Raw genomic sequence first — 71,835 nt, forward strand, 5'->3', positions numbered from 1 at the left:
GCCCGGTCATCGGTTTCCTCCTGTGCTGGAGCCCAGCTGGAATCCCAGCAGTGAGTACTCTGTCTTCACTGACTTGGCTGACTCGCCGCTGATCTTCAAAACTTCATGCACATGATATTTAACTTCATACATTCTGTTAAGGTCCGGAAAGAGAAGAGGATGAATCCAAATGGGGAAAATACTCTCAGGGCTCATCCCGTCTCCTGAAGCGACTGCTGAAGGAAATGGAGAAGGCAGAGCGTGGTGGGTATACTTCAGTCTGTTCACTGTGGGACCTGGGAAGCTGAGGTGTGATATGAGGTGTGGGCAGGCTGTAGCCTGCACAGCAGGAAGGGATGGGTCAGAGCCGTGCTGCAGCCGTGTTCCATGTATCACCTTGCAGGTGCTGTCAAGCACCAGAGCTGGTCTGCTGCCAGATGGTCTGCATCCAGCCAAGACCCAGAGGCAGCTGCTCCCCCAGCACAACCATTACTTGTCAGAGCTGCTTTGTGCAGTCGTTGGCACCCAGATGGCAGCAAGTGGCAAAGTGGCAAGCGCTGTGCTTCTGTTCATCCAAAGCTTTCCGTGCAGCTGAGCAAGTTCAAGGCAGGAGGAGCATCCCGAGCAGGGTTGACTGCCTTTGCTAATGCTGGAAATGAGGTGGAGATGCTAATTCTGAGGGCTTGGACTGTGTGTTAGAGTTTGGATTTCAGCCTGCAGCTACCTGGCTGTGACGGGCTGGTGACAGCACAGTATGTGAGGGCCTTGCACAGGAGCTGATTTCTCAAGAGGTGTGAGGGAGGGCTCAATAGCTGGGAGGGCCCAAATGCCCTTGGGTAACAGAGGGGCTCACAGTGTACTTGGGGGGGGGGCTGGACTTCACCTGAGCTCGGGATTGGAGAAGCTCAGTTTTTGATGAGGGCACGTGACATCCCAATCCTACTGTCCCGCTTTCTTTCTAAAGGAACGGACCAACAAAGTGAGCGGGATGCACTCCAGGAAGGTGGATATCCCACACTGCCAGTCCCGGATGCGCTGCAGGAAGGCAGATATCCCACACTGCCCGTCCCGGAAAAAGGAATGCAGGCAGCACCAACTGGCATGCCAGGTAATTTCTGTCCTATGGTCATACAGTGTCACGAACCAGAGTCACTGCGTGCCTGCAGGCTCTTGCTGCCAGCTCTTGCACACCAGGTCAGCAGCCAGACCTGAGCGTGTGAGCATAGAGCACATGTAAAAGAAGCAGGAGTGTTTCTCCCCTGGGCTGGCTCTGGCTGTGCCCTGTGCTGGCTGAAGCCTGACCTTCAGCCTGGGGGGCGTCCCACAGGGGGAGCTCAGGACACGCATGCTGGGAAAAGCGTGAGGGATTCTGCTCTGTAGCTCTCCCCACGGACCAAGCCCAGACCCCAGAGTACAGCCCCAGCTCTCGGCCCAGAGGAGGACACGGGTAGTGCCTGTGCAGCCTCTCCGTACCCAACGAGAGGTGGAAGCAATCCTTCTTGTCCTCCAGTGCTTCGGCACCAGAGACGGAGGCACCCACTGACAAAATGACCTCTTGGGTCCATGAAGCACACTGAGAGATTATCTGTAGCGCAGCTGAAGGTAACGTGGGACATTGTCTCATTTTTTCCAGGGATGAACACAGGCAAAAGCACAGAGGCTGCTGCTCACACATCTGTGCGGAAGCGCCGCATTCCGGTGATGGTCTCAGCGATGCTGCTGCCTGCGCTGGTGCTGGCAGTTGGTGTTGTGATATGGGTGCTCAAAGACTACCTGTGAGTTGGCCTTTCCCCAGCACACCTTATTGCTGCATTTGGCAATGAAGCATTTGTGGTGCCAGGATCCTGGACGGCCAAATCAGCCGCTGGCAGTACACTGCCAGGACTTAGGTTGCAAAGTCTTTCAAGTTTCCCCTTATTTCCTGTCAGTGAGTAGTGCTTTCTGAAACTCATTCTCACAGAGCACGCAAGAGGGAAAAGAGAGCAGCAGAAGCAGCAGATGGAGCTGGGGAAGGCAACGAGACAGACTCTGACCCAGTCAAACAAGAATCTCCGTAATAGTTCCAGTCCGTTCCATTCTGCCATTGAAGAGGCCCGAAGTCTTCAAGGTCATCTGGAAGACCAGGAGCTTGAACTGAAAGCCATGAAAGAGATCCTTGGGAACAGTCCTGAGTGCTGCCTTCTGTCAGAGGATGGCCCTGAATGTGAGAGCAGAGCTTTTGTCCTTCATCCTGCATACTCCAGGACAGGTATCACCAGCAGTTTGAAGATTCTTAGCTCAACACAGCTACATTCCTGTTGAGGGTCCTAATGAGGACCCAGAAAACGAGCTTCCTCTGACTGCCGGACAAAACGTAATGTCTTTGGAGATGTGGGTGAGAATGGCTGGTTTCAGGGAGAGCTGACAGATGGCACAAGAGGACTGGTCCCTTCCAATTTGGTTGCGGAGCTTTCAGTTGATGAACTGGATACACCTGGAGATCCTGTCAGAATTCCTGCATTGCTCCATCTGCAAGACTACCATTGCTCCACTCGATGTTGAGCAGAATGTGGTTGAGCTCCTTCGGGAACTCTCTGAGGCGACTGACAGCGGAACTGCATAGCTTTATTGTATATTAAAAACAACCAAACAACTGTCCCCTCCCTCTCCCTTCCCCTCGCACCCCTCGCACCCCTCCCCCCTCCCACCCCCACCCCAAAAAAAAAAAAAGACAAAAAAAAAAAAAAATCCTAAAAAACCAACAAAAAACAACCCACCCTCAATAAAACAAAAAACCAAAACCAATTAAAATCTCAACGCTGTTCTTTTTCTGGGATACACTGAGGTGACGCTTCTTCTAGCTTAGACTTTGCAATGAGTTTGTGTCACGGAGTTCTCTCTAGAGCTCACTTGGTGACAGTGGGAACAAACCCAGGGAGAGAAGGAACAAAGAACCTCCCCTCTCTAACAGCGCGGTGCGGCGCGGCCGAGAGCGGAAGGGAAGTAAGATTGTGAGTGGGTCTAGGAGGGAAGAAATGAAAAAAACCCAACGATCTGAGAATGAACAGCAGTTTAACGAACCCAGTGACACTAAACAACAACGATGTTGCAGAACGGCGGGAGAAAAGCAGACGACCACACCTGTCATTGACATGATCAGCGAATCTCGTTTATTCCTTGGCTGCGTGTACCTTTATAATACGGATAATTAGCTCATACATATTGCAAAAGTGGAGCTCATCATTGATTCCCAATTACATACCATCCCCGAGTATCTTAACAGCTTGTTGTTATCATCCTGAAAGATACTCTCTTGCTGAGTTCCCAGAACCATGGCTAGTTTCTAACCATCACAGGGCATCCTGATGTTCTTACTGTCCTTGCAGGTGTTATGGCTGCTTGATTAACCGCACCGTGTTTACGACCCTTCTCAGCTAACTAGCTGTAAAATACACTCTCTACAGGACCCCACAGATTACCTTCAGAATCCAACATTAGTTCTGTTTCCTTTCTGAGTGCATAACAACCTGAGCAAATGAATTGAATGACGTGGCTTGTTAGTCTGATACAAACTCTGCTGTACACTGGAACTTGGTCCATTTGTAAGCAGGACTTCATCCATCTCTGCAGGACAGCAGAAAACCCTTTGTGCTAATCATGATGCCAAGAAGCAGAATGCAGCAAATGGCAGATGATCCAACTGCTTCAGGTGTTCATTTCCTTAAAACTGTGAATAGTTTTGGACTGAGAGTTTGTAAGCAGAACGGAGCTCTTAAAGCTGTCAGAGATTATTTCTGCACTGTTCAATTCTATCTGCCTAACATACACAGGATCTCAGAACTGCGTTGCTTGAACTGGTGGAACTTGTTGACGTGAACTGGGATGAGCAAGTTTTAGAACTTAGTCAGAGTGCTGTAAAAAATGGATAATCTCATGAGTATTAAGGTACAGGATTGCTATTTCTGCACTGAATTTGTTTTTATTTTACATGGCTGTGATCTGAAAGTTGCTTGAAACGCAGGTACCTAGGCACTGTTGTGTAACTGAATTTCACACATGATAGGTCCTGAAATATCATGGAATCTAAAACTCTGACTTGTTTTAAGTCTGCTGCTTGAGTATAATCAGGGTCATAGTGTCTGTGTGCAGTGTTTCTTTCCCTGTAATGCTCCACATCATTTCATTTTGGGAATATTGAAGGAAATAGACTATGTGCCATAACTGTTGTTAGAACAAAGTATGCCTGGTGTGATCTTATGCATAGGTTCTGTAACTGCTCTTCACAGCTCAGGTGTTTGACCTTCCTTTTGGTGAAGTGATGAAATACTGCTGGTTTCTATTTGTGCTTCTAGGCACCTTGAAGCTCTTAGGAATAGAACAATTGTCTCCAGTTCTTTTCAATGATATCAGTAACAGCTCGAGTGTTGCTGCCCACTAGGTAGACCCAAAGAAGCAGATTACAATGAAACAACACACGAGCTGGACCTGCACAAGGATCACTTTCAAGACAGTGGCTCTGTTGCTTGAAGCCTATTTGCTTCTTCCTGCCACCACTCTATTACCAAGTATCAACAACCTCTTTCATGATTCAACTTGCAAACATTTGACACTAACCCTTGTGTTTCTATGCCTTCCTAGGTGATTCAAGCCCTTGTCAACCCCAGAGATCCAAACCAAGTAGTGATGTGCAGTGTGTTTCCATCAATGGAGAGTTCTTATTAAGCACGAATCGCTGCAATTCGGATGACAGCCTTCCACATGGTAGCAGTGATGGACACAAGGGGCTCATCCACGTTCATGCTCTCATATCTCCTGGCTCTGCTGAAGATGCTGACCTGAGCCTGCCAGACACAGCAGTCACCTGCCTGGATTGCGACCCAGCGCCTTTGCAGTGCTGCCCATCCCAAGCACAGCCCGAGTGCCCCAGCAGCAGCACCACCATGCAGGAGCAGGTCAGCATCAGTGAGGTGAAGCTGAGCATCTTAGATGGGGACTTAGAGTCAGGCTGCCAGTCCCAGGCACCAGGCAGCAGCACCAGCTCTGAGCCACTCTCATCTTGACAAGAGGAGTCCCATCTTCACCCTTGACCACTCATTCCTCCTGTCTTTTATTGAATAAAGTCACTCATGCTCAATCATCGCCTTGACTGCATTCTGAGTCTTCATTCACAGGGATTGGGATGAATGCAACAAACAGCAAGGCAGCTCAGCTTGCAACGCTATGGCTGTGGGGTTCGTGCAGGCAGAGCTCTGGGTTCCCATTTTGCATGGCTTTGGGATGTCTGCAGCAAGATCTCTACCATTTTGTATGGGAGCAAATAATCTCTAGCATCCAGGTTGCTGCTCATGATAATCCCAGTCTTCCTGGCTGTCGCTTTGTGATACCTTTCAAAGCCTTTTGATACTCTTTGATGCCTTGGCTGCTCCCTAACAACTCTGTCCTCCTGCCATGTTGACTCATGTCTCCCACTTTTAAGCTGGCTTTGCAGATCATCTCCAGCCCTGTCATCATCACGCTGCAGCAGGAGGTGCTCACCTGGCCCAATGTCTGGCAGTGCTGCTTGTTCTGCAGATGAGCAGCTGCCTCCTCATCTCTTCAGCTACAGTAGTTTTTCTCAGGGCAGTTAGATGCAGTCATGCTCCTCTGGATTTGGTGTGTTAAATCCATGCTGCATGGCAGCAGTCAGTGCAATACAAAGGTGTCCTGTGTGCCACAGCATTTCTCCAGGGGCTGCCAAAGGTAGAAGCACAACACAGCACCATCCTTCTGACAGTAATGTCTGTGAGTATTAGACATGTGAGCACTGCATCATCCCCAGCGTGTCAGTGATTTTCCACACCAACCTGACTCTCACACTCTGCACTGAATGTAACTATGCTGTTGTGGAGACAAATGCTTTCTGTCACATCCTCCATCCCTGCAACCATTTGCCGGTAGGCAGCTCTTGCAGAAGAATCAAGCAGCAGAACCTTTTGCTCACCCTACAGCATGCAAATGCTATGAAAGCAGAAATAACCTGGCATGCTCTGGGTCTGCAAGGCTGCACAGATGGGAGAGGTAGATTGTGTTTTTGCAGTGGAAGTTTCCAGTATTTTCAGTACATGGTGTAGGCCCTAACTGAATGTATAACCCTCTTGTAAAACAGCTGTATAAGTAGTTTTTGCACCAAGAAAGTTGCTGAACAGAGTTAAGTTCAGACTGTGGGCATTCTGACATGGGTAGAATTGAGACAAGCACAAGATAAATACACAGGGTGGGTAGAGCCCAGCACAGGACAGAATGAATGTACTGACTTTTGGAAACATCACCCTTCTCTCTCCGCAGAAAAGTACAAGGCAAACCTAAAAACAAGAGGTTGGTAATTGACCTTATATGGAAATGAATCCTAGCAACAGTCTTGAGGAGTCTGTGAGCCTGTGATGCTCAACCAATGAGAGCCATGAGAGCATTACCTGCATTGGGTTTAGGGCATAGAAGAGAATTGATTTCACTGACTGGTGTGCAGTTTCTCCTTTGCCAATAGGGGATGTGCGCGCAGTATTGCAATAATGAATAAGCACTGCTGCTATCGCTGCCATCTTTGCCTAACAAGAAATCTTTGACTTTGAGAGTTTCTCACACAAGGGGAGAGGGTAAGAAAGTAAAGAGGCACAGAAAACTAAGGGAAACTGCTCTTCTTATCTATAAAAATTGATACAATTGATGCTGTTGTGCATTTATTTATTTATTTTTAATTTTTTGCCAGTGTCAGTTAGATTGTTTTAAAATATCCACACACCAAAATCTGACTACCAAGCAAATTTAATGAAAATGAAATGAAGGTGAGTTAGCGGAAAGCACAAGGCCATATTATACTAGGCTCTAGCAAATTTACAGGCAGTCACTGCACGAAGAGGTAGATCTGAGTTGCACATTATATGATTCCCACAAAGATTAAGGAAATCTGAAGCTTTCAATATATTTTTTTTATGCTTTTTTCATTTCATTTTTTAAACACCTGACCCAGACCCCAACCCTCACAGGAGCTGTAAAGATAACAGCATTAACCCGCAATGTAACTCTAATCCTAAACATTACCCTGATTCTAAAATCGTCTCTAACTCCAAATGTAACAACAAAAATGATGCTAGAAGTTTGTAGCAAAAGGAACCTTAACCCTGATCATAATCCAAAAAACAATCATTAAGGTAACAATAATCTTTACCTTAAAAGTAACATTAATCAGAGCCCAGATGATGCCTGCATCCAATCAGAAGCAGGCTTTCCATTATTTAAGTGTTGTATTTTTTCCAATGAACTCTCTCTATTATCACGTTTATAAAGTAACAGAGTCTTTTCTTTTTCTCCTGACACTGTGCCTTACTCCTGACATCCCCAGGAAATGACCCAGATAGGGCTCCATCAAAGTAATGCTAATAGTAATGTCAATCCTAAGGGTATCTCTAGCCTCAGTGTTAATGGGACGCTAACAACAATCCCAACAGCCTTAAACATTCTGGTGGTGTGAAAGAGGTGCTGCCTTGCACATGCTGGGCAGTCCCATTGCCTGTTAAATGCAGGCGGCAGCGTAGAAACATGATGCCCGTGGTCAGAATGCCCTGTGGCAGATCCTGGCACCGGAGAACTGACCGGAGAACCATGAGAGAACTGACAACAAATCACTCGACATCAGAACCGACCCAGTGGTTATTTACAAGCCTTGGGTGACCCAGACAGGATCTCAGAGTGGTGAAAGCAGGTACAGAAGTTGTAACTACTCTGTTTTCTTCTAAAAGCTGCTCAGCTGCTTTGCATTTCAGACCATCCCTGGCTTCACTGTGTGCATGTGTCCAATTGATACCAGGTGTTTTTTTTTCATCTCAGAAGTTGGGGGGGGGGGGGGGGGGGAAGGACATCAATTCAATTACTCATTTATTTATTGACAGAGATTCACGTTTGCTACGTTTGGAGAAGTTTTTATTTGTTTGCTGTGGTTTGATTTTTTCTTTTTTTCTTTTTTTTTTTCCCCCTTCCCTCCTCTTCCATCTTTATGTTCTTCCCCTATAATCAAAAGAGAACGGATCCCCAGGGTCTGTCCCGCAGACGTTCTTTCCGTGGTCTCTGCTGCCACCTGCTGGCCAATACACGGAACTGCCACTGTTGGGCGTTTGGTGCCGCAGGAAGCACAACGCAGATCTGAGTTCTGACCGGTCTACGCAGCAAATCCGCCAATCTTTATTGTGATAAGCCCTCCACATGGCATTGCGCATGCACTCGAACACGCAACAGGCACAGATTTCTCCTAACTCCTTGAGGAGCAGGCAAGCAGAACAACTGAGTGCACCACTGCTTGTGATTGGGCCACCCCCATCATAGAGATGTGTGTTAGATCTTTTACCCACCCCTGGACTGGCCTAGTTGTTTAACGATAACCTCTGAAATCTGAGTTACTGGTTCTACCACCTGTAGTGTAGAATAGGTAGCCAATAAATGCTTTTCAGCTGTGATGTATCTTTATTCTGCTCCATGCCAAACCTGTGACCAAAACCTCATAGGGGTTCACAAAGAACTCTGGCTCTGCCAGAGCCCCCATCCAGACCCTTCTTGAGTTACATTCACATCTAGTTTGGCTGAAAAGGTTGGACTGAAAATACTCAGTGCTTGGGCCTGTTTAACAGATATTTTCCTGATTATGCTGTCCATTGATCTTTTTAAACTGAACTCCTGCTCTAATCTGGTCTTTAAACATTTGTTCTCTCAAGACCCTAATGGGTCCAGACTGGATTACCTTAGGGGCTGGACGCCTAAGTCATGGCAGCAGATGGTTCTCTGACCTTTCCACCACCATTCAGAGCCTGCATCTGGCCGTAGGCACTCTTGTCTCCCCATCAATTGGGCAGCCTGTTGTATTACAGCATCTGAGGGCCACTGGGGGGTTCAGTATGGATAACATAGACCCATACTGATGTAAAGGTGATGGCTGTAGGATGAGATTAGAGATTCTCTAATATAATTTTGTTAGTCCTCCATAGAGGACCACAGGCTGATATTTAATGGTATGTCATTCTTATTTGGCCATGTTATATGACACACAGCCATAAATCATTCACTGATCAAATGGCTATCCTCATTATGTTGGACAGAGCATACAGTCTTTGCCTGAGGGCAGGGTGAGTAGTAATGGATGTCAGTTTTGAAATTTCCAGTCCATTCACCACAGCGCTTTCTGCCTCCATGTCCCATAACCAGAGCAGCTATGCTGGCATGCTCTCTTGGTTTCTGTCTAAATCACTGTACTATATCCATCAGTTCAGCTGCTGTATTATGGGCAGCAGGGTTTGGGGGGTTGGACACTGGTCAGGGCACTCCCACCAGCCTATCCTGCATTTTTTTTTTCATTTTTGGGTTACAATCAGTCAGATCTCAAATAGATCTAGTCCAAATGGAACCTCAAAATCTGACCTTTTAGTGCCTTCATTTACAGAGTCCATTTTATACAGATTCCCTTGTACAGGGTCCCCATGGTCTTCCAGAGAGATGTTACTGATCTTCCATAGGAGAATGATTGAATTAGGTTTTTTCCCCATCAAAACTGCCACCTGTCTTTCCAGTTTTTCAACACTGTCATTCAATAGCTGATTTGCATCAGCCTGAGCCTCTTCAGTTATGTTCAGACAGTTCAAGGCCATCAGCTGTGGCCATGCCACCTTTGACGCAGCTAACTGTCATTCTCAAGTTGTACGTATGTCTTTGCTAAGACCATGGAAATACTCAGTCAGGTGGACCAGGGACTCATGGACCCTCCCTCCGTCCCACACAGGGCCCCATTTTTCAGTGACAGAAGCAGTGCTGCATTTTGAGGATCCTAGGAATCCCAGGACATGCCCTGACAAAAGGTCATTCAAAGGGGTAGTCTTTCCCCATCCAAACCACCCCATGATATTCACAGAATCACAGAATTGTAGGGGTTGGAAGGGACCTCCAGAGACCATTGAGTCCAGTCCCCCTGCCAAAGCATGTTCCCTACACCATGTTGCACAGCTCGGCATCCAGACAGGTCTTGAATATCTCCAGAGAAGGAGATTCCACAACCACACTGGGCAGCCTGTTCCAGTGCTCTGTCATTCTCACCATAAAGAAGTTATTTCACACATTAGTGCAGAACTTCCTATGGTCCAGTTTCTGTCTGTTTCCCCTTGTCCCATCTCCACACACTGCTGAAAAGAGTCTCGCCTCACCACTTTGCCCCCCACACCTCAAATATTTATAGACCTGGATCAGGTCCCCTCTCAGCCTTCTTTTCTCAAGGCTAAACAGACCCAGTTCCCTAAGTCTCTCCTCATAGGGGAGATGCTCCAGGCCCTTCACCATCTTTGTGGCCCTCCACTGGACTCTTTCTAAGAGATCCCTGTCTTTTTTGTACTGGGGAGCCCAGAACTGGACACAATATTCCAGATGAGGCCTCACCAGGGCAGAGTAGAGGGGGAGGATCACCTCCTTCGACCTGCTGGACACGCTGTTTTTAATGCACCCCAGGATGCCATTGGCTTTTTTGGCTACAAGGGCACACTGCTGGCTCATGGTAAATCTGTCGTCCAGCAGGACGCCCAGGTCCCTCTCAGCAGAGTTCCTCTCCAGCAGCTCTTCCCCCAGCCTGTACTGGTGCATGCAATTATTTCTACCCAGGTGCAAGACTCTACACTTGCTTTTGTTAAACCTCATCTGGTTTCTTACTGCCCAGCTCTCCAGCCTGTCCAGGTCTCACTGAATGGCAGCACAGCCTTCAGGTGTGTCAGCCAATCCTCCCAACTTCGTGTCATCAGCAAACTTGCTGAGGGTGGTCGTTGATGAAGATGTTGAACAAGACCGGACCCAGCACAGACCCCTGGGGGACGCCGCTAGTTACAGCCCTGCAGCCAGACACTGCACCGCCAACGACAACCCTCTGCACTCTGCCAGTCAGCCAATTCTCGACCCACTTCACTGTCCACTCACCTATCCCATACTTCCTCAACTTTGGTATAAGTATGTCATGGGAGACTGTACCAGCTATAGAGGTTATAGAGTTCAATTCCTGTAGTCAATTTGGCGGCCCAGGTGGGACCAGCTCTGTTTGCTGCAGGACCAGCTGAGAGGGAGACACTTTTGGCGCACCCTGAGATTTCTCTGAAGGACTCCCTTCCTCACCTGATCACTGCAGGGACAGACAAGGACCACCCATAGGTGGACCAGGTATGTGTATGGTAAGTGGAGCCCATATGTCTTGAGGAGACATCCTACACAGTTTACAGCCATACGTGCTGCTCCCAGGGAGGTGAGCTCATGGCTTTGGTTGCCAGCTGGGTAGGAAAACTCCTTGGGTGAGTTCCTATGAAAGGGAACTGTATGTCTGTCATGGTTTTGTAATTTTGTAATTTTGCTATCAGTATTCCACATCATAACATCATGTCAAGTATGGATACTTCTGTTGAATGTGCAGTCCACAGAAGAAGACTACATATCGCAGAGAACAACAGGAGTAACAATAAGTCACGGGACCAGGACTCTATATAATCTCGTTCCCAGGCTGGAGTGCCCTCCTTCTTCTCTCGAACTTCTCGGAGAGTGGGAAGCGTTCCAGCCGTGTCGCCTAGAGTTCACAGTAGGCCTCTCGGTTTTCGGGGACTCTCTCTCTCTGTTTCGTTCGATTTGTTAGCCTTAATTATATTATATTGTGTTATCTTGTATTTCGATATCATATTTAGTAAAATAAGTTTTTCCTCCTTAGATTGTCGCTGTTTTATCCCACTCCCCTTTTCCCCCTCCTTTCCGGGCCCCGGGGTGGGGGGCCGTGGGGTGGCTTCCCCTGTCACGGGCATAGGTAAATCTAAGTAACCCGTGACAGATTTTTGGTGGAGAATGCGGGCAGGGCTTTTTAGCTTTTAGAACGACTCTCTCTTTGCTCTTAAAGAGCTTCGTTACGGGAGTGTTGGGAGTGTTATCTTTCCGTAGCTGCTCACGGAGAACGTGACCTTGAAATACCAGACAGATTGTCAACATTAAGGGCTGCTGCACATTCTCAGCATTGCTATCTAACTTTTGTGTAGAAAACAAAGGGATTTCTTTCTCCCTTAGAGCAAAGCTAGCTAGCTCTGACTTTTACAGAGCCTGCCAGCTATGAATCCACTCTTCATCCCAGTTGCTCTGTTTAAGGGATTGAAAGCAATTATGATCTTCTTAAAGTATTGGTCAACTATTAACACCATAATTTGGTGTTGTGGAATTGTGCAGGTATATAACCTAATAAGGTGGATACTGATGGAGACACCTGCCTGGTACTTTTATGAGATGTGGTATGGTCAGAATTTTGGCATCTACACCCCAGACGGAATTGTGAATCTTACAAACACTTGCATCCCAGATGGAACAGGCAATTTTACAAATACTTGTATCCCAGATGGAACAGGCAATTTTACAAACACCACCATGTTTAATTCATTGTACAGGCTAAAAAAACCCTTTTTATTTAGGTTGTACTCTCAGATTTCCACACGCTTTTCAATAACTGAGATAGGGTTCATACTTGCATTCATGTTATCACTATCAATGCATGCATATATGTTCCTATGCATTCGTTCTATGCGGAAGTCTCCTCCAGAACCAGAGAATGATGACTGGCAGGGAATATGGAAAGGTTTAGGAAAAGTCTTAGAAGCATGGGGACCTGCAGTGTCATGGGATTTCACTCTTGAACACCTAAGGGACCCTAAGAAATTGAGTATTTGGGTCAGAGATCTAAGGAGGTAAACCTTATGTGGGGTTTGGCTTATGCATACCGTGCTTTGTATCATACTATTCTGGAGAGAGAGAGTTTCCGATCTGAGATTCAAGCCCAAGTTAATTCTGATCAGTCACAGGAGGCATCAGTAGCAATATCAGTTGCCCCTGTGGAAGGCAAGAAATGGAAACGGGTGTCCATGCGTCTAGAACGAAAAGAAGGAGAAGCACGGGGGGGTGCAGCAGAAGACCCAGGTGCCAGGCATGGAGCAGTACCGAAAAAAGCAAAGGCAAAAACCAAGAGGCATGAAGAAGAGACTGATGATGAGGAGGAAATCACCTATTGTCGACCTCTGAAGCTGACTGAAATCCAAGGCTCAAGAAAGGAGTTCACACGGCGTCAAGATGAAGGTATCCTTGCTTGGTTGCTTCGCTGCTGGGACAACGGGGCCAACAGCTTGTCTCTAGATGGTAATGAAGCTCGCCAACTAGGAAGCATTGCCCAAGATGCAGGTATCGACAGAGGGATTAGCAGATGTTCGGATGGAGCTGCCACTCTCTGGTTGCGGCTGTTAGAAGCCGTGAGAGAAAGGTACCCCTATAAAGATGCTTTGAAGCCTAAATTTGATAGTTGGAATACCGTCCAAAAAGGTATTCAGCGCCTGAGGGAATTGGCCATGGCGAAAATGTTGTACAGCCCTGATCCAAGCGAACTTGACCCTGAGAGAGTGAGGGCCGATCCTGACATGTGGCAGAAAATCACAAGTACAGCACCAGAGAGAATTGCACAGTCATTGGTATCAGGATCTAAAGGATTCGGGGACAGATGGCCCCGAGTTGTTGAGCTGATTATAATGCTTCAAACCACCGATCAGCAGCTCCCCCAACTGCATGCCGCAGTTTCTGCCATCTCACGGCTAGAAAACCGAGTAGATGAAATGTGCAAGAAATTGTTTCCATCAACTAATTGTAATGATCCCGTAATAGTATCAGAAACAACTGATGAAGGTCAATCCTCGTACGGGCCACCAGGTCTAATGAAGGATCTGATCAAACTAGTCCAGTCCTACTCCCCACCTGCATCATCAAAAGTCTCAGCTGTTAAACGCACACGCTTCCCAGCTCGAGCAAAGAACAACAGTACGATTGCACCGCGTGTTTCCATGTGGCGCTACCTACGTGACCGTGGAGAAGACATGAGGAAGTGGCATGATCAGCCCACTTCTGCACTACGAGCACGGGTGAAAGAACTACTAGACATACCAACCACCAGTGGAGTTGCTCCAGTCATCACAGGTAACCAATAGAGGGGCCCTGCCCTCAGTCAGGGGAGGGAAAGGGATAATAGAGTTTATTGGACTGTGTGGATTCGATGGCCTGGCACATCAGAACCACAGGAATATAAGGCGCTGGTGGATACCGGTGCACAGTGCACCCTAATGCCCTCCAGTCATGAAGGGACAGAATCAATCCATATTTCTGGAGTGACTGGGGGCTCTCAAGAATTGACTGTGCTAGAGGCTGAAATAAGCCTCACTGGCAAAGACTGGCAAAAACATCCTATTGTGACTGGCCCAGGGGCTCCATGTATACTGGGTATTGATTACCTCAGAAGGGGGCATTTCAAGGATCCTAAGGGGTATCAATGGGCCTTTGGGATAGCTGCTGTAGACATGGAAAACATTAAGCAGCTGTCTGTTTTGCCTGGCCTGTCAGAGGACCCGTCTGTTGTGGGGCTGCTACGAATAAAAGAGCAGCAGGTACCGATTGCTACAAAGACAGTGCACAGATGGCAGTATCGCACCAACAGGGATTCCTTGCTCCCCATTCATGATTTGATTCGCCAGTTGGAGAATCAGGGAGTGATCAGTAAAACTCACTCACCTTTTAACAGTCCCATATGGCCAGTGCGTAAAGCCAGTGGAGAATGGAGGCTGACAGTAGACTACCGTGGCCTGAATGAGGTCACACCCCCATTGAGCGCTGCTGTGCCGGACATGTTGGAGCTCCAGTACGAGCTGGAGTCAAAAGCAGCCAAATGGTATGCCACCATTGACATTGCCAATGCCTTCTTTTCTATTCCTTTGGCCGCAGAATGCAAGCCACAGTTTGCCTTCACCTGGAGGGGCATTCAGTATACTTGGAACCGTTTGCCCCAGGGGTGGAAACACAGCCCAACCATTTGCCATGGGTTGGTCCAAACTGTACTGGAACAGGGTGGTGCTCCTGAACACCTGCAGTACATTGATGACATTGTTGTGTGGGGCGATACAGCAGAAGAAGTTTTCACAAAAGGAGAGCAGATAATCCAGATTCTTCTACAAGCTGGCTTTGCTATTAAGCGAAGCAAAGTAAGAGGACCTGCCCAGGAAATTCAGTTCTTAGGTATAAAGTGGCAGGATGGACGTCGTCACATCCCAGCAGATGTGATCGACAAAATCACTGCCATGTCTCCACCAACTAGCAAGAAAGAGACACAATCTTTCCTGGGTGCAGTGGGCTTTTGGAGGATGCACATTCCAAACTACAGCCTCATTGTAAGCCCCCTTTATCAGGTGATGCAGAAGAAGAATGATTTTGCATGGGGCCCTGAGCAGCAGCAGGCTTTTGAACAGATTAAACAAGAGATAGCCCGTGCTGTAGCCCTGGGGCCAGTACGGACTGGACAGGATGTAAAGAACATCCTCTACACTGCTGCTGGAGAGAAAGGCCCCACTTGGAGTTTGTGGCAAAGAGCCTCAGGAGAGACCCGAGGCCGACCCCTGGGATTCTGGAGTCGATCATATAAGGGGTCTGAAGAGTGCTACACTCCTACTGAGAAGGAGATCTTAGCCGCGTATGAGGGGGTTCGGGCTGCTTCCGAAGTAGTTGGGACTGAAACACAGCTCCTTTTGGCACCTCGACTGCCAGTGCTGAACTGGATGTTCAAAGGACAGGTTCCCTCCACCCATCATGCTACCGATGTCACCTGGAGCAAGTGGATTACGCTGATTACACAGCGAGCGCGAATGGGAAACCTCAATCGTCCAGGAATCCTAGAGGTAATCATGGACTGGCCTGAAGATAAAAAGTTTGGAACATCACCAGCAGAAGAGGTATCACGTGCTAAAGAGGCCCCACCATACAATGAGCTACCAGAAAATGAAAAGAAATATGCCCTATTCACTGACGGATCATGTCGCATTGTAGGGAAGCATCGCAAATGGAAAGCTGCTGTGTGGAGCCCCACACGACAGGTTGCAGAGGCCACTGAAGGTAAGGGAGAATCAAGTCAGTTTGCAGAGGTAAAAGCTGTCCAGCTGGCCTTAGATGTTGCGGAACGGGAGAGGTGGCCAATGCTGTATATTTATACTGACTCATGGATGGTGGCAAATGCCTTATGGGGGTGGTTACAGCGGTGGGAACAAAATAACTGGCAACGGAGGGGAAAATCTGTTTGGGCCGCTGAACTATGGAAGGACATTGCTTCCCGAACAAAGAATATGGTTGTAAAGGTGCGTCATGTGGATGCACATGTGCCCAAAAGTCGGGCTACTGAAGAACAACAAAACAACCATCAGGTAGATAAAGCTGCCAGAATTGAGGTGGCTCAAATCGACTTGGATTGGCAGAATAAGGGCGAATTATTTCTAGCTCGATGGGCTCATGAGACCTCAGGCCATCAAGGAAGAGACGCAACATATAAGTGGTCCAGAGACCGAGGGGTGGACTTAACCATGGACGCTATTGCGCAGATTATTCATGATTGTGAAACATGTGCCATAATTAAACAAGCCAGAAGGATGAAACCTCTCTGGGAGGAAGGGCGATGGCAAAAGTATAAATATGGGGAGGCGTGGCAGGTTGATTATATCACCTTGCCACGATCTCGCAGTGGTAAATGTTATGTACTCACTATGGTAGAGGCAACCACTGGGTGGCTTGAAACATACGCAGTACCCCATGCAACTGCTCGAAACACCATATTAGGTCTTGAGAAACAAGTCCTGTGGTGACATGGCACCCCAGAAAGAATTGAATCTGATAATGGGACACATTTCAAAAATTCTCTTATAAATACTTGGGCCAAAGATCATGGCATTGAATGGATTTATCATATTCCCTACCATGCACCAGCTTCTGGTAAAATTGAACAATATAATGGGTTGTTGAAAACTATGTTGAAAGCAATGGGTGGTGGAACATTTAAGCACTGGGAGAAGAATCTGGCAGAAGCCACTTGGTTGGTCAATACTAGAGGATCTGTCAATCGTGATGGTCCTAGTCAATCTAGCCCCCTACACACTGTAGAAGGAGATAAGGTCTCTGTTATACATGTAAAGAACATGTTGGGAAAAGCTGTTTGGGTCCTTCCAGCTTCTGGAAAGGGCAAACCTATCCGTGGAACTGTCTTTGCCCAGGGACCTGGGTGCACTTGGTGGGTAATGCAGAAGGATGGGGATGTTCAATGTGTGCCACAAGGGAATTTGATGCTGAGGGAGTGCAGTCAATAATTTTATGTATCTATATATATATATATATGTTTGCATGTGTAGTGTATTTTAGTTATTATAGTTGTACATTTAGTTATGTTACATGCAATTCTACTATTTAGCTAACACAATTTTACATACGTGTATATATATGTATATATATGTATATATTAACCATGATGTAATAATGTAGAATAAGGGGTGGAATGTCATGGTTTTGTAATTTTGTAATTTTGCTATCAGTATTCCACATCATAACATCATGTCAAGTATGGATACTTCTGTTGAATGTGCAGTCCACAGAAGAAGACTACATATCGCAGAGAACAACAGGAGTAACAATAAGTCATGGGACCAGGACTCTATATAATCTCGTTCCCAGGCTGGAGTGCCCTCCTTCTTCTCTCGAACTTCTCGGAGAGTGGGAAGCGTTCCAGCCGTGTCGCCTAGAGTTCACAGTAGGCCTCTCAGTTTTCGGGGACTCTCTCTCTCTCTGTTTCGTTCGATTTGTTAGCCTTAATTATATTATATTGTGTTATCTTGTATTTCGATATCATATTTAGTAAAATAAGTTTTTCCTCCTTAGATTGTCGCTGTTTTATCCCACTCCCCTTTTCCCCCTCCTTTCCGGGCCCCGGGGTGGGGGGCCGTGGGGTGGCTTCCCCTGTCACGGGCATAGGTAAATCTAAGTAACCCGTGACAATGTCATATGAATGGAAACAAGAACAAATACTCTCTCCCAGGTGGTTGGCAATAGGAGGGACCTAGGTTGGTCTCTCCTACGGGTATGGGATATAGTGGATAGCCTGTCAAATGGTAGCCTGGGTTCTCCAAGGTGTAATCATGGGGCTTATAGGTTGTATGTCCAAGATTATCATCTGCTTTAAGTGTTTGGTACCGTGTGTCAAGCTGACTCTGGGAAAAACCTTAAAGTTTGCAACTGGTTGACCAGAGTATGAGTGTTATTAAGATTCCAGCTAGAAAACGTTGTCAGCATTGTGTAGTATGAATAAACCATGGTTTTTGATCTAAATGTCAGAGTGAGTGTGGTGTGAGTGAGACACAGAACAGCTGCAGGGTGAGTGCCAAGTCCCGATCCATGTTTCCTTCCTCCTGTGAGGGAAATGGCCAGACATGGACAAAGTGAAAGACTGTGTTGTCTGTCCACTCATATGTACTTTCTGCTTGTATGTAAGAAGACGGGAGTTTGTACTCTGTAGATTAGTAAGATTGTCCTGAGGAGAGGTGTACATTCCACCCGACCAATAAATGTCAACCCATTTATGTAATACTATGTACTGCTTGTGAGGAAGTGTGTGAAGGAGGTGGTTCAATCAGTGCTGGTTCTGTGGCACAGTGTTTATAACTGAAGAATACAGACTGTATTAAGGGAGTTTATGTGAACTGAAGAACTGTACTGTTTGACAAACTGTTTTGTTGGTATAAGAAAGTGTAATTGTTAATGATATATGAAAGTATATTGAGGGAATGTGGAAGTGTATCTGAGCATACAAATAGAGGGAGCATTTACAGAGGAAAAAGGGTTAAAGCGAGTTTCCCTGCACTGACATGAGAGTAACACCCTGCCGAACCGTTGTTGCCCTGTGAGCTGAGCAGAGCAGAGCGGAGACACAGTCCCCATGTATCAGGTAGTGTTATTCTGCTTACCAAATGAATGAGTTCACTACAGAAGAGGCAAATCTTCCCCTCTGCTCCATCTGTGGCATACTCTGGAGTTCAAGGCATTGCAAAGCTATGGCACATCTACTTTCTTTCAATGATGACACCTTAGTGTGCTCTGGGCTCTCATTTCAATTGCATCTAAAGAAGTCTAGGGTCATGCCAGCTGACAGGAAGCTGGCAAATGTTGTCTTGTTGTAAGGAAGAGCAAGAAAGGGCAATTATGGACCTGTCAGTCCAGAGCCTGGTAAAATTATGGAGAAAATGATGGTGGGAGTTATGGAAAAACAGCTGAAGGACAATTCTGTCATTGGTCGCAGCCAACACAAGTTTGTGAGGCGAAGGTCCTGTTTAATTTAAGCTCATTCTGTGACACAGTTGTCCGTTTAGTTGACCAAGGGAAGCCAGTTGATGTACTCCTTGAGGATTTCAGTGGAGATTTTGATACTGTTTCTCACAACAACCTTCTGGACAGAATGTTCTGCATATGGCTAGACAGAAACACAATGTGGTGGGTGAGCAGTTGGCCAGTAGGTCAGTCCCAAAGGATTATAGTCAGTGGGTTCCATCAGGCTGGTAGATGGTCACTGTCGGGGTCCCCAGGGTTCCATTTGGGGGCCACTTTCCTTTCATGTTTATGCAGATGACTTGAATGCAGGACTAGAAGACGTTCTGAGCAAGTTTGCTGATAAGACCAGATGAGGAGGTGCTGTTGCCTCCACTGAGGGTGGAGAGGACTTGCAGAGAGATGTGGACAAGTCAGAGAACTGGGTACCAGTTGGTACTAAGCACCAAGTGCATAAAGTATAACAAGAACAAGTGCCTGATTGTGCACCTGGGTAGGGGCAATGCTGGACATACACACTGACTGGATATGGGACACTGGAGAGGAGTCTGACTGGAAAGGGTTGGGGTGCTGGTCAGCATCACACTGAATGTGAGTCAGCAGTGTGCCAAGGCAGCCAGGAAAGCCAACAGGCCCCTGGAGTGTATGAAGCAACTTATTGCCAGCTGGGTGAGGGAAAGGATCATCCCTCTCTGCTCTGCATTGCTACTGCCTCACTATGTTCTGGGCACCACAGAACATAAAGGACATCAAACTCTGGGAGAATGTGCAAAGGAGGGCACTGGAACTGAGAGATGTGAAGTTCAGAGTTTCACAGGGATTGACTGCTTGTTCACACTGGGCCCTTCTCACATCCCACATCCTGCAATGAAACATAGGTCTCATATGGGACACGAACCTCATAGCGTCCTTGCACCACATGTAGAGCCTGGGATCTTCTGTCCCCATGTCTTTCATTTAACATTATATAGACCTCCAACCCATTGCCCCAGGAAATGCCCTGAGCCAACATGAGATACAGGATCTCTCTACCACTGGTCTTGCAATCAGGGCTTGACCTGTCTGCTTCGTAAGGCAAAGGAGACGTTTCTTAGCATGCCAGTGCCTTTGCCTGCCTTTAGTCATGGCTTCCAGTTATCTTCTCTAACAAGTCCCTTGGGAAGCTTGCTTGGTAATGGCCCTCACTGGGCCCATTAATACTCCAAGAAACTTCACTGTTACTTCTGACTTTGTCTTGTTGAGCACTTTGTGCAAACTTCTCTCTGCACTGGAGGCTGATGAACTCAGCATCAAATGCACCCTGGGACCATTATAACCTAAAGAATCTCCTGTGCCTTATGCCATCTTGTTATCTTCTTCAGGTTATCAGAACTTGTTCAGCAAAAAGGAGGGATATCTGGAGAGAGCTTAAAGAGAAAGAATCCATTATAAATTTATTGTCTCTTTATTTATAGCTGGGTTTAAAGCAGCACTGTGCAACTGATACCAATCCAGGATGTCCCAATGAGTTCTGTACTGTTACTGTGTTGACAAAGGTCCTTCTCAACCTCCCCACCCAATTTCTGCTCACATTGGACCTATGGGACTTGCATCACTTTTCTTCACATCACTCTTCTCCTCTGCATTCATCCGCTCAGTGTTAAAACTGCTTTGCACCAACTCCGACTGGCTTTCCTCAGAGAACCATCTGCACATGGAAAAGGAAAGATTTCTCTTTTTTATCTGGCCAGCAAATGGAAGGAAAGGTGATGCAATTGAATGAACAGTAAAACACAGTGTTCAGCTGCATGCCATGTTCAAGCGGCATCTATTGAAGTTTGTCTTTCATATGGAATACTTTTAAAATAAATGATTTAGACTGAGGTAGCATAGGATAGATTGAATCACAGTGAAGTAGTTGACAACAGAGGCCATCAGACTCTGGGAGATGGAGCAAATTCCAGTAATCTCCCTGGGATAGATCAGCCAGGTAGTTGAGAGGTATCAACTTAAAACTGATCAGGACTTGTGAGTATTTCACACATTGAGACGAGTTAACACATTCTCATTGATTTCTATCTTTGTCTCCAACTCTGTTTTTCACTTTTACTGACATTAATGAACATCTTTCAGACTTTGTGCCTTAATAAAAAAGAGACAGTGATTGAGAAAAAGAAAAAATATAAGAAGAAAAAGAAATAGAATAGTTAGGAAGGGATAGATCAAATCACAGAGAAGGAGTTGACAACACATTCCATCAGACTTTGGGGCGATGCAACAAATTCCAGTAATCCCCCTGAAAGTCAGAAATCAGACAGATAATTGGGAGGTATCTGACTGAACAAAGAGCAAGGGATGGAGAAATCTGGAGGGCAGTGGGAGTAGTTTGTGCCCAAATGGCCTGCTGAAAACATGCCCTTAACCATGGCCATTTATTTAGGAGAGTTGAAAACACCTGGAGGATGAGACACATCAAATATGCATCAGGGAAGAGTAGTGCTGGGCACCAGGGCTATAGTCACAGGGCATTGGCACTGGCACCGCTGTCTGTGTCTCTTAACCTGAAGGCATTTGTGTCCAGCAAACAGAGTTCTGGAAAACATTGTAGTTTCAGCAAAAGAAGAAAAAGAAAGAAAGAAAAAAAAAGACATCAAATCACCTCAAAGATTCATATATACAACTTAAAATGGAACAAGACTCATGAGAATTTCTCATGTTGAGAACGGTTAACACATTTTCATTGATTTCCATCTTTGTCTTCAATTATTTGTTTCAGTTTTATTGACATTTATGATCAACTATTAAGCTTACAGCCTCAAAATAAATAAATAAATAAAAAGAGATAAATTTGCATCTTGCACATGGCCTGATACCCCTTTGACCTTCACAGTTCCCACAAGTACTTCCATGCCGGAGAGTATGAGATCCAGCAGAGCACCTCTCCTCTTTGGTTCCTCCATGGCTTGGTCAAGAATCTGCCATCTGTGTCCTCCAGGGATCTGCTGGATGCCACATGCCCTGCTGTGCTGTCCCTGCCACAGATAATGGAGTGACAAAGGCCCCCAAATTGGACAAGGGACAGACAACATCAGATTCCCATCTGTCTGCAGAGGGCACCTTCCATTGACTGTCCCTGATCAGGAAGACAGGAAAAGACACTGATGGTCTCCTCTGTTGGCCATTTCCATTAGCTCTGACCTGCCTGCTCTTCCATCCCCAGGCAGAGCTCAGTGCACTCTCACAGAGGGCAGTCACCCTTCTTTATCTCCTCGCCCATCCATCCTAAAGACTCGGTATCCTCCTTGTGCTACAGTGCAGTTGTGGAAACCATTAAACTGTGTCCCCATGGTCCAAACAGGAGCTCAGGCCAGCAGCTCTACCGAGATTTCTAGCTTCTTGTGTGTTGGTGTTTGCATTAGTGCAAAAGCACAAAAGTAAACATCCTAATTGAAAAGCATCACTGGACATAGCCTGACTGGATAGCCCATCTATGGTATCAGTGTGCAGAAGGTGGCACACAAACATGCAACCTATCGTGGGTCTTGCAGGTGACGTAGCAGCACAAACACTCCTAGGGCATGACTTTGCTGAAGGCCCTGTGCTGCACTTGCAGGTGCATGTGAATTCACCAGACAGCCGGTGCTATCCCCTCTCTGGCCCTCGGCTGATGCCCAGGAAGGAGCTGTCTGTCTCAGGGACTTCCCACACAGATTACAAGCTCTGGCACACATCAGGAGCAGCCCAGGCACCTTGAGCATCACCCAGTGTCTGTGTGTGAGCAACTGCCTCCCCGCTGAAGGACCAAGGACTCAGAGCAGGAGCTCACATGCAGGCAACTCCTTGTGCACTTCTGAACTGAACCAGAGGAATCCCAGCTCCTGTGGGTGTGTAGGGAGCTGAATCCCATTTCATCTCCAGGATTTCTGTCAATGGATGAGACTCCTGCACTGCCTCAGCTGGATCACTGTCCTGCACAGGGAAAGTCCAAACCTCTCCTTCCTTGTCTGGGTGCCCTTAGTGTTTCATCAAACGAACTCTGGGAGGACTCCCCATATGTCTCCAATCAGTCACTGACCACTGGACATGTGGTGGTTAATTGAGCGGATTTCAGAGCACAGTCATGATGCTGTTGTCTTTCAGGAGCTGTTGGCCATGAGGACCCAGGGACATGTCAGGGGAGACGAGTGGGAAGGATAAAAATGACATCATCTGCTGCTTGCTTGTCAAGGCTCCTGGGACACAGGGAGCTCATAAAAGTGTGCAGGGCTGCAGAGAGACAGCTGTGCCCAGGAGCAGCTCTTGTGCACAGCACAGCCTGCAGGTGACAGAAGGAGAGGAGAGAAACGGGAGAGAGCTTGCAGGATGTGTGTGGTGTGAGCGGGCTGTGAGCTCTCTGCAGGAGCATTGCTCACAGACCATGACAAGGTACGTCTCACTGCAGACCATGAGCTGCTTTTCATAGAGGGTCAACTTAATTTGGGATATCCCATAGCAGATCTGGATGCAGGCACTGCATGTTTCTTTACTGTGGAAAAAGCCTTCTGCTCCAGCTGAGGGCTTCCATACAGCAGTGTCAGAGCACAGCCCTGAGGGCTGCGTGTCCCAGCACGGCTGCAGGCTGTGCAACCAGGGCTGCAGGCGGGTGCCCAGGGCTGTCCTGCAGAGCAGGGTCCCTGCTGTGCCCCAGGGGCTGTGTGCCAGGTATGGGACTCTGCCGCCTGCCAGGCTCAGCACTCAGCCTGCCCGGGGAGCTGCCCAGGGCGCTGCGGGGAGACGTGTGGGGGGAAGGAGCCCCCGGCAGGGCTTGTGCTGCCACAGCTGCTGCCTGGGGCAGGGGATCACAGCTCCACTGCACAACAGTATGTTTATGAGGGCACTTTGCAAGAGGAGAGCCAAGGCAGGGGGTTTCCATTTCCTGTTCTGAGGCAAAGAGGTTTGGAGTCAGAAATCTAAAAGGGGCAATAAGAGTTCTGAGAATTTTTCGTCAATCAATTGCTTGTTTTGTGAACACTCACACATGATGTGCTTTCAGTCTCCCCTTTCTCAAAGGATGGAATTATCATCATTTTCTGTAGGCATGAATAATTCACTTATCCTACAAATAGGCAGCATTTTCTAACTGAAACTGAATGCCACAGAAGCTGGGGTAAAGGGCTCTAAGAGCACTTGGGGTAAAGATATGAGACATGAAGCAGATGAAAATATCCAGGGAGAAGGGATAAGAAAATAAGAGTAAGGTTAGAGCTCCATATGCTGCTTCTGCTTAAGGAATGTTGAAATACATGAAATTAAATGCAAGTAATGGTGCTAAATGTACACTGTTGTAAGAGAATAAAAGCATTTCATAGTATAGCAGGAGGAGTGTGTCTGAAAATGGTCTGGACTTGTCACTACCTTCTGCACTCTGAACAGGACTCCAAGCCCAGAAGCAGCAGATGCCCAACAGCAGCTCCATCAGTGAGTTCCTCCTGCTGCCGTTGGCAGACACGCGGCAGCTGCAGCTCCTGCACTTCTGGCTCTTCCTGGGCATCTACCTGGCTGCCCTCCTGGGCAACGGCCTCATCAGCACAGCCGTAGCCTGCGACCGCTGCCTGCACACCCCCATGTACTTCTTCCTCCTCAACCTGGCCCTCCTCGACCTGGGCAGCATCTCCACCACTCTCCCCAAAGCCATGGCCAACGCCCTCTGGGACACCTGGGCTATCTCCTACACAGGATGTGCTGCACAGCTCTTTTTCTTTACCTTCTTCATGTCAGCAGAGTATTCCCTTCTCACCATCATGTCCTATGACCGCTACGTTGCCATCTGCATGCCCCTGCACTACGGGACCTTGATGGACAGCAGAGCTTGTGCCACCATGGCGGCAGCTGCCTGGGGCACTGGGGCTCTCAGTTCCCTGCTGCAAACTGCCAGTACGTTTTCACTGCCTCTCTGCCAAGGCAATGTTGTCAACCAGTTTTTCTGTGAAATCCCCCAGATCCTCAAGCTCTCCTGCTCAGAATCAAATCTCAGGGAAGTTGTGTTTCTCATTTTTAGTTCCAGTTTAGCCTTTGGGTGCTTTGTTTTCATAGTGGTGTCCTATGTGCAGATCTTCCTTGCTGTGCTGAGGATGCCCTCTGAGCAGGGACGGCACAAAGCATTCTCCACATGCCTCCCTCACCTGGCCGTGGTCACCCTGTTTCTCAGCACTGCCTTTTTTGCCTACCTGAAGCCCCCCTCCATTTCCTCCCCATCCATGGACCTGATGGTGGCAGTTCTGTACTCAGTGGTGCCTCCAGCAGTAAACCCCCTCATCTATAGCATGAGGAACCATGAAGTCAAGAATGCTGTGAGGGAAGTTGTGACCAGATGTGTTTTAAATGCAGTGAATTGCTCGTCTATTGGAATTCATGACATGTAATGCAGCTTTTTACTGTTGCAAACTCTTTGTTTTGTTTCAATCGATTTTTATAAGTGTAATGTATTAAATCTTATTCTTTTTTTTTTTAAATACTGTAATGCTCTTTACTAAAATGTCATTATTCAAATCAATTCCTCTTCAGCTTGTAACTTCTTAGTGTAGCCCAGATGCACTGTACATAATGAATTAGGCTCTCCGTGAACCTTAGAAGAATTGAGGACGTGCAGTTACTCTGTCTGTCCTCCTTCTTGTGAGACATTTCTGGAGCTGTTGGGGTCAGATGTTCTCAGAAGCCCACAATCCAGCAGGAAGCACACAGCTGTTCATCAAACTGTGCGTTGACTTTAGCCTGCAACTGTTTCCAGCTGGTCCCTTGCCCAGTGTTCCCCGTAACACTGACAATGGAGTTTCAAAATATTCTTTTCTCATCTGACCTGACATCCTGCTTACCCAAGCCCCTCTGCAATAGTTAAGCATTAGATTGTCCCCTCGTTCGAACTCAATCCCCTTTTCTTGGACTTTGTAAATACTTTTGCTTGATTACTACATTCTGGGAAAGGGAAGATTTCAAATAACTTCCGCTCTCCAGTTTCTGTCTTAGCTTGTTCATTTTGTATTCTTCACAGCTATTCCCACTGGTTTTACACTGCCATAATACACACCTCATTTCAACGTACATTAAAACAAGCAAGATGATTGCAGTAATCCTAAGCAATAAAGAGTTGCTTCAGCCATGCAGAATCACCCAAATGTCTCCACAGAGCATTTAAAGGCAGTGGAGCTCAGGTAGGCTCTCTTGGTTTCCCTTCTGAATTCTGCTAGGTAGCATCGCTTGGTAGCTCTCAGAAGCTGTCAGTGGCCACAGACTGGAAAATTGCAATTGGTCTCAGTTCACACAGCTGGCTGGTTTGTCTCTGGCTAATCCTGAACTGTCTCAAGCGACTGCTTTGGGGCTCTACAAAACAGCAACTTCAGAGATCTCTTTCTATTACTAAGTTTTTGAAAGAGCAATTTGCTCTGTTAATTATCCACCATTTTTGTGTAGTCTGTTTTGTCAGACTTGTCTCTAGATTCCAAGTTGTATGTGAAGAGTTGTTTGCACTGTAATGCACAATGTACTAAAAATTGAGAGATGAAAATGTGAAGAGTTTTTCCAGCTTTGATTTCATGTCTGGAATTTTGGAACCCACTACTTGCAGTTTTTAATCTGTCCAAACTGGTCTGGTTTGGGATGCCCTCGTACTTCTTGAATCGCTCTGCTGTTAAAGGCGGAGCAATTCCTACAAGTGCCATGGCCCCACTGTTGTTCTAATTCTTGTTTCTTTGTTTTCCACACGCTGCTTTTCAAGCCTCCTTTTTCTTTACAGTCAAAGTGAGAATTGCACTGTGAGGTGTCTGAACCTTGTTGTGCCTCTACATAAATAGAACAGCAGCAAAGCCTGACAGGTGACTGTGCTGACAGCTCTCATATCCAGTAACATGTAACTGTGCTAAATCACTTGTGACGGCTTTGATTTCATTTTTGCCAGTGAAATCCTTGTAAAAGGAACTGCAGCAGTGTGATGAGCTAAGGTGAAGATGCTGGCTTTAGTAGTGCTCTAAGCTGAGTGGAAGAACAATTGAATGAGGGTTATATGCTTTCTCTGGGATGATAAGGTTTTTTTTTCCTGAGGGAAAGAGCCAGCTTTTCATGGGCTATATGTGGGCTTTGGCAAGGGCAGACAGCACAGTCTGTCAGGAAGCCATTTGAGGTGCTTCAGGTTTGTAAGCTTGTCTTTTTGTTTTTCAGACGGATATTTGGAGCATGGGTGTACTGCTGTATGCTCTGCTGTGTGGGTTTTCCCTTTGGATGATGACAATATGATGGCACTCTACAGGAGGATACCAGTGGGTATCAGTGGTGCTAGAATACACTGAGAAGGGAAATAGCTGAGCTTGACAAGAGGCCTTGCTTTTCGGATGGCAGAACATGCTGAGCTGTGGATAGAAAGGCCTGTCTGCTGAATATTGTCCCTGTTTTTGCTGCTTTGTCTACCAGTATTTTGTGGATTTGGTTCTACGCTTGGTTGGCCTATGTGGCGCTGTAGCCTGATTCTATACCATAATAGCATACGGAATTTAAGGAGAAGTATTTTCCTGCCAATGGGCTGGATTTTTTTGTATCTGATTCTTCAACTGGCTGCTCCCTATACTATCTGTAGTAAAAATACAGACACATCATTTGATTTCCCAGAAAGGAATGTTGCTAAATGCCATCTCTTCTCATGTCTACGAAGAGCAAAGTTCTGCATTTGCTATTAGAATTTCCTCTTCCAGAATCAGGAGGTAATGTAGGACCCCACAGATTGCCTTCAGAATTCAACAGTTAGTTCTGTTTCCTTTCTGAGTGCATAACAACCTGAGCACATGAATTGAATGACGTGGCTTTTTAGTCTGGTACAAACTCTGCTGTACACTGGAACTTGGTCCATTTGTAAGCAGGACTTTGTCCATCTCTGCAGGACAGCAGAAAACCCTTTGGGCTAATCATGATGCCAAGAAGCAGAATGCGGCAAATGGCAGATGATCCAACTGCTTCAGGTGTTCATTTCCTTAAAACTGAGAATAGTTTTGGACTGAGAGTTTGTAAGCAGAACGGAGCTCTTAAAGCTGTCAGAGATTATTTCTGCACTGTTCAATTCTATCTGCCTAACATACACAGGATCTCAGAACTGCGTTGCTTGAATTGGTGGAACTTGTTGAAGTGAACTTGGATGAGCAAGTTTTAGAACTTAGTCAGAGTGCTGTAAAAAATGGATAATCTCATGAGTATTAAGGTACAGGATTGCTATTTCTGCACTGAATTTGTTTTTATTTTACATGGTTGTGATCTGAAAGTTGCTTGAAACGCAGGCACCTAGGCACTGTTGTGTAACTGAATTTCACGCATGATAGGTCCTGAAATATCCTGGAATCAAAAACTCTGACTTGTTTTAAGTCTGCTGCTTGAGTATAATCAGGGTCATAGTGTCTGTGTGCAGTGTTTCTTTCCCTGTAATGCTCCACATCATTTCATTTTGGGAATATTGAAGGAAATGGACTATGTGCCATAACTGTTGTTAGAACAAACTATGCCTGGTGTGATCTTATGCATAGGTTCTGTAACTGCTCTTCACAGCTCAGGTGTTTGACCTTCCTTTTGGTGAAGTGATGAAATACCGCTGGTTTCTATTTGTGCTTCTAGACACCTTGAAGCTCTTAGGAAGGGAACAATTGTCTCCAGTTCTTTTCAATGATATCAGTAACAGCTCGAGTGTTGCTGCCCACTAGGTAGACCCAAAGAAGCAGATTACAGTGAAACAACACACAAGCTGGACCTGCATGAGGATCACTTTCAAGACAGTGGCTCTGTTGCTTGAAGCCTATTTGCTTCTTCCTGCCGCCACTCTATTACCAAGTATCAACAACCTCTTTCATGATTCAACTTACAAACGTTTGACACTAACCCTTGTGTTTCTATGCCTTCCTAGGTGATTTGAGCCTTTGTATATCCCAAAGATCCAAACCAAGTAGTGATGTGCAGTGTGTTTCCATCAATGGAGAGTTCTTATTAAGCACGAATCGCTGCAATTCGGATGACAGCCTTCCCCATGGTAGCAGTGATGGACACAAGGGGCTCATCCACGTTCATGCTCTCATATCTCCTGGCTCTGCTGAAGATGCTGACCTGAGCCTGCCAGACACAGCAGTCACCTGCCTGGATTGTGACCCAGCGCCTTTGCAGTGCTGCCCATCCCAAGCACAGCCCGAGTGCCCCAGCAGCAGCACCACCATGCAGGAGCAGGTCAGCATCAGTGAGGTGAAGCTGAGCATCTTAGATGGGGACTTAGAGTCAGGCTGCCAGTCCCAGGCACCAGGCAGCAGCACCAGCTCTGAGCCACTCTCATCTTGACAAGAGGAGTCCCATCTTCACCCTTGACCTCTCAAGCCCTCCTGTCTTTTATTGAATAAAGTCACTCTCATGCTCAGTCATCGCCTTGACTGCATTCCGAGTCTTCATTCACAGGGATTGGTATGAATGCAACAAACAGCAAGGCAGCTCAGCTTGCAACACTCTGGCTGTGGGGTTCGTGCAGGCAGAGCTCTGGGTTCCCATTTTGCCTGGCTTTGGGATGTCTGCAGCAAGATCTCTACCATTTTGTATGGGAGCAAATAATCTCTAGCATCCAGGTTGCTGCTCATGATAATCCCAGTCTTCCTGGCTGTCACTTTGTGATACCTTTCAAAGCCTTTTGATACTCTTTGATGCCTTGGCTGCTCCCTAACAACTCTGTCCTCCTGCCATGTTGACTCACGTCTCCCACTTTTAAGCTGGCTTTGCAGATCATCTCCAGCCCTGTCATCATCACGCTGCAGCAGGAGGTGCTCACCTGGCCCAATGTCTGGCAGTGCTGCTTGTTCTGCAGATGAGCAGCTGCCTCCTCATCTCTTCAGCTACAGTAGTTTTTCTCAGGGCAGTTAGATGCAGTCATGCTCCTCTGGATTTGGTGTGTTAAATCCATGCTGCATGGCAGCAGTCAGTGCAATACAAAGGTGTCCTGTGTGCCACAGCATTTCTCCAGGGGCTGCCAAAGGTAGAAGCACAACACAGCACCATCCTTCTGACAGTAATGTCTGTGAGTTTTAGACTTGTGAGCACTGCATCATCCCCAGCGTGTCAGTGCTTTTCCACACCAACCTGACTCTCACACTCTGCACTGAATGTAACTATGCTGTTGTGGAGACAAATGCTTTCTGTCACATCCTCCATCCCTGCAACCATTTGCCGGTAGGCAGCTCTTGCAGAAGAATCAAGCAGCAGAACCTTTTGCTCACCCTACAGCATGCAAATGTTATGAAAGCAGAAATAACCTGGCATGCTCTGGTTCTGCAAGGCTGCACAGATGGGAGAGGTAGATTGTGTTTTTGCAGTGGAGGTTTCCAGTATTTTCAGTACATAGTGTCAGCCCTAACTGAATGTATAACCCTCTTGTAAAACAGCTGTATAAGTAGTTTTTGCACCAAGAAAGTTGCTGAACAGAGTTAAGTTCAGACTGTGGGCATTCTGACATGGGTAGAATTGAGACAAGCACAAGATAAATACACAGGGTGGGTAGAGCCCAGCACAGGACAGAATGAATGTACTGACTTTTGGAAACATCACCCTTCTCTCTCCGCAGAAAAGTACAAGGCAAACCTAAAAACAAGAGGTTGGTAATTGACCTTATATGGAAATGAATCCTAGCAACAGTCTTGAGGAGTCTGTGAGCCTGTGATGCTCAACCAATGAAAGCCATGAGAGCATTACCTGCATTGGGTTTAGGGCATAGAAGAGAATTGATTTCACTGACTGGTGTGCAGTTTCTCCTTTGCCAATAGGGGATGTGCGCGCAGTATTGCAATAATGAATAAGCACTGCTGCTATCGCTGCCATCTTTGCCTAACCAGAAATCTGTGACTTTGAGAGTTTCTCACACAAGGGGAGAGGGTAAGAAAGTAAAGAGGCACAGAAAACTAAGGGAAACAGCTCTTCTTATCTATAAAAAATTGATACAATTGATGCTGTCGTGCATTTATTTATTTATTTTTAATTATTTGCTAATGTCAGTTAGATTGTTTTAAAATATCCACACACCAAAATCTGACTACCAAGCAAATTTAATGAAAATGAAATGAAGGTGAGTTAGCGGGAAGCACAAGGCCATATTATATTAGGCTCTAGCAAATTTACAGACAGTCACTGCACGAAGAGGTAGATCTGAGTTGCACATTATATGATTTCCACAAAGATTAAGGAAATCTGAAGCTTTCAATATATTTTTTTTATGCTTTTTTCATTTCATTTTTTAAACACCTGACCCAAACCCCAACCCTCACAGGAGCTGTAAAGATAACAGCATTAACCCGCAATGTAACTCTAATCATAACCCATACCCTGATTCTAAAATCGTCTCTAACTCCAAATGTAACAACAAAAATGATGCTAGAAGTTTGTAGCAAAAGGAACCTTAACCCTGATCATAATCCAAAAAACAATCATTAAGGTAACAATAATCTTTACCTTAAAAGTAATATTAATCAGAGCCCAGATGATGCCTGCATCCAATTAGAAGCATGCTTTGTATTATTTAAGAGTTGTATTTTTTCCAATGAACTCTCTCTATTATCACATTTATAAAGTAACAGAGTCTGTTCTTTTTCTCCTGACACTGTGCCTTACTCCTGACATCCCCTGGAAATGACCCAGATAGGGCACCATCAAAGTAATGCTAATAGTAATGTCAACCCTAAGGGTATCTCTAGCCTCAGTGTTAATGGGACACTAACAACAATCCCAACAGCCTTAAACATTCTGGTGGTGTGAAAGAGGTGCTGCCTTGCACATGCTGGGCAGTCCCATTGCCTGTTAAATGCAGGCGGCAGCGTAGAAACATGATGCCCGTGGTCAGAATGCCCTGTGGCAGATCCTGGCACCGGAGAACTGACCGGAGAACCATGAGAGAACTGACAACAAATCACTCGACATCAGAACCGACCCAGTGGTTATTCACAAGCCTTGGGTGACCCAGACAGGATCTCAGAGTGGTGAATGTAGGTACAGAAGTTGTTACTACTCTGTTTTCTGCTGAAAGCTGCTCAGCTGCTTTGCATTTCAGACCATCCCTGGCTTCACTGTGTGCATCTGTCCAATTGATACCAGGTGTTTTTTTTTCATCTCAGAAGCTGGGGGGGGGGGGGGAAGGACATCAATTCAATTACTCATTTATTTATTGACAGAGATTCACGTTTGCTACGTTTGGAGAAGTTTTTATTTGTTTGCTGTGGTTTGGTTTTTTCTTTTTTTCTTTTTTTTTCCCCCCTTCTTTTTTCTTCCATCTTTGTGTTCTTCCCCTATAATCAAAAGAGAACGGATCCCCAGGGTCTGTCCCGCAGACGTTCTTTCCGTGGTCTCTGCTGCCACCTGCTGGCCAATACACGGAACTGCCACTGTTGGGCGTTTGGTGCCGCAGGAAGCACAACGCAGATCTGAGTTCTGACCCGTCTACGCAGCAAATCCGCCAATCTTTATTGCGATAAGCCCTCCACATGGCATTGTGCATGCACTCGAACACGCAACAGACACAGATTTCTCCTAACTCCTTGAGGAGCAGGCAGGCAGAACAACTGAGCGCACCACTGCTTGTGATTGGGCCACCCCCATCATAGAGATGTGTGTTAGATCTTTTACCCACCCCTGGACTGGCCTTGTTGTTTAACGATAACCTCTGAAATCTGAGTTACTGGTTCTACCACCTGTAGTGTAGAATAGGTAGCCAATAAATGCTTTTCAGCTGTGATGTATCTTTATTCTGCTCCATGCCAAACCTGTGACCAAAACCTCATAGGGGTTCACAAAGAACTCTGGCTCTGCCAGAGCCCCCATCCAGACCCTTCTTGAGTTACATTCACATCTAGTTTGGCTGAAAAGGTTGGACTGAAAATACTCAGTGCTTGGGCCTGTTTAACAGATATTTTTTCCTGATTATGCTGTCCATCGATCTTTTTAAACTGAACTCCTGCTCTAATCTGGTCTTTAAACATTTGTTGTCTCAAGACCCTAATGGGTACAGACTGGATTACCTTAGGGGCTGGACGCCTAAGTCATGGCAGCAGATGGTTCTCTGACCTTTCCACCACCATTCAGAGCCTGCATCTGGCCGTAGGCACTCTTGTCTCCCCATCAATTGGGCAGCCTGTTGTATTACAGCACCTGAGGGCCACTGGGGGGTTCAGTATGGATAACATAGACCCATCCTGATGTAAAGGTGATGGCTGTAGGATGAGATCCCTCATTCCTGATGAAAAATTTATTGACTGGGCTCTCAAAATCATCTTCATAGATTGCCTCTTTCATTCCTAATTCTCTAATATAATTTTGTTAGTCCTCCATAGAGTACCACAGGCTGATATTTAATGCTATGTCATTCTTATTTGGCCATGTTATATGACACACAGCCATAAATCATTCACTGATCAAATGGCTATCCTCATTATGTTGGACAGAGCATACAGTCTTTGCCTGAGGGCAGGGTGAGTAGTAATGGATGTCAGTTTTGAAATTTCCAGTCCATTCACCACAGCGCTTTCTGCCTCCATGTCCCATAACCAGAGCAGCTATGCTGGCATGCTCTCTTGGTTTCTGTCTAAACCACTGTACTATATCCATCAGTTCAGCTGCTGTACTATGGGCAGCAGGGTTTGGGGGGTTGGACACTGGTCAGGGCACTCCCACCAGCCTATCCTATTTTTTAAATTATTTTTTTCATTTTTGGGTTACAATCAGTCAGATCTCAAATAGATCTAGTCCAAATGGAACCTCAAAATCTGACCTTTTAGTGCCTTCATTTACAGAGTCCATTTTATACAGATTCCCTTGAACAGGGTCCCCATGGTCTTCCAGAGAGGTTACTGATCTTCCATAGGAGAATGATTGAATTAGGATTTTTCCCCATCAAAACTGCCACCTGTCTTTCCAGTTTTTCAACACTATCATTCAATAGGTGATTTGCATCAGCCTGAGCCTCTTCAGTTATGTTCAGACAGTTCAAGGCCATCAGCAGTGGCCATGCCACCATGAACGCAGCTAACTGTCATTCTCAAGTTGTACGTATGTCTTTGCTAAGACCATGGAAATACTCAGTCAGGTGGGCCAGGGACTCATGGACCCTCCCTCCGTCCCACACAGGGCCCCATTTTTCAGTGACAGAAGCAGTGCTGCATTTTGAGGATCCTAGGAATCCCAGGACATGCCCTGACAAAAGGTCATTCAAAGGGGTAGTCTTTCCCCATCCAAACCACCCCATGATATTCACAGAATCACAGAATTGTAGGGGTTGGAAGGGACCTCCAGAGACCATTGAGTCCAACCCCCCTGCCAAAGCAGGTTCCCTACACCACGTCGCACAGCTCGGCATCCAGGCGGGTCTTGAATATCTCCAGAGAAGGAGATTCCACAACCACACTGGGCAGCCTGTTCCAGTGCTCTGTCACCCTCACCATAAAGAAGTTATTGCACACATTAGTGCAGAACTTCCTATGGTCCAGTTTCTGTCTGTTTCCCCTTGTCCCGTCTCTACACACTGCTAAAAAGAGTCTGGCCTCACCACTTTGCCCCCCACACCTCAAATATTTATAGACCTGGATCAGGTCCCCTCTCAGCCTTCTTTTCTCAAGGCTAAACAGACCTAGTTCCCTAAGTCTCTCCTCATAGGTGAGATGCTCCAGGCCCTTCACCATCTTTGTGGCCCTCCGCTGGACTCTTTCTAAGAGATCCCTGTCTTTTTTGTACTGGGGAGCCCAGAACTGGACACAATATTCCAGATGAGGCCTCACCAGGGCAGAGTAGAGGGGGAGGATCACCTCCTTCGACCTGCTGGACACGCTCTTTTTAATGCACCCCAGGATGCCATTGGCTTTTTTGGCTACAAGGGCACACTGATGGCTCATGGCCAATGCGTCATCCACCAGGACACCCAGGTCCCTCTCGACCCACTTCACTGTCCACTCACCTATCCCATACTTCCTCAACTTTGGTATAAGTATGTCATGGGAGACTGTATCAGTTATAGAGGTTATAGAGTTCAATTCCTGTAGTCAATTTGGCGGCCCAGGTGGGACCAGCTCTGTTCGCTGCAGGACCAGCTGAGAGGGAGACACTTTTGGCGCACCCTGAGATTTCTCTGAAGGACTCCCTTCCTCACCTGATCACTGCAGGGACAGACAAGGACCACCCATAGGTGGACCAGGTATGTGTATGGTAAGTGGAGCCCATATGTCTTGAGGAGACATCCTTCACAGTTTACAGCCATACGTGCTGCTCCCAGGGAGGTGAGCTCATGGCTTTGGTTGCCAGCTGGGGTAGGAAGACTCCTTGGGTGAGTTCCTATGAAAGGGAACTGTATGTCATATGAATGGAAACAAGAACAAATACTCTCTCCCAGGTAGTTGACAATAGGAGGGACCTAGGTTGGTCTCTCCTACGGGTATGGGATATAGTGGATAGCCTGTCAAATGGTAGCCTGGGTTCTCCAAGGTGTAATCACGGGGCTTATAGGTTGTATGTTCAATATTATCATCTGCTTTAAGTGTTTGGTACCGTGTGTCAAGCTGACTCTGGGAAAAACATTAACGTTTGCAACTGGTTGACCAGAGTATGAGTGTTATTAAGATTCCAGCTAGAAAACGTTGTCAGCATTGTGTAGTATGAATAAACCATGGTTTTTGATCTAAATGTCAGAGTGAGTGTGGTGTGAGTGAGACACAGAACAGCTGCAGGGTGAGTGCCGAGTCCCGACCCGTGTTTCCTTCCTCCTGTGAGGGAAATGGCCGGACATGGACAAAGTGAAAGACTGTGTTGTCTGTCCACTCATAAGTACTTTCTGCTTGTATGTAAGAAGACAGGAGTTTGTACTCTGTAGATTAATAAGATGGTCCTGAGGAGAGGTGTACTTTCCACCCGACCAATGAGTGTCAACCCATTTATGTAATACTATGTACTGCTTGCGAGGAAGTGTGTGAGGGAGGTGGTTCAGTCAGTGCTGGTTCTGTGGCACAGTGTTTATAACTGAAGAATACAGACTGTATTAAGGGAGTTTATGTGAACTGAAGAACTGTATTGTTTGACAAACTGTTTTGATGGTATAAGAAAGTGTAATTGTTAATGATATATGAAAGTGTACTTGAGGGAATGTGGAAGTGTATCTGAGCATAGAAACAGACGAAGAATTTACAGAGGAAAAAGGGTTAAAGTGAGTTTACCTGCACTGACATGAGAGCAACACCCTGCACCGCTGCCCTGTGAGCTGAGCAGAGCAGAGCAGAGACACAGTCCCCATGTATCAGGTAGTGTTATTCTGCTTACCAAATGAATGAGTTCACTACAGAAGAGGCAAATCTTCCCCTCTGCTCCATTTGCGGCATACTCTGGAGTTCAAGGCATTGCAAAGCTATGGCACATCTACTTTCTTTCAATGATGACACCTTAGTATGCTCTGGGCTCTCATTTCAATTGCATCTATAGAAGTCTAGGGTCATGCCAGCTGACAGGAAGCTGGCAAATGTTGTCTCCTTGTAAGGAAGAGCAAGAAAGGTGACATGGGCAATTATGGACCTGTCAGTCTCACTCCAGTGCCTGGTAAAATTATGGAGAAAATGATGGTGGGAGTTATGGAAAAACAGCTGAAGGACAATTCTGTCACTGGTCGCAGCCAACACAAGTTTGTGAGGCGAAGGTCCTGTTTAATTTAAGCTCATTCTGTGACACAGTTATCCATTTAGTTGACCAATGGAAGCCAGTTGATGTACTCCTTGAGGATTTCAGTGGAAATTTTGATACTGTTTCTCACAACAACCTTCAGGATAGAATGTTCTGCACATTGCTAGACAGAAACACAATGTTGTGGGTGAGCAGTTGGCCAGTAGGTCAGTCCCAAAGGATTATAGTCAGTTTTTTCCATCAGGCTGGTAGATGGTCACTGTCGGGGTCCCCAGGGTTCCATTTGCGGGCCACTTTCCTTTCATGTTTATGCAGATGACTTGAATGCAGGACTAGAAGACGTTCTGAGCAAGTTTGCTGATAAGACCAGATAAGGAGGTGCTGTTGCCTCCACTGAGGGTGGAGATGACTTGCAGAGAGATGTGGACAAGTCAGAGAACTGGGTACCAGTTGGTACTAAGCACCAAGTGCATAAAGTATAACAAGAACAAGTGCCTGATTGTGCAACTGGGTAGGGGCAACGCTGGACATACACACTGACTGGATATGGGACACTGGAGAGGAGTCTGACTGGAAAGGGTTGGGGTGCTGGTCAGCATCACACTGAATGTGAGTCAGCAGTGTGCCAAGGCAGCCAGGAAAGACAACAGTCCCCTGGAGTGCATGAAGCAACTTATTGCCAGCTGGGTGAGGGAAAGGATCATCCCTCTCTGCTCTGCATTGCTACTGCCTCACTAGCAGCATTAGGTGCACTTCTGGGCACCGCAGAACATAAAGGACTTCAAACTCTGGGAGAATGTGCAAAGGAGGGCACTGGAACTGAGAGTTCTGAAGTTCAGAGTTTCAGAGGGATTGACTGCTTGTTCACACTGGGCCCTTCTCACATCCCACATCCTGCAATGAAACATAGGTCTCATATGGGACATGAACCTCACAGCGTCCTTGCACCACATGTAGAGCCTGGGATCTTCTGTCCCCATGTCTTTCATTTAACATCATACAGACCTCCAACCCATTGCCCCAGGAAATGCCCTGAGCCAACATGAGATACAGGACCACTCTACCACTGGTCTTGCAATCAGGGCTTGACCTGTCTGCTTCGTAAGGCAAAGGAGAGGTTTCTTAGCATGCCAGTGCCTTTGCCTGCCTGTAGTCATGGCTTCCAGTTATCTTCTCTAACAAGTCCCTTGGGAAGCTTGCTTGTTAATGTTCCTCAGTGGGTCCATTAATACTCCAAGAAACTTCACTGTTACTTCTGACTTTGTCTTGTTGAGCACTTTGTGCAAACTTCTCTCTGCACTGGAGGCTGATGAACTCAGCATCAAATGCACCCTGGGACCATTATAACCTAAAGAGCCTCTTGTGCCTTGTACCTTCCTGTTCTCTTCTTCAGGTTTTCAGAATGTGTTCAGCAAAATGGAGAGAGCTTAAGGAGCAAGAATCCAAAATGCATTTATTGTCTATTTATTTATAGTTTGTTTTATACAAGAAGTTAAAGAAGCACTTTGCAACTGATGTCAATCCAGGATGTCCCAATGAGTTCTGTACTGTTACTGTGTTGACAAAGTTCCTCCTCAACCTCCCCATCCCACTCCTACTCACATTAGCCCCATGGGACTTGCATCACTTTTCCTCACATCACTCTTCTCCTCTACCGTCACCCGCTCAGTGTTAAACCTCCTTTGTACCAACTCCCACTGGCTTTCCACAGAGAACCAGCTGCACACAGAAAAAGAAAGAATTCTCTTTATTTACGGCCAACAAACAGGAGGAAAGGTGATGCAATTGAATGAACAGTAAAACACAGTGATCAACTGCATGCCATGTCCAAGCAGCTTCTATTGAGGTTTATTTTTCATAGGGAATATTTGCACAAGAAATGAGTTAGAAACAGATAGGATGGGATAGATAGAATCACGGTGAAGGATTTGACAACAGACTTTTGAGGAGTGGAGCAAATTTCAGTAATCTCCCTGGGATAGATCAGCCAGGGAGTTGGGAGGTATCAACTTAGAATTGAACAGGACTCGTGAGTATTTCACACACTGAGACGGGTTAACACTTTCTTCTTGATTTCTATCTTTGTCTTCAACTCTTTTTTTCACTTTTACTGACATTAATGAACATCTTTCTGAATTCATGCTTTCTTTAAAGCATGAAAAATTGAAAGAGAGAAAGAGAAAAAAAAAGAAATAGAAATAGAAAAATGAAAAAAAAGGATATGGAAAGGGAAAAGGAAAAAGAAAAGGAAAAGAAAAAGGAAAAGGAATAGGAGAAGAATACGACATAGAAAAAGAAAAAGTAAGAGAAAAAGAAAAGATAGGAAGGGATAGATAGAATCACAGTGAAGGAGTTGACAACACAGTCCATCAGTCTTTGGCGAGATGGAGCAAATTTTAGTCATCCCCCTAAAAGTCAGAAATCAGACAGATAATTGGGAGGTATCTGACTGAACAATAAGAAAGGGATGGGGAAATCTGGCAGGCTGTGGCAGGAGCATGTGTCTAAATGGCCTGCTGAAAACATGCCTTTAACCACGACCATTTATTTAGGAGAGCTGGAGACACCTGGAGGATGAGGGATCAAATAGGCAGCAGGGAAGAGCAGCGGTGGGCGCTGGGATTTAGTCACAGGGCAATGATGGCACTGGCATCGCTGTCTGTGTCTCTGTACCTGAAAGCATCTGAATTAAAGGAAAAAAAAAAAAAAAAAAAAAAATACAAGACACAAAATCCCTACAAAGACTCATATTTACAACTAGAAATGGAACAAGACTCATGAGAATTTCTCATGTTGAAAAGGGTTAACACATTTTCATTGATTTCTATCTTTGTCTTCAATTCTTTGTTTCAGTTTTATTGACATATATGTTCATCTTTTAAGCTTACAGCCTCAAAATAAATAAATACATAAATAAAATTAGATCCTTTTGTCTTTTGCACGTGGCCTGATGCCCCTTTCACCTTCACAATTCCCACCAGACCTTCCATGCTGGAGAGTATGAGATCCAGCAGAGCACCTCTCCTCTTTGGTTCCTCCATGGCTTGGCCAAGAAGCTGCCATCTGTGCTCTCCAGGGATCTGCTGGATGGCACATGCCCTGCTGTGCTGTCCCTGCAGCACATACTGGAGTGAAAAAGGCTCCCAAAGGGGACAATGGCCAGACAACATGAGACTCCCATCTGTTTGCCTAAGGCACCTTCCACTTGCTCTCCCTGATCAGGAAGACAGGAAAAGACACTGATGGTCTCCTCTGTTGGCCATTTCCATTAGGTCTGACCTGGCTGCTCTGCCATCCCCAGGCAGAGCTCAGTGCACTCTCACAGAGGGCAGTCGCTCTTCCTTGTCTCCTCACCCATCCATCCTAAAGACTCTGTATCCCCCTTGTGCTACAGTGCAGTTGTGGAAGCCATTCAACTGTGTCCCTGTGGTCCAAACAGGAGCTCAGGCCTGCAGCTCTACCAAGATTTCTAGCTTCTTGTGTGTTGGTGTTTGCATTAGTGCAAAAATACAGGAGTAAACATCCTCACTGGAAAGCATCACTGGACTTAGCCGGACTGGAGAGCTCATCCATGGTATTAGTGCGCAGAAGGTGGCACACAGGCATTAGACCGATTGTGGGCCTTGGAGGTGACATAGCAACATGGTCACACCATGGGCATGGCTTTGCTGAAGGCCCTGTGCTGCACTTGCAGGTGCATGTGAATTCACCAGACAGCCGGTGCTATCCCCTCTCTGGCCCTCAGCTGATGCCCAGGAAGGAGCTGTCTATCTCAGGGATTACCCACACGGTTTACAAGCACTGGCACACATCAGGAGCAGCCCAGGCACCTTGGGCATCACCCAGTGTCTGTGTGTGAACAACTGCCTCCCTGCTGAAGGACTGAGGACTCAGAGCAGGAGCTCACATGCAGGCAACTCCTTGTGCACTTCTGAACTGAACCAGAGGAATCCCAATGATACTGTGTGTCCATGGGGAGCTGAATCCCCAGGGTTTCCAATTAGGGATGTGACGCCTGCACTGCCTCAACTAAATCACTGCCCTGCACAGGGGAAGTCCACCTCTCTCTGTCCTTGCCTGTATGCCTATTTTGTTTCATCACAGGATCTCAGTTATCAGGTCTGGAATCAGTCACTGACCACTGTACATTTGGTATTTAATTCATCAGATTTCAAAGTACAATCATGATGCTGTTGTTTTTCAGGATCTGTTGGCCAAGAGGACACAGGGACATCTCAGGGGAGAAGAGTGGGAAGGATAAAACATGACATCCTCTGATGCTGAGCTGGGCCGGGCTCCTGGGACACAGGGAGCTCATACAAGTGGGCAGTGCTGCAGAGAGACAGCTGTGCCCAGGAGCAGCTCTTGTGCACAGCACAGCCTGCAGCTCCCAAAAGGAGAGGAGAGAAAGGGGAAAGAGCTTCCAGGATGTGTACGGTGTGAGCAGGCTGGGAGCACACAGCAGGAGCATTACTCACAGAGCATGACATAGTAAGTCTCACTACAGACCATGCAGATGCTTTTCATAGAGGGTTAACCAAATCAGAGACATCCCGTAGCAGATCTGGCTTCAGGCACTGCATGTTTCTTTACTGTGTTAAAAGCCTTCTGCCCTAGCTGAGGGCTCCTGTGCTGCAGAGTCAGAGCACAGCCATGAGGGCTGCGTGTCCCAGCATGGCTCCAGGTGGGTGCCCAGGGCTGTCCTGCAGAGCAGGGTCCCTGCTGTGCCCCAGGGGCTGTGTGCCGGGTATGGGACTCTGCCGCCTGCCAGGCTCAGCACTCAGCCTGCCCGGGGAGCTGCCCAGGGCGCTGCGGGGAGACGTGTGGGGGGAAGGAGCCCCCCGGCAGGGCTTGTGCTGCCACAGCTGCTGCCTGGGGCAGGGGATCACAGCTCCACTGCACAACTGAATGTTTGTGAGGGCACTTTGCAAGAGGAGAGCCAAGGCAGGGGGTTTCCATTTCCTGTTCTGAGGCAAAGAGAATTGGAGTCAGAAATCTAAAAGGGGCAATAAGAGTTCTGAGAATTTTTCGTCAATCAATTGCTTGTTTTGTGAACACTCACACATGATGTGCTTTCAGTCTCCCCTTTCTCGAAGGATGGAATTATCATCATTTTCTGTAGGCATGAATAATTCACTTATCCTACAAATAGGCAGCATTTTCTAACTGAAACTGAATGCCACAGAAGCTGGGGTAAAGGGTTCTAAGAGCACTTGGGGTAAAGATATGAGACATGAAACAGATGAAAATATCCAGGGAGAAGGGATAAGAAAATAAAAGGAAGGTTAGAGCTCCATATGCTGCTTCTGCTTAAGGAATGTTGAAATACATGAAATTAAATGCAAGTAATGGTGCTAAATGTACACTGTTGTAAGAGAATAAAAACATTTCATAGTATAGCAGGAGGAGTGTGTCTGAGAATGGTCTGGACTTGTCATTATCTTCTGCACTCTGAGCAGGACACCAAGCCCAACAACAGGAGATGCCCAACAGCAGCTCCATCAGCGAGTTCCTCCTGCTGCCGTTGGCAGACACGCGGCAGCTGCAGCTCCTGCACTTCTGGCTCTTCCTGTCCATCTACCTGGCTGCCCTCCTGGGCAACGGCCTCATCAGCACAGCCGTAGCCTGCGACCGCCGCCTGCACACCCCCATGTACTTCTTCCTCCTCAACCTGGCCCTCCTCGACCTGGGCTGCATCTCCACCACTCTCCCCAAAGCCATGGCCAACGCCCTCTGGGACACCAGGACCATCTCCTACACAGGATGTGCTGCACAGCTATTTTTCTTTCTCTTCTTCCTCTCAGCAGAGTATTCCCTTCTCACCATCATGTCCTATGACCGCTATGTTGCCATCTGCAAGCCCCTGCACTACGGGACCTTGATGGACAGCAGAGCTTGTGCCACCATGGCAGCAGCTGCCTGGGGCACTGGGGTTCTCCATTCCCTGCTGCACACTGCCAGTACGTTTTCACTGCCTCTCTGCCAAGGCAATGTTGTGAACCAGTTTTTCTGTGAAATCCCCCAGATCCTCAAGCTCTCCTGCTCAGAATCAAATCTCAGGGAAGTTGTGTTTCTCATTTTTAGTTCCAGTTTAGCCTTTGGGTGCTTTGTTTTCATAGTTGTGTCCTACGTGCAGATATTCCTTGCCGTGCTGAGGATGCCCTCTGAGCAGGGACGGCACAAAGCCTTCTCCATGTGCCTCCCTCACCTGGCCGTGGTTTCCCTGTTTCTCAGCACTGTCATTTTTGCCTACCTGAAGCCCCCCTCCATTTCCTCCCCACTCCTGGATCTGTCAATGGCACTTCTGTACTCAGTGGTTCCTCCAACACTGAACCCTATTATCTACAGCATGAGGAACAGGGAGATCAAGCACGCCCTCAGAAAGATGTTGCAATACACACTATTCCAGCTTCTATGAAATGCACAACTTCCTCATAGGATTCCCAGTGATGGTTCTTTATTTTTTATGCATCTTTTATTGTTTGATTATGTGAGATATAGCAACGTGCAAAAATATATATATATATTATTGAACTTATAAATAAAAATGTATTACACTTTTTTCCTACCTAATTTCCATTTTTTCACTCCAAGAGCTCATGTAAACATGTATCCAGATTCTCCGAATATGTTAAAAGATACCTAAAAAGGTTTCAAAATAGACTTTTACTTAGCTTTTCTTTTTTCCTTCTTTGTCTGGATTTGGGGAGGTACAGCCACAGACAGCAGCTCAACGTGCTCTTTTCATTTCTGATCTCTTTATACCACTACAGTGCTCTCAAGTTCTCTCATTTGTGCAGTCCTGAAGGTCTTGTGTGTCTCATGACAGTCATGTTGCCTCTACAGCAGCAATCCAGGGCTGCAGTCAGTAGCCAGCAATATGAACAGGTCTGTCAGTGCTGGTCTCCTTGCTGGCACTGCCATAACAAGAGGGCCCCTTTAGAGCAGGACCAGAGAACTGGAGGGAGGCCTCTTCCAAAGGTGGCATAAGGAATATACCTCAGGAGCTGCTCCCTGAGAAAGCCTCGAGATCTTCTGGTGCTCTTCACTGTGTGACCAGATCAGATTGAATAGTCCCAAGGAGATCCGTAAGCATCTCGGGGCAGTGCTGTGGTTTAAGGTTTATGGGTTGAGACAAAGAGAAAAAGAAAAAGATAATAATTATGACAAATGTATTCTTACATATATAATATATTTAGTGTATTTTCTCACATATACAACATATGCAGTTGCAAACATATATGAACTAATCCCTATGCGCATCTGTTTGCAAGTCCAGGACTAGTTGCAGGGGTTTTAACAGCCACAGGGTTCACTGTAGGAGCTGAAGTGGCTGTTGGGCTGTTGCAGGAGTTGAAGTGACCTCAGAGTACATTGCCAGAGCTGAAACCACCACAGGACCTGTGACTATGTTGGAGCAGCCACTGGGCTCATTGGAGGGGTTGGAGTGACCACAGGGCTGAACCTCCTGGCACAGTGCACCTCCCTTGTGTGACATTTGTTGCATTTTCTTATTACCATACTTGAAACAGCTACAGGACCCGTTGCAGGATTAACTGCAGAGCTCATTATGAGGGATGGAGTGACAGTGGGATCTGTCCCAGAGCTTGGAACAACCACAAGGCATGTAGCAAAACCTTGGAGCTGCTGCAGGGTCTGTGCCAGGAGTTGCAGAGGTTGCAGCACTGTCAGCAGATCCAGCTCTCTGGATCTGGCACCGCAGTCATGTGTGTATCTTGGGGATTACCAGAGCCACAGCAGAACTGCCCCCAATATTCTACCAGTTTCTCAGGATCCTGCAGTTGCTCGGAGATGAAGTTCCAAAGCCCTGGAGGTGCCCACCGCTCCAGGCAGCTGCCCAGACCATCCCACACCCCCTGCCATGCAGAGCCTTCTCACCTTGGGGCAGATCTCTCAGTGATATTCCTGAATAATTGTTTAACCTCAGTCCTAGAATCATAGAATCACCAAGGTTGGAAAAGGCCTAAAAGATCATCCAGTCCAACCGTTCACCTATTACCAATAGCTCCCACTAAACCATGTCCCTCAACACAATATCCAGTCTCTCCTCGAATACCCCTGGGCTCCCAGAGACGACAGTGTAAAATGTGTAATTCCTAATCATATGGACAATATTACTTCCAAAACCCAAAGATGTCCAAAGAGCTGAATGTGCACAAAACTTCACTTTGCCAATTTTATCGTGGTACAAACCAAGGTCAAACAGCATAGCAAAATAAATACCCTAATCCAGCATCCAGAGTTGACAAATAATGCAGCAGGGAAAACAAGCAGCAAGCAAGGAGCTGTGCAATGCAGCTTCATGAGAAGACTCAGCAAGCTTCACAAATAGGGAAACCATCAGCACCATGGCCTGCACATCTCCAACTCCCACAAAGCCCTGTCCACTCTGGACAGATGTGCTGTTACCACAACCCTTGGAGCCTCACATCAGGCACCAAAATGATGGTGGTTGTTGAACCCAACATGTGGCTCAGCAGCACACAGTGCTTTGTGCACTGCCCCATTCCCAGTGGGATGGGGATGAGAACTGGGAAAAAAAGTACAACTTCTGGGTTGTAACAAAACAGTTTACTAAGAGAGATAAAAGGAGAGGAGTAATAGTTATCACTATATATATCACTATATATCCGTTGATATGGAATAGTATGTAACAGCGGATACACAAGCACTTGCTCAGCACCACCAGACAGATGCCCAGTTGGACCCTGGGCACTGAAGAGACTGAGATGGACTCCCACCCCTTTCAATACAATTTCTGCTTGCTGTCAGCTGATAGACAACATCCTTTCGGCCACTTTCAGTCATCTGTCCTCACTCTGTTCCCTCCCAGCTCCATGTGCCCTCCACTGACCATGGCCTTGGCTCTGTACAACACTGCTTAGCAGCAGCTGTAAACATCAGAGTGTTATCAATGGTTTTCTCCTAGAACCAAAACACTGCACCATAGCGGACAGTCTGAAGAAAACAATTCCATCTGAGCTGTAACTCAGATTCCTGCCTGTCCTCCTCCTCTTGTTCTTCCTGATCAGGAAGCAAGGAACAGAATCTGCCACTCTCCTCTTTGTGCCTTTTCCATCAGTTCTCAGCTGGCTCCTCTGCCATCCCCAGGCAGAGCTCAGTGCGCTCTCACAAAGGGCAGCTGCCTTTCCTCATCTTCCTTGCTCATCCATCATGAAGTGTTAGTGAATAATGAAAAGGGACCCCATAGTAGATGAAAAGAGAACACTTTGCTACAGAAAGGGAAAGGGGGCCTCACTAAGGCAAAGGGTAGTTACAGATAGATAGTTTATGTTAAGGGGGTCAGAGAGAGGGAATTGCAGTCACTTAGTTTGAGAAAACAAGGGGATGAAGGCCATGAAGATCAGGGTGGAACAGCCCGAGAACAGTGTGGTGATTAGATGTCCACAGAACAGCTGGAACCAGTTTGGGGGGTGCCCCTCCTGAAGGGTCGAAAGTTTATGGTGAGGAAGATGATGAGCCTTCATCCCACGACCACCCTCACAACTCACTGTGCATGCGCAAGGGGGGAGGGACTGCATGCAAATGGGGTCTGAGGAATGTAATGAATATGTATCCAAATTCCTGCCAACTACTGATGATGTATTAGTTCAGCCTATATCTGTTGCACACTTCCTCTTGACGGTGTGCAAGTGAGGTGGAGCTCTGCCCCTTGCACCAGGGTGTGTGCGCATCACTCATTAAACATACCTGCTTTATAACTACTTGGTGGTTATGGAGTTTGATTCTGCAAGTCACCATCTCTAGGGCCATCCTGCTCTATTGCCTGCTCCATTATCGGGGTGATGAGTCCATCAAGGCCTTTATATGGGACCTCATTCATCCCAATGACAATGAGAAGGCCGGCAAGCAACAAGGTAAGTGCGACCCATAAGTGTGACCCCATAGGGGCCAATGGGGACCCCAGACCCATAAGTGGAAACACAAACCCATAAGTGGGACCCATAAGTGAGGATCCAGACCTATAAGTGGGTCCTCAGACCCATAAGTGTGACCCAAAACCCAATAACTATGATTCTAGCCACATAAGTGTGACCCCGTAGGGGCCAATGGGGACTCCAAGCCCCATGAGTGAGGCTCCAGACCCATAAGTATGACCCACAAGAGAGGCTCCTAACTCATAAGTGGGAACACAGACCAAGAGTGGGAACACAGACCCATAAGTGGGAACACAGACTCGTAAGAGGGTCCTCAGACCCATAAGTGTGACCCTAAAGACTTCAAGATGTCCCCAGCCCCATAAGTGTGACCTATAAGTGAGGCTCCAGTCCCATAACTGCATCCCCAGCCCTATATGTGTGACCCCATAGGGGCCAATGGGGACCCCAAGCCCCGTAAGTGTGAACAGAGCCCCATAAGTGGGACCCATAAGTGAGGCTCCAGCCCCATAGCTGTGACCCCAAACCCTAATGACGTTCCCTAAACCCTGATGGGGTCCCCATAAACCCTAATGGGGTCCCAATAAGTTTGACCCCAGCCCCATACATGGGTCTCTAGACCCATAATTATGACCCCAGCTCCATAAGTGAGACCACAAACCTTATGATTCTAGCCCCATAAGTGTGTCCGCAGCCCTACAACTGCGTCCTTAGCCCCATAAGTGGGACCCCAAACCCCATAAGTGGGACCCCATAGGGGCCAATGGGGACCCCAGCCCTATAAGTGGGAATGCAGACTCATAAGTGGGTCCTTAAACCCCATAACTGTAGACTTGGAGATGTCCCCAGCCCCACAAGTGGGTCTCCAGCCCCATAAGTGAGGCTCCAGACCCATTAGTGTGACCCCATAGGGGCCAATGGGGACCCTTGCCCCATAAGTGGGACCCATAAGTGAGGCTCCAGACTCATAAGTGGGTCCTCAGACCCATAAGTGGGAATACAGACCCATAAATGTGACCCATAACTCCATCCTCAGCCCCATAAGTGGGTCCCCAGCCCCACAAGTGTGACCCCAAACCCCATAAGTGGGTACACAGCCCCATAAGTGTGATCCCAAACCCCATTTATATGGACCTCATTCATGCCAATGACAACGGGAAGGCCGGCAAGCAACAAGGTAAGGATTCAGACCCATAAGTGGGAACACAGACCCATAAGTGGAACCCATAAGTGAGGATTCAGCCCAATAAGTGGGTCCCCAGACCCATAAGTGTGACCCAAAACCCCATAACTATGATTCTAGCCCAATAAGTGTGACCCCATAGGGGCCAATGGGGACCCCAGACCCATAAGTGGGACCCATAAGTGCCTCTCCAGCCCCATAAATGGGTCGACAGACCCATAAGTGTGGCCCCAGCCCCATAACTATAGACTTGGAGAGGTCTCCAGACCCATAAGTGAGGCTCCAGACCCATAAGTGTGTCCCTGGACCCATAAGTGTGTACACAGACCCGTAAGTGTGACTGCAAACCCCATTTATATGGGACCTCATGCACCCCAATGACAACAGGAAGGCCGGCAAGCAACAAGGTGTGTGCGACAAATAAGTGGGACCCCGTAGGGGTCAATGGGGACCCCAGCTCCATAAGTAGGAACACAGACCCATAAGTGTGACCCCAAACCCCATAAGTATGATTCTAGCCCCATAAGTGACACCCCAAACCCCATAAGTGCCTCCCAAGACCCATAAGTGTAACCCATAAGTGAGACTCCAAACCCATAAGTGTGACCCCATAGGGGCCAGTGGGGACTCCTGCCCCATAAGTTTCACCCAAAACCCCATAACCAAGACCCTATACAAATTTGAGATGTCCCCAGCCCCATAAGTGTGACACATAAGTGAGGCTCCAGCCCCACAACTGCATCCCCAGCCCCATAAGTGTGACCCCATAGGGGTTAATGGGGACCCCAGCCCCATAAGTGGGAACACAGACCCATAAGTGTGACCCAAAAGCCCATAACTATAGACTTGGAGATGTCCCCAGCCCCATAAGTGGGTCTCCTGTCATGGTTTTGTAATTTTGTAATTTTGCTATCAGTATTCCACATCATAACATCATGTCAAGTATGGATACTTCTGTTGAATGTGCAGTCCACAGAAGAAGACTACATATCGCAGAGAACAACAGGAGTAACAATAAGTCACGGGACCAGGACTCTATATAATCTCGTTCCCAGGCTGGAGTGCCCTCCTTCTTCTCTCGAACTTCTCGGAGAGTGGGAAGCGTTCCAGCCGTGTCACCTAGAGTTCACAGTAGGCCTCTCGGTTTTCAGGGACTCTCTCTCTCTCTGTTTGTTCGATTTGTTAGCCTCAATTATATTATATTGTGTTATCTTGTATTTCGGTATCATATTTAGTAAAATAAGTTTTTCCTCCTTAGATTGCCGCTGTTTTTATCCCATTCCCCTTTTCCCCCTCCTTTCCGGGCCCCGGGGGGGGGGCCCACAGGGTGACTTCCCCTGTCACGGGCATAGGTAAATCTAAGTAACCCGTGACAGGCGGCTATGGGGCACTTATGGGGCTGCTATGGGGCACTTATGGGGCAGCTATGGGACACTTATGGGGCACTTATGGGGCTGCTATGGGGCACTTATGGGGCAGCTATGGAGCACTTATGGGGCAGCTATGGGGCAGCTATGAAGCATTTATAGGGCAGCTATGGGGCACTAATGGGGCTGCTATGGGGCAGTAATGGGGCACTTATGAGGCTGCTATGGGGCACTTATGAGGCTGCTATGGGGCACTTATGGGGCACCTATGGGACAGTAATGGGGCTGCTATGGGGCAGTAATGGGGCACCTATAGGGCACATATGGGACACTTATGGGGCTGGTATGGGGCAGCTATGGGGCATCTATGGGGCACTTATGGGGCAGCTATGGGGCATTCATGGGGCAGCTATGAGGCATTTATGGGGCACTTAATGGGCTGCTATGGGGCACTTATTGGGCAGCTATGGGGCACTTATGTGGCTGCTATGTGGCAGCTTAGGGACAGCTATGGGGCAGTTAATGGGCTACTATGGGGCACTTATGGGGCACTTATGGGGCATTTATGGGGCACTTATGGGGCATTTATGGGGCTGCTATGTGGCAGCTATGGGGCAGTTATTGGGCTGTTATGGGGTACTTATGGGGCTGCTATGGGGCACTTATGGGGCAGCTATGGGGCACTTATGGGGCAGATATGGGGCACTTGTGAGGCACATATGGGGCACTTATGAGGCACATATGGGGCAGATATGGGCCTGCTATGGGGCAGCTATGGGGCCGGTATGGGGCACTTATAGGGCACTTATGGGGCTGCTATGGGGCACTTACGGGGCAACTATGGAGCTTTTATGGGGCACTTATGGGGAAGCTGTGGGGCTCTTTTGGTTCCGTTATGAGGCAGCTATGGGGCATCTATGGGGCAGCTATGAGGCACTTATAGGGCACTTATGGGCACATATGGGGAACTTATGGAGCAGCTATGGGGCACTTATGGGGCTGCTATTGGGCAGCAATGGGGCACTTATGGGTCACATATTGGGCAAGTATGGGGCAGCTATGGGGCACTTATGGGGCAGCTATAGGGCACTTATGAAGCAGCTATGGGGCACTTATGGGGCACTTATTGGGCTGCTATGGGGCAGCTATGGGGCGGGTATGAAGCACTTATGGGGCAATTATCACTGAATCACAGAATTATCAAGGTTGGAAATGACCTAGAAGATCATCTAGTCCAACCATTACCAATATTTCCTGGCTAAATCATATTCCTCAGCACCACATCCAAGCATTTCTTGAACACTCCCATGGTCGGTGACTCCACCACCTCCCTGGGCAGTGCATTCCAATGCCTGACTACCCTTTCCGAAAAGAAATACTTCTTAATGTCCAGCCTGAATCTCCCCTGACGCAGCTTAAAACCATTCCCTCTAGTTCTATCACTGATTACACGAGAGAAGAGGCCAACCCCCAGCTCACTACAACCTCCCTTCAGGAAGTTATAGAGAGCTATAAGGTCTCCCCTGAGCCTCCTCTTCTCCAGGCTGAACAATCCCAGCTCCCTCAGCTGCTCCTCGTAAGGCCTGTGCTCCAGATCCCTCACCAGCTTCGTAGCCCTCCTCTGAACACGTTCCAGGGCCGCAATGTCTTTCTTGCAGTGAGGGGCCCCAAACTGAACAGAGTACTCAAGGTGCGGCCGCACCAATGCCGAGTACAGGGGGACAATTACCTCCCTGTTGCTGCTAGTAACACTGTTTTTGATGCAAGCCAGGATGCCGTTGGCCTTCTTGGCCACCCGGGCACACTGACGGCTCATGTTCAGCCAAGCATCAATCAGTACCCCCAGGTCTGTTTCCTCAACAAAGTCCTCCAGTCACTCCGCCCCAAGCCTATAGCGCTGAATGGGGTTGTTGTGGCCAAAATGCACAACCCGGCATTTGGTCTTGTTGAACCTCATCCTGTTGGCTTTGGCCCAGCTCTCCAGACTATCCAGATCCCTCTGCAGGGCCTCTCTACCCTCAGGCAGATCGACACTCCCTGCTAATTTGGTGTCATCTGTGAACTTACTGAGGGTGCACTCAATGCCCCCATCCAAGTCATCAATAAAGATGTTGAAGAGGACAGGTCCCAGCACCGACCCCTGGAGAACACCACTCATGACTGGTCTCCAACTGGATTTAACTCCATTCACCACCACTCTCTGGGCCCGGCCCTCCAGCCAGCTCCTTACCCAGCTGAGAGTGTACTCATCCAAGCCACGGGCTGCCAGCTTTTGTAGGAGAACAGCATGGGAGACAGTGTCAAAGGCTTTGCTGAGGTCTAAGTAGACCACATTAACAGCCTTTCCTTCATCTATTAGACGGGTCACGGGATCGTAGAAGGAGATCAGATTGGTCAAGCAGGACCTGCCCTTCACAATCCCATGCTGGCTAGGTCTGATCTCCTGATCTTCCCATACCTGCCACATGATCTCCCTCAAGACTATCCGTTCCATTACCTTCCCTGGCACCGAGGTCAGGCTGACAGGCCTGTAGTTCCCTGGATCCTCCTTACAACCTTTCTTGTAAATGGGAGTCACGTTGTCAAGCCTCCAGTCTTCCGGGACCTCACCCGTTAACAGGGAGTGCTGAAAGATAACAGAAAGCGGCTCAGTGATCACCTCTGCCAGTTCCTTCAGCACTCTCGGGTGAATCTCATCCGGACCCATGGACTTGTAGCAGTCCAGTTGGAGTAGTAATTCCCTGACCACTTCTTCAAGAATCACAGGGGGTTCAGTCTGCTCCCCAGCCGAGACTACCGGGTCAGAGCGTGGGGAGCCCTGGGGATGACCGAGACGGCTTTTAAAGACAGACATCAAGAAGGCATTCAGAACATCTGCCTTTTCCTTATCCTCTATGATCACATTCCCAGCTTCGTCCAGTAAAGAATGGAGATTCCCCTTTGTCCTCCTCTTACAGCTGATGTACTTGTAAAAGGGTTTCTTGTTTGTTTTTACCCCAGCAGTCAGCTTAGATTCAAGCTGGGCTTTTGCCTCTCTGACTTTCCCTCTACACAACTTACCAGCCTCTTTGTAGTCATTCTGAGTTGCTCTTCCCTCCTTCCACAGGCGGTAGATTCTCTTCTTCTTCTGCAACCTTAAGAACAGTTCCCTATTCATCCACGCCGGTCTTCTTCCCCACCGGCTCATTTTGCTGCTCAGGGGGACTGCCTGCTCCTGTGCCCTTAAGACTTCCTTCTTGAATAGCAACCAGCTCTCTTGGACCCCTTTGTTTGCTAAGACTGAATGCCAGGGGACTGCCCCTACTAGTCTCTTTAACAATTCAAAGTCCGCCCTCCGGAAGTCCAAGGTAACAGTTTTACTATTCCCCCTCCAAGTTTCACCATGAATTGAGAAATTTATCATTTCATGGTCACTCTGTCCAAGGCAGCCCCCAGCCTCCACATCTCCCACCAGACATTCCCTGTTTGCAAACAGCAGGTCTAGCGGGGCATTTCCTCTTGTGGGTTCTCTGACCAGCTGCATCAGGAAGGCATCCTCTATGCACTCCAGAAACCTCCTAGACTGCTTCTTCTGTGCCGTGCTATACTCCCAGCATATGACAGGGAAGATGAAGTCCCCAATAAGGACAAGGGCTGACAACCGTGCAGCTCGTGCCAGCTGCTTGTAGAATACCTCATCTGTCTCTTCATCCTGGTTTGGCGGTCTATAACAGACGCCCACCAGGATGTCTGCCTTGTCAGCCCTTCCTCTGATCTTTACCCATAGGGATTCAATGTTATCATCCCCAGTAACAATCTCGGTAGCATAAAAGAATTCCCTAACGTAGAGAGCCACACCACCACCCCTCCTTCCTTGCCTATCCTTCCTGAAGAGTTTGTAGCCATCCATTGCAGTGCTCCAGTCATGGGAGCAATCCCACCATGTTTCTGTTATGAAGTTCAGAGTTTCATTGGAACTGACTGCTTGTTCAGACTGGGCCCTTCTCTCAACCCACATCCTGCGAAGATACACAGGGCCCATATGGGACATGAACTTCACACCGTCCTTGCACCCCATGCAGAGACTGGGATCTTCTGTCCCCATGTCTTTCATTAAACATCATACAGACCTCTATCCCACTGCCCCAGGAAGGGCCCTGAGCCAACATGAGAGACAGGATCTCCCTGCCAAGGGTCTGGGAAGCAGGGCTTGTCCTGTTTGCTTCTTAATATAAAGAAGGATTTTCTTAGCATTAGAGCCACCATGCCAGTGCCTTTGCCTCACTGGAGTCATGGCTTCCAATTATCTGCTCTAATTAGTGCCTTGGGAAGCTTACTTGGTAATGGCCCTCAGTGGGCCCATTAGTACTCCAAGAATCTTCACTGTTACTTTTGACTTTGTCTTGCTGAGTTCTTTGTGCAAACTTCTCTCTGCACTGGAGCTTGATGGACTCAGCACCAAATGTGCCCTGTGGCCCATTATTAACTAAAGAGCCTCTTGTGCCTTGTGCCTTCCTGTTATCTTCTTCAGGTTTTCAGAACTTGTTCAGCAAAATGGAGACAGCTTAATGAGCAAGAATCCAAAATGCAGTTATTGTCTATTTGTTTATAGTTTGTTTTATACAGGAAGTAAAAGAAGCACTTTGCAACTGATGTCAATCCAGGATGTCCCCAGTGAGTTCTATTCTGTTTAGTTGTGGACAAAGTTCCTCCTCAATCTCCCCATCCCACTTCTACTCATACTGGCTCCATGGCACTTGCATCAGTTTTCCTTACATCACTCTGCCGTCACCCCCTCAGTGTTAAACCTCCTTTGTACCAACTCCCACTGGCTTTCCACAGAGAACCAGCTGCACATGGAAAAAGAAAGAATTCTCTTTATTTATGTCCAACAAACAGAAGGAAAGGTGATGCAATTGAATGAACAGTAAAACACAGTGATCAACTGTATACCGTGTCCAAGCTGCTTCTATTGAGGTTTATCTTTCATAGGGAATATTTGCACAAGAAATGAGTTAGACACAGATAGGATGGGATAGACAGAATCACGGTAAAGGAGCTGACAACAGACTTTTGAGGAATGGAGCAAATTCCAGTAATCTCCCTGGGATAGATCAGCCAGGGAGTTATGAGGTTTCAACACTGAACAGGACTCGTGAGTATTTCTCACTTTGAGACGGGTTAACACATTCTTCTTGATTTCTATCTTTGTCTTCAACTCTTTTTTTCACTTTTACTGACATTAATGAACAACTTACAGAATTCATGCTTTCTCTGAAGCATGAAAAAGTAAAAGAGAGAAAATGAAAGAAAAATAGAAATAGAAAAAGAAAAAGAAAAATGAAAAGAAAAAAAAGGATATGGAAAGGGAAAGGGAAATGGTAAAGGAAAGAAAAAGGAGAAGAAAATGACATAGAAAAAGAAAAAGTAAGAGAAAAAGAAAAGATAAGAAGGGATAGGTAGAATCACGGTGAAGGAGTTGACAACACAGTCCATCAGACTTTGGCGAGATGGAGCAAATTTGAATCATCCCCCTAAAAGTCAGAAATCAGACAGATAATTGGGAGTTATCTGTCTGAACAAAGAGCAAGGGGTGGGGAAATCTGGCAGGCTGTGGCAAGAGCATGTGTCTAAATGGCCTGCTGAAAACATGCCCTTAACGACAGCCATTTATTTAGGAGAGCTGGAGACACCTGGAGCATGAGGGACATCAAATAGGCTGCAGGGAAGAGCAGCAGCGGGAGCCGGGCTATAGTCTCAGGGCATTGGCACTGGCACCGCTGTCTGTGTCCCTGAACCTGAAGGCATTTGTGTCCAGCAAACACATTTCTGGAAAACATCGTAGTTTCAGAAAAAGAAAAAAAAAAAAAAAAAAAAAAAAAAAAAAAAAAAAAAGACATCAAATCACCTCAAAGATACATATTTACAACTTAAAATGGAACAATACTCATGAGGTTTTCTCATGTTGAGAATGGTTAACAAATTTTCATTGATTTCAATCTTTGTCTTTAATTCTTTGTCTCAATTTTATTGACATTAATGAATATCTTTTAAGCTTACGGACTGTAAATAAATAAATAAATAAATAAATAAATAAATAAAACGAGATCCATTTGCTTCTTGTACATGGCCTGATGCCCCTTTGACCTTCAGAGATCCCACCAGACTTTTGTTGACGGAGAGTATGAGATCCAGCAGAGAACCTCTCCACTTTGGTTCCTCCATGGCTTGGTCAAGAATCTCCCATCTGTGCTCTGCATGAATCTTCTGGATGGCACATGCCCTGCTGTGCTGTCCCTGCAGCAGATACTGGAGTGAAAAAGGCTCCCAAAGGGGACAATGGCCTGACAACATGAGACTCCCATATGTCTGCAGAGGGCACCTTCCACTTGCTCTCCATGAAAAGAAGACAGGAACAGGCACTGATGGTCTCCTCTGTTGGCCATTTCCATTAGCTCTGACCTGTCTGCTCTTCCATCCTCAGGCAGATCTCAGTGCACTCTCACAAAGGGCAGTCGCCCTTCCTTGACTCCTCACCCAACCTTTGTTAAGACTCTGTATTCCCCTTGTGCTACAGTGAAGTTGTGGAAGCCATGTAACTGTGTCCCTGTGGTCCAAACAGGAGCTCAGGCCTGCAGCTCATCTATGGTATCAGTGTGCAGAAGGTGGCACACAGACATTAGACGGATCGTGGGTCTTGGATTCGACGTAGCAACACAGACACTCCTAGGGCATGGCTTTCCTGAAGGCCCTGTGCTGCTCTTGCAGATGCGTGTGAATTCACCAGACAGCCAGTGCTATCCCCTCTCTGGCCCTCAGCTGATGCCCAGGAAGGAGGTGTCTGTCTCAGGGATTTCCCACATGGTTTACAAGCACTGGCACACATCAGGAGCAGCCCAGGCACCTTGGGCATCACCCAGTGTCTGTGTGTGAGCAGCTGCCTCCCAGCTGAAGGACCGAGGACTCAGAGCAGGAGCTCACATGCAGGCAACTCCTTGTGCTCTTCTGAACTGAATCAGAGGAATCCCAGCTCCTGTGGTTCTGTGGGGAGCTGAATCTCATTTCAGCTCCAGGATTTCTGTCAAGGGATGAGATTCCTGCACTGCCTCAGCTGGATCACTGCCCTGCACAGGGAAAGTCCAAACCTCCCTGTCCTTGCCTGGGTGCACTTTGTGCTTCATCAAACGAACTCTGGTAGCACTCGCTATATGTCTCCATCAGTCACTGACCACTGGACATGTGGTGGTTAATTGAGCGGATTTCAAAGCACAGTTATGACGCTGTTGTCTTTCAGGAGCTGTTGGCCATGAGGACCCAGGGAAATGTGAGGGGAGATGAGTGGGAAGGATAAAAATGACATCATCTGCTGTTGAGCTGGGCCACGCTCCTGGGACACAGGGAGCTCATAAAAGTGGATGGTGCTGTAGAGAGACAGCTACGCCCAGGAGTGTCTCTTGTGCACAGAGAGACACCCATTTGCTGTGTGGATAAAGAGAGGCCGGAGACAACACAGAAGGTGTGAAAAGCTGTTCTGAGCACCTAGTTTGGAGGTAGTCAGTGTTTGAGGGCTGCCTGGGCTACCCACTCAATAAGGCAGCAGTGGGAGTGGAGGCTGCATCCTGTGTGAGCACGGGTCAGTGCTCTTGTCTTTTCTCAGGTAACTTGCTCTTCTGTTGACAGGACCTGATGCTAACACTTCAAACATGGTCCTCACCAGGAAACGGTCTTTCCGTGCAAAGACTGTGTCAACCCAAACAGAGGGTCTGCTCCAAGATGCGGCAGTTCAGGTCTCTGGCTGCCAGGAGTGCCTCAACCTGCTGCTGCCAGGAGAGGATGGGAAGGATGCAACTTGTGTGCGGTGTGAGCAGCTAGATGAGCTGCTCAGCCTTGTGGTGGAGCTTAGGGAGGAGGTAGTTAGACTGCGGACAATCAGAGAATCTGAACAGGAGAGGCTGGGGTCCATTAAGGACTGTGAAATTGAAACTGATGGGTGGTGCCAGGCCCTATCGGCACTGGGATCCAGACACACAGCTGAGGCTCCCCAAGAAGCATGTTGCCCCCGGTCACCTTGCGAATAGGCGATAGAAAGGAGTGTGCAGATGGACTGTGTTCCTGCTGCACTGAGCCCTCAGTCCTCCCTTACCCCTACCAATACAAATGTAGAGGTAGGGGGTGTGGGACTGTCGGCAGAGCCTCTATCCTGCAGTTGCCAGTCAGACCAAAGTAGTCTGAGAGAAATGGATGGGTGGAAACAGGTACCGGCAGCTCGGCGAAGTGGGAGTCCCCCCCCACGACCATGCTCGGCTCCCCAGGTGCCTCTGCAAAATAGGTTTGGGGCCCTGGAACCCGAGGGAGAGGTGAATGCCGATGTGGAAGCAGCCCCACCTGTGAGGGTGCCTCGGGGGAAGCGGACACACCCGCGCCTCAAAACTTCTTCCACACGGAAGGATAGAAGGGTAGTCGTCATAGGCAACTCCCTTCTGCGAGGAATGGAAGGCCCTATATGCCGGCCTGACCCTACCCACAGGGAGGTGTGCTCCCTCCCCGGGGCACAGGTCAGGGACATTGCTGGGAGACTTCCCAGTCTGATCTGCCCTTCTGACTACTATCCCCTGCTGATAGTTCAGGCTGGCAGTGAAGAAGTTAGTTAAAAAAGCCTGAAGGCTATCAAAGATGATTTCAGGGGACTGGGGTGGGTAATCGAAGGAACAGGTGTGCAGGTGGTTATTGCATCTGTACCTTCAGTGGCAGGGAGGGATACTGAGTTGGGCCTAAAAACCCACCTCTTAAACAAATGGTTAAATAGTTGGTGCAGACATAGAAGTCTTGGTTTTTTTGATCATGGGGCAATTTATTCGGCTCCTGGCATGACAGCTGCAGACGGAAGCGGCCTGTCTCAAAGGGGTAAGAGGGTTCTAGCTGAGGAACTGTCAGGACTTATTGACAGGTGTTTAAACTAGGTAGGATGGGGGAAGGGGACATAACAAGGGTCACTGGGTCTGAGGCGGCAGTTCAGGTCTTAAAGCAGAACCTGCTGGGTGCAGACAATGGAGCTAAAAGGCATGGAGAGGGGTGGAGAGATGCTGCCTCTCTCAAGTGCCTCTATACCAACACGCAAAGCATGGGGAATAAACAGGAAGAATTGGAGTTCTGCGTACAGTCACGTGGCCATGATCTCATTGCGATCACGGAAACGTGGTGGGACAGCTCGCATGACTGGAATGTTGTCATGGAGGGCTATGTGCTTTTTAGGAAAGATCGGCTGGCAAGGCGGGGTGGCAAGGTTGTCTCACCCCTCCTGAAGAATCACTGAGAGGTGCCTGTGTCAAATTAAATGATTCCACCTGTTGTCTAAAGATTGATAATGGTAAAGTTAAACCAATTGCTGAAGGTATACAGAAAATAGGACATGTTCCTGTCCAAACTTGGAAAAGTCCAGACCTTGACCTTTTTTCCTGGCTTCCAGTTGGACTGTGTGTAAAACGCATCTTATTATATCTATTGTGTGTGGTTGCAACTTTCATGTTTGTTTTGTGTATGATATCACGTTTCATTGAACTTATCCAATGTGTTGTATTGTCCATGTATTTTGTAACCTCCTCAAGTGATGGAGAAGTTGAGCACACCAAGAGATCTTTTATAATCATTGTATTAAACCACCCTCACCTTCCTTTTCCCTCATGCTTGCTATCTTTTTCTCACCATCCTGGATCAGCAGTGGTCCATTTTTTAAGCAAACTTTGAGTCATGGGGTGGTGTAAGAGGCCATGCGTTTTACATTACTGTCTCAAAGTTTGCTGAAATGAACAAGTTCAGGCAAGTCCTGGCCAAGGTTCCAGGACTCCCTTTGTCTGAGACACACAGGAACCAAGGTTCGAGAAATCCCTTTGTTCAAGAGATGGACAAGTCTGGGAGCTATAAGAGAGATAAGATGCTGATTAATGGCCCTAAAGTGGTCTTTTTGTGTGGGCCTATCTCAAGGAAGATGGCCATCTCTGAGGACTGATGGCCCTTAAGTGGTCTTTCTCTCGTGTTGGCTCATCTCAAGGAAGATTGACATCTCTGAGGAAATCACAGGACTCTGACCCGAGCCATCCCGAAATGTCACGAAGGCTGGGAAGAAGTAGGATAAAAAGGGCACGGACTAACCCCGAATTTGGGTTTTCTGATACCAGATGCCTCACTACGGAAACAAGGAGGTTTTCTGTCATCAGATGCCTCAGTACGTGAGCGCCTGCATGCTGAAGAAGATGCCTGCATGCTGAAGAACCTTTTAGGTAACTGACCTCAGATTCCTCCACCGTTGTCCTACTGCTGCCTACTGTCTCTCCTGGGATTGCTGCTCGAGACTCTGCTCCGTGAGACCTCGCTGCCCGACACTCCACTTCTTGAGACCACGGTACTGTGACCGCCTTCTGCGCTGCACCGATCTGCTGCTTGCGGCCTGCTACTCTGCTGCTGCTCTCCCCTACCAACATAACAACATACTACGGGTCGCTGCTGCATCCAGGAGGTGACTATTCCCTGCTTTAACGTAATTCTTGCTCTTTTCTACCTTTTTCTATTGCCTACTTTTCCATCCCCATCACCCTAATTTTGGTATTCGTCGCTCTCCCTTCCCCATCCCCTCAGTTGTCTATCACCTCTAATAAACTGGTCGGATCAACATTTGAATGCTCTTCTTCTTAATCTCACGCCGGGCATAACATATCAAAAGAACCTTTGCCTCACTCCTAAATTGGAGCGAGACAGGCCTTTATATGGGACCACATTCATCCCAATGACAATGAGAAGGCCGGCAAGCAACAAGGTAAGTGCAACCCATAAGTGTGACCCCATAGGGGCCAATGGGGACCCCAGACCAATAAGTGGGAAGACAGACCCATAAGTGGGACTCAAAACCCCATAATTATGATTCTAGCCCCATAAGTGTGACCCCATATGGGCTAATGGGGACCCCTGGCCCCATAAGTGAGGCTCCAGACACATAAGTGAGGCTCCAGCCCCATAATTGTGACCCACAAGTGAGGCTCCAGACCCATAAGTGGGAACACAAACCCATAAGTGGGAACACAGACCCATAAGTGTGACCCTAAAGACTTCAAGATGTCCCCACTCCCATAAGTGTGACCCATAAGTGAGGCTCCAGCCCCATAACTGCATCCCCAGCCCCATAAAAGTGACCCTATAGGGGCCAATGGGGACCCCAAGCCCCATAAGTGTGAACACAGCCCCATAACTGAGACCCATAAGTGAGGCTCCAGCCCCATATCTGTGACCCCAAACACTAATGACGTCCCCATAAACCCTAGTGGGGTCCCAATAAGTGTGATCCCAGCCCCATAAGTGGGTCCCTAGACCTATAAGTGGGTCACCGGACCCATAAGTGGGACCCATAACTGCGTCCCCAGCCCCATAAGTGTGAGCCAAAATCCCAGAAGTGTGACCCCTGTCCCATAAGTGGGTCCCCAGCCCCATAAGTGTGACTTATAAGTGGGAACACAGACCCATAAGTGGGTCACCAGACCCATAAGTGTTACCCCAGACCCATAAGTGTGACCGCATAAGGGCCAATGGTGACCCCAAGCCCTGTAAGTGTGACCCCAGCCCCATATGTGGGTCCCTAGACCTGACTCTGACAGACCTGTTCATATTGCCGGCTACTGACTGCAGCCCTGGATTGCTGCTGTAGAGGCAACAGGACGGTCGTGAGACACACAAGACCATCAGGACTGCACAAATGAGAGGGCTTGAGAGCACTGTAGTGGTGTAAAAAGATCAGAAATGAAAAGAACACGTTGAGCTGCTGTCTGTGGCTGTACCTCCCCAAATCCAGACAAAGTAGGAAAAAAGAAAAGCAAAGTAAAAGTCTATTGTGAAACCTTTTTAGGTATACTTTAACGTATTCGGGGAATCTGGATACATGTTTACATGAGCTCTTGGAGTGAAAAAATGGAAATTAGGTAGGAAATAAGTATAATACATTTTTATTTATAAGTTCAATAACATTTTTTTGCACATTCCTGTATCCCACATAATCAAACAACCAAAGATACATAAAACATGAAGAAGCATCACTGGGAATCCTATGAGGAAGTTGTGCATTTTATAGAAGCTGGAATAGTGCGTATTGTAACACCTTCCTGAGAGCATGCTTGATCTCCCTGTTCCTCGTGCTGTAGATAACAGGGTTCAGTGTTGGAGGAACCACTGCGTACAGAAGTGCCACTGTCAGATCCAGGAGTGGGGAGGAAATGGAGGGGGGCTTCAGGTGGGCAAAAAAGGCAGTGCTGAGAAACATGGAGACCACAGCCAGGTGAGGGAGGCACGTGGAGAAGGCTTTGTGCCGTCCCTGCTCAGAGGGCATCCTCAGCACAGCAAGGAAGATCTGCACATAGGACACCACTATGAAAACAAAGCAACCAAAGCCTAAACTGGCACTAAAAAATAGAAGCACAACTTCCCTGAGATTTGATTCTGAGCAGGAGAGCCTGAGGATCTGGGGGATTTCACAGAAAAACTGATTCACTACATTGCCTTAGCAGAGAGGCAGTGAAAACGTACTGGCAGTGTGCAGCAGGGAATGGAGAACCCCAGTGCCCCAGGCAGCTGCTGCCATGGTGGCACAAGCTGTGCTGTCCATCAAGGTCCCGTAGTGCAGGGGCTTGCAGATGGCAACATAGCGGTCATAGGACATGATGGTGAGAAGGGACAACTCTGCTGATATGAAGAGGAGAAAGAAAAAGAGCTGTGCAGCACATCCTGTGTAGGAGATGGCCCTGGTGTCCCAGAGGGCGTTGGCCATGGCTTTGGGGAGAGTGGTGGAGATGCAGCCCAGGTCGAGGAGGGCCAGGTTGAGGAGGAAGAAGTACATGGGGGTGTGCAGGCGGCGGTCGCAGGCTACGGCTGTGCTGATGAGGCCGTTGCCCAGGAGGGCAGCCAGGTAGATGCCCAGGAAGAGCCAGAAGTGCAGGAGCTGCAGCTGCCGCGTGTCTGCCAACGGCAGCAGGAGGAACTCGCTGATGGAGCTGCTGTTGGACATCTGCTGTTGTTCCTGGGCTTGGAGTCCTGCTCAGAGTGCAGAAGATAATGACAAGTCCAGACCATTCTCAGACACACTCCTCCTGCTATACTATGAAATGTTTTTATTCTCTTACAACAGTGTACATTTAGCACCATTACTTGCATTTATTTTAATGTAGTTCAGCATTCCTTAAGCAGAAGCAGCATATGGAGCTCTAACCTTCCTCCTCTTTTCTTATCCCTTCTCCCTGGATATTTCCTTCTGTTTCTTGTCTTATCTTTACCCCAAGTGCTCTTAGAGCCCCCTACCCCAGCTTCAGTGGCATTCAGTTTCAGTTAGATAATGCTACCTGTTTTTATGATAAGTGAATTATTCATGCCTGCAGAAAATGAAGATAATTACAATTGGTTCCATCCTTAGGGAAGGGGTAGACTGAGAGCACATCATGTGTGACTGTTCACAAAACAAGCAATTGATTGACGAAAAATTCTCAGATATCTGACAGCCCCTTTTAGATTTCTGACTCCAATCCTTTTTGCCTCAGAACAGGAAATGGAAACCTCCTGCCTTCGCTCTCCTCTTGCCAAGGGCCTTCGCAAACATACTGTTGTGCAGTGGAGATGCAGTCTCCCTGCCCCAGGCAGCAGCTGTGGCAGCACAAGCCCTGCTGGGGGGCTCCTTCCCCCCACACGTCTCCCCGCAGCGCCCTGGGCAGCTCCCCGGGCATGCTGAGTGCTGAGCCTGGCAGGCAGCAGAGTCCCATACCTGGCACACAGCCCCTGGGGCACAGCAGGGACCCTGCTCTGCAGGACAGCCCTGGGCACCCGCCTGCAGCCCCGGCTGCACAGCCTGCAGCCGTGCTGGGACACACAGCCCTCAGGGCTGTGCTCTGACACTGCAGCATGGTAACCCTCAGCTGGAGCGAAAGGCTTTTTCCACAGTAAAAAACATGCAGTACCTGCAGATGGATGTGCTATGGAATGACCAAGATTAAGTTAACCCTCTATGAAAAGCAGCTGCATGGTCTTCATTGAGACTTACCCTGTCATGGTCTGTGAGCAAACCTCCTGCAGTGAGCCCGAAGCCCTCTCACACCACACACATCCTGTAAGCTCTCTCCAGTTTCTCTCCTCTTCTTCTGTCACCTGCAGGCTGTGCTGTGCACGAGAGCTGCTCCTGGGCACAGCTGTCTCTCTGCAGCACTGCTCAGTTTTATGAGATCCCTGTGTCCCAGGAGCCTGGACAAGCAAGCAGCAGATGATGTCATTTTTATCCTTCCCACTCATCTCCCCTGACATGTCCCTGGGTCCTCATGGCCAACAGCTCCTGAAAGACAACAGCGTCATAACTGTGCTTTGAAATCCGCTCAATTAACCTCTACATGTCCAGTGGTCAGTGACTGATTGGAGACATATAGCGAGTACTATCAGAGTTCGTTTGATGAAGCACAAAGAGCACCTAGACAAATACGGGGAGGTTTGGACTTTCCCTGTGCAGGGCAGTGATCCAGCTGAGGCAGTGCAGGAGTTTCATCCCTTGACAGAAATCCTGGAGCTGAAATGGGATTCAGCTCCGTACACACCCACAGGATCTGGGATTCCTCTGGTTCAGTTCAGAAGTGCACAAGGAGTTGCCTGCATGTGAGCTCCTGCTCTGAATCCTCGGCCATTCAGCAGGGACTTAGCTGCTTACACACAGACACTGGGTGATGCCCAAGGTGCCTGGGCTGCTCCTGATGTGTGCCAGTGCTTGTAAACCATGTGGGAAGTCCCTGTTCTCTGCTGGATCTCATACTCTCCGGCGATGACAGTCTGGTGGGAACTATGAAGGTCAAAGAGGCATCAGGCCAAGGGCAAGACGCAAATGGATCTCTTTTTATCTATCTATCTATCTATCTATCTATCTATCTATCTATCTATCTATCTATCTATCTATCTATCTATCTATCTATCTATCTATCTATCTATCTCCTTATATTTAGGCCGTAAGCTTAAAAGATGTTCATTAATGTCAGTCAAACTGAGACAAAAAATTGAAAACAGATATCAAAATCAATGAATATGTGTTAACCCTTCTCAACATGAGAAATTCTCATGAGTCTTGTTTAATTTTAAGTTGTACATATGAATCTTTGGCGTGATATGATGACTTTTTTTTTTTTAGTTATTTTTCTGAAACTACGATGTTTTCCACAACTGTGTTTGCTGGACACAAATGCCATCAGGTTCAGGGACACAGACAGTGGTGCCAGTGCCAATGCCCTGTTATGAAATCCTGGCGTGGCCATTGCTCTTCCCTGCAGCCTATTTGATGTCCCTCATCCTCCAGATGTCTTCAGCTCTCCTAAATAAATGGCCGTGGTTAAGGGCATGTTTTCAGCAGGCCACTTAGACACATGCTCCTGCCACAGCCTGCCAGATTTCCCCATCCCTTGCTCTTTGTTCAGTCAGATACCTCCCAATTATCTGTCTGATTTCAGATTTTTAGGGGGATGACTCAAATTTGCTCCATCTCGCCAAAGTCTGATGGACTGTGTTGTCAACTCCTTCACTGTGATTCTATCTAGCCCTTCCTATCTTTTCTTTTTCTCTTTCTTTTTTTTTCTATGTCATTTTCTTCTCCTTTTCCTTTTCCTTTTCCTTTTCCTTTTCCTTTTCCTTTTCCTTTTCCTTTTCCTTTTCCTTTTCCTTTTTCACTTTCTTTTTTTTCCCTTTTTCTCTTTCTCTTTCTCTTTCTCTTTCTCTTTCTCTTTCTCTTTCTCTTTCTCTTTCTCTTTCTCTTTCTCTTTCTCTTTCTCTTTCTCTTTCTCTTTCTTTCTCTTTCTCTTTCTCTTTCTCTTTCTCTTTCTCTTTCTCTTTCTCTTTCTCTTTCTCTTTCTCTTTCTCTTTCTCTTTCTCTTTTTTTTATTTTTCATGCTTTTAAAAAAAGCATGAATTCTGAAAGATGTTCATTAATGACAGTAAATGTGAAAAAAAGTTGAAGATAAATAGAAATCAGGAAGAATGTGTTAGCCCGTCTCAATTTCTGAAATACTCACGAGTCCTGTTCAATTTTAAGTTGATATCTCCCAACTCCCTGGCTGATCTATCCAGGGTGATTACTGGAATTTGCTCCATTCCTCAAAAGTCTGCTTTCAACTCCTTCACCATGATTCTATCTATCCCATCCTATCTGTGTCTAACTCATTTCTTGTGCAGATATTCCCTATGAAAGATAAACCTCAATAGAAGCAGCTTGGACATGGCATGCAGTTGATCACTGTGTTTTACTGTTCATTCCATTGCATCACCTTTCCTTCTGTTTGTTGGCCGTAAATAAAGAGAACTCTTTCTTCTTCCATGTGCAGCTGGTTCTCTGTGGAAAGCCAGTGGGAGTTGGTACAAAGGAGGTTTAATACTAAGCGGGTGACTGCAGAGGAGAAGAGTGATGTGAGGAAAAGTGATGCAAGTCCCATGAGGCCAATGTGAGTAGAAGTGGGGTAGATTGGTTGAGGAGGAACTTTGTCCACACAGAAACGGAATAGAATTCACTGGGGACATCCTGGATTGACATCAGCTGCAAAGTGCTTCTTTTACTTCCTGTATAAAACAAACAATAAATAAATAGACAATAAATGCATTTTGGATTCTTGCTCTTTAAGCTGTCTCCATTTTGCTGAACAAGTTCTGAAAACCTGGAGAACAGGAAGGCACAAGGCACAGGAGGCTCTTTAAGTTTTAATGGGCCCCAGGGAGCATTTGGTGCTGCATCCATCAACTTCCAGTGCAGAGAGAAGTTTGCACAAAGAACTCAGCAAGACAAAGTCAGAAGCAACAGTGAAGTTTCTTGGAGTATTAACGGGCCCACTGAGGGCCATTAGCAAGCAAGCTTCCTTAGTCGCTAGTTGGGGCAGATAATTAGAAGCCATGACTCCAGTGAGGCAAAGGCACTGGCATGGTGGCTCTGATGCTAAGAAAATCCTTCTTTATATTAAGAAGCAAACAGGACAAGCCCTGCTTCCCAGACCCTTGGCAGGGAGATCCTGTCTCTCATGTTGGCTCAGGGCCCTTCCTGGGGCAGTGGGATGGAGGTCTGAATGAAGTTAAATGAAAGACATGGGGACATAAGATCCCAGGCTCTACATGCGGTGCACGGATACTGTGAAGTTCATATCCCACTTGTGTCCTGTGTCTTATCGCAGGATTTCGGATGTGAGAAGGGCACAGTCTGAAGAAGCAATCAGTTCCAATGAAACTCTGAACTTCAGATCTCTCAGTTCCAGTGCCCTCCTGTGCACACCCTCCCATAGTTTGATGTTTTCTATGTTCCGCTTTGCCCAGAAGTGCACCCAGTGCTCCATGTGAAGCTGCAGCAGCGCAGAGCAGAGAGGGACAATCCTTTCCCTTACCCAGCTTGCAAGAAATTGCTTTATACACTCCAGGGGACCGTTGGCTATCCTGGCTGACTGGGCACACTGCTGACTCACTTCCAAATTAATGTTGAGCAGGACCCCCAATCCTTCTCATTCAGACCACTCTCCAGTGTCCCATATCCAGTCAGTGTTTATGTCCAGTGTTGCTCATACCCAGGTGTACAATCAGGCACTTGTTCTTGTTATGCTTTATGCACTTGGTGCTTAGTACCAACTGGTACCCACTTCTCTGACTTGTCAACATCTCTTTGCAAGTTTTGTCCACCCTCAGTGGAGGAAACTGCACCTCCTCATCTGGTCTCATCAGCAAACTTGCTGAGAACATCTTCTAGTCCTGCATGCAAGTCATCTGCAAAAACATGGAAGAGAAGTGGCCCTACAATGGAGCCCTGGGGAACCCTGATAGTGACCGTCTACCAGGCTGATGGAACCCACTGACTATAATCCTTTGAGCCTGACCTATTGGCCAACTGCTCACCCACCACATTCTGTTTCTGTCTAGCCGTATGAAGGACATTCTGCCCAGAAGGTTGTTGTGAGAAACAGTATCAAAGGCTCTACTGTAATCCTCAAGAATAACATCATCTGGCTTCCCTGGTACAACTAAATGGACAACTGTGTCATAAAGGGACCAAAAGTTAAACAGGACCTTCCCCTCGGGAACTTGCGTTGGCTGCAACCAATGACAGAATTGTCCTTCAGCTGTTTTTCCATAACTCCCACCATCAATTTCTCCTTAATTTTATCAGGTGCTGGAGTGAGACTGACAGGTCCATAATTGCCCCTGTCATCTTTCTTGCTCTTTCTTACAATGAGACAACATTTGCCAGATTCCCGTCAACTGGTATGACCCTAGACTTAATTAGATGCAATTGAAATGCAAGCCCAGAGCATACTAAGGTGTCATCATTGCAAGAACATAGATCTGCCATAGCTTTGCAGTGTATTGAACTCTGGAGTATGCCACAGATGAAGCATAGAGAAAGACTGGCCTCTTCTGTTGGTAAGCAGAGTAACACTGCGTGATACATGGGGACTGTGTCTCTTCTGCTATGCTCTGCACGCAGGGGAAAGGTGGAGAGGGTTGCTCTCATGTCAGTGCTCATATGTGAGGTATGGGTTCAAAGTGGAGAGACCAGGCTCTTTTCAGCAGTGTGTGGAGACAAGACAAGGGGAAATGGAACAGAAACTGGAGCATAGGAAGTTCTGCACAAATGTGTGCAAGGACATCTCATCTTTACAGTGAGGGTGACAGAGCTCTGGAATAGGCTGCCCAAGGGGTTGGGGAGTCTCCTTCTCTGGAGATATTCAAGACCCGCCTGGACGCCCACCTGTGTGCCTACCTGGTGTTCCCCAGGGGTCTGTGCTGGGGCCTGTCCTCTTCAGTATCTTTATTGATGACCTGGATGAGGGCACTGCGTGCATCCTATGTAGGTTTGCAGACTACACCAAATTGGCTGGGAGTGTGGATCTTCCTGGAGTTAGCAAGGCCCTACTGAGGGATCTGGACAGGCTGGAGAGCTGGGCTGAAGCCAATGGGATGAGGTTCACCAAGACCAAATGCCACGTCCTGAACTTTGGGACCTGGAATGGACTTCCTAGGTTGGAGGTGGTGGATTCAGTGACCCTGGAGGTGTTCAAGGAATGATTGGATGTTGTGTTGAGGGCCATGGATTTGTGGGAGCTATTGGTGATAGGTGACCAGCTGGACTGGATGATCTTTTAGGTCTTTTCCTACCTTGGTGATTCTATGATTTTATTATATCCCATCCTTGTATGAGTGCCCTCCTTGAGCAAACACTCTCTGGGAGGACTCAGCACATGTCTGGAATCAGTCACTGACCACTAAATCTGTTGAATTTAACACCAAATTGGGTCTTGAGAAACAAGTCCTGTGGTAGCATGGCACCCCAGAAAGAAGAGTCTGATAACGGGATGACTTTCAAAAATTCCCTTATAAATACTTGGGCGAAAGATCATGGCATTGTTTGGATTTATCATATCCCCTACCATGCACCAGCTTCTGATAATGAAGATCAATACAATGGGTTGTTGAAATCTATGTTGTAAGCAATGGGTGGTGGAACACTGAAGCACTGGGTAAAGCATTTGGCAGAAGCCACTTGGTTGGTCAGTACTAGAGGATCAGTCAGTTGTGATGGTCCTAGCCAATCCAGCCCCTGTATACTGCAGAGGGAGATAAGGTCGCTGTTGTTCATGTAAAGAACATGTTGGAAAAGCTGTTTGGGTCCTTCCAGCCTCTGTAAAGGGCAAACCTGTCCGTGGAACTGTTTTTGCCCAGGGACCTGGGTGCGCTTGGTGGGCGATGCAGAGAGATGGGGATGTTCAATGTGTACCACAAGGGAATTTGATGTTGGGGGAGTGCAGTCAGTAATTCCGTGTATTTATATGTCTCATAGTCTCATAGTCTCATAGTCTCGTGCGGGTAGGAAGGGACCTTAGAGATCATCGAGTCCAACCCCCGAGATTTGAGTTTCTGTGTAGCACAGTGGCACTTCTACCACTTGCGCCACAGGGGGGATTCGAACCCGGGCCACAGTGCTGCAAGGCGGCATTCCTACCACTGCGCCACTGGGGTAGTATAAAGAACTGTGTGCGTAATGCATTTTAATTACTGTTTATTTGCATTCAGATGTGTTTTCTAAGCATGATATAGTGATGTAGAATTGAGGGTGGAATATCTTGGTTTTGTCATTTTTCCTATTGGTATTCCATATATAGTAGTTAGTAAGACAAGTTTTCCTCCTTAGGTCGTTGCTGCTGCTCTGTTTGTTTCCTTGAGCCCAGCTCCATCTCCCCCATTCCTTTTTCCCTTCCCATTTTTTGGGGGCCATGGGGCCCACGGGCCTACTGCTCCCCCTTTCGTGGACACAGACTGATCTAGATAACTCTATGACAGTGCCAGCAAGGAGACCAGCCCTGACACAGTCGTTCATATTGCTGGCTACTTACTTCTGTCCTGAAGTGCTGCTGTAGAGAAAACAGAACTGTTGTGAGACACACAAGGCCTGCAGAAATAAGAGGTCTTGAGAGCACTGTGGCTGTATAAAGGGAGCAGAATTGAAAAGGGCACGTTCTGCTGCTGTCCATTGCTGTAACCCACCAGACCCAGACAAGGAAGGAAGAGAGAACAGCGAAGGAAAAGTCGATTTTTAAAGCTTATTATTAATCTCTTAACCTATTCATGGAATATGGTTCCATGTTTCTTTGAGCTCCTGAAGTAAGAAAATGGAAATTTGGTAGGAAAGAGGAAGTGAAATAAACTGCAACTTATTTGCAGATTACAGTATTACAAAAAATCAAAAATACAAAAATAATGGAACATAAAGAACCATCACTGAGAGTTGTGTGAGGAAGATGGGCACTGTATGGAAGCTGGAATAGTGCGTATTGCAACAGTTTGCTGAGAGCCTGCTTGATCTCCCTGTTCCTCATGCTATGGATAACAGGATGGAGTATTGGAGGAAACAAAGAGCAGAAGTGCCACTGTCAAATCCAGGGGTGGGGAAGAAACAGAGCAAGGTTTCAGGTAGGCAAAAAAGGCAGTGCTGAGAAAGAGGGAGACCACAGCCAGGTGAGGGAGGCACGTGGAGAAGGCTTTGTGCCGTCCCTGCTGAGAGGGCATTCTCAGCACAGCCATGAAGATCTGCACATATGACACAACTATGAAAACAAAGCACCCAAAGGCTAAACTTAAACTAAAAATGAGAAACACAACTTCCCTGAGACTTGATTCTGAGCAGGAGAGCTTGAGGATCTGGGGGATTTCACAGAAAAACTGGTTGACAACATTGCCTTGGCAGAGAGGCAGTGAAAACGTACTGGCAGTGTGCAGCAGGGAATTGAGAACCCCAGTGCCCCAGGCAGCTGCTGCCATGGTGGCACAAGCTCTGCTGTCCATCAAGGTCCCGTGGTGCAGCGGCTTGCAGATGGCAATGTAGCGGTCATAGGACATGATGGTGAGAAGGGAATACTCTGCTGACATGAAGAAGGTAAAGAAAAAGAGCTGTGCAGCACATCCTGTGTAGGAGATGGCCCTGGTGTCCCAGAGGGCGTTGGCCATGGCTTTGGGGAGAGTGGTGGAGATGCAGCCCAGGTCGAGGAGGGCCAGGTTGAGGAGGAAGAAGTACATGGGGGTGTGCAGGCGGCGGTCGCAGGCTACGGCTGTGCTGATGAGGCCGTTGCCCAGGAGGGCAGCCAGGTAGATGCCCAGGAAGAGCCAGAAGTGCAGGAGCTGCAGCTGCCGTGTGTCTGCCACTGGCAGCAGGATGAACTCGCTGATGGAGCTGCTGTTGGGCATCTGCTTTTGTTCCTTGCCTCCGAGTCCTGTTCAGAGTGCAGAAGATAATGACAAGTCCTGACCATTCTCAGAGACACTCCTCCTAATATGCTTTGAAATGTTTTCATTCTCCTATGATAATATTCATTTGGCAACACTAATTGAATTTAACTTCATTAAGTTCACCATTCTATAAGCAGAAGAAGCCTATGGAGTTTTAACCTTCCTTTCATCTTCTTATCCCTTCTCCCTTGACTTTTTCATCTGTTTTGTGTCTCATATCTTTACACTCACTGCTGTTAAAATCCTCAGTCCCAGCCTTTGTGCCCTTCACTTTCTGTTTAGGAAAACATGCCTATTTGCAATATAAGTGCATTATTCTTGTCAACAAAATTGATAATCTCAAATAGTTTCCACCCCTGGAAAGGTTCCTTTTTGTGAATGGAGAGGCTGAAAACACTTCACATGTGACAGTTCACATAACAAGCAATTGACTGAAGAAGAATTAGGAGTCTCAGAGCTGTGTTTATATTTGACAGACTCTTTGATTTCTGCTTCCAATCCTTTCCCCTTCCATCCAAACAAAAAATAGAAAATTGCGACCTTGGCTCTCCTCTTGCAAAGTACCCTCAGAAACCTTCTGTTGTGCAGTGGAGGTGTGATCCTTCTGCCCCAGGCAGCAGCTGTAGCAGCACAAGACATGCCGGGGGGCTCCTTCCCTACACACGTCTCCCTGCAGCGCCCTGGGCAGCGACGCGGGCCGGCTGAGTGCTGAGCCTGGCAGGCGGCAGAGTCCCATACCCGGCAC

At 47.3% G+C, this 71,835-nt stretch overlaps 3 protein-coding genes across 3 annotated transcripts in view; all 3 read left to right on the top strand.

Annotated features, from left to right (window-relative positions):
• LOC107321924 (uncharacterized) overlaps positions 1-1,087 on the top strand; it is a gene marked incomplete at its 3' end in the record, with an annotated part of 2,510 nt that extends 1,423 nt beyond the window's left edge. The window contains exons 3-5 of the mRNA XM_085530794.1: positions 1-50; positions 142-233; positions 944-1,087. The exon at positions 1-50 is cut by the window's left edge and continues 22 nt beyond it. Coding sequence (XP_085386920.1) covers positions 1-50; positions 142-233; positions 944-1,087 — 286 coding nt within the window. The remainder of the gene's footprint in view (positions 51-141; positions 234-943) is intronic.
• A 23,497-nt stretch (positions 1,088-24,584) lies between these two features.
• On the top strand, positions 24,585-25,571 carry LOC146753113 (olfactory receptor 14J1-like). Its single transcript, XM_085530795.1, has one exon. The coding sequence runs from the start codon at positions 24,606-24,608 to the stop codon at positions 25,569-25,571; it is 966 nt and encodes a 321-aa protein (XP_085386921.1). The 5' UTR covers positions 24,585-24,605.
• Positions 25,572-42,325: 16,754 nt separating this feature from the next.
• On the top strand, positions 42,326-43,261 carry LOC146753114 (olfactory receptor 14J1-like). Its single transcript, XM_085530796.1, has one exon. It carries the CDS (start codon positions 42,326-42,328, stop codon positions 43,259-43,261), a length of 936 nt encoding a protein of 311 aa, XP_085386922.1.
• The last annotated feature ends 28,574 nt before the right edge of the window (positions 43,262-71,835 follow it).

The sequence above is a fragment of the Coturnix japonica genome, unplaced genomic scaffold, assembly GCF_054131305.1.
Source record: "Coturnix japonica strain WE unplaced genomic scaffold, WE-NBRP24 Scf039, whole genome shotgun sequence".
Lineage (NCBI taxonomy): Eukaryota > Metazoa > Chordata > Aves > Galliformes > Phasianidae > Coturnix > Coturnix japonica.

Bases quoted from the DNA above. Each gene is read 5' to 3' on its own strand.
- LOC146753113 (XM_085530795.1), top strand. From the start codon at position 24,606: ATGCCCAACAGCAGCTCCATCAGTGAGTTCCTCCTGCTGCCGTTGGCA.
- LOC146753114 (XM_085530796.1), top strand. From the start codon at position 42,326: ATGCCCAACAGCAGCTCCATCAGCGAGTTCCTCCTGCTGCCGTTGGCA.